Below are 72,089 nucleotides of genomic sequence, written 5' to 3'. Positions count from 1 at the left end.
AAGTGGCCACGAATTCTGCGATCCCGGCCCGGTAAAAAGACCAAGATTTGAGCTCTCCGGGTTCGAAGAGAGGAGCCGGCGAGGCCTCCTTGTAGTCTTTGTCTGACTGAGCGGCGGTGCCAAGCGGCTGCTTCTCTCTGAACTTGCTTGCACCGACCTTAACATCCTCCTCTTTGCTTTCAGCCATTCTATGTGAAATGGAAATAACACTTGTTTTATGAACTAGTATATAGAAGAAGAACTGAGGCAAGATAAAACGGTGGTTGTGAGTGTCATTTTATAGTTGAAAAGCCATTGTTTTAGGTAATTTCTTAGCTTAAAATTAAGGATTTTGTTGCTTCATTTGTTGAATAAGTTTTTAAAGACATGCCTGCTTTAATTTCTCGGTATTGGGTTTGTCTTATCTAGTGCTACCGAAGAAGGTGAACTATTTATTGAGTGATAGTACAAGATTTTAAATAGTTTTATTTTATATGTGAATGAAATCATAGAGAATAAATTATATATAAAAGTATTTCAATTTATAATTGAGTAATCCTGGTTGGAAAAAAAACAAAAGAAAGCTGAGTCATTTTAATAGTATTAATTTAGTTTGGAATCTATCTCTCTATACGTATATCAAGAGAGAGTTTAGAGAAAAATAACTAGATTATTATTTTGGATTTTTTAAAATAAAATTAGAGATAAGAAAAGTTTCATGTATTTTTGTGTAATTAGGCAAAATGAAGTAAAGAAGTTTTTTTAAGGTAAATTAAATGGGGAAATGGAAGTGAAAAAAGCTAGATATATCATCTTCTTTTCTATCTTCCACCACCATCTTCTTCTCTTCTAACTCTTCCACCGTCTCACGCCAAGTTAGCATTTTCATCTCACATTTTAATTTAGTCATTTAAATGACAAAACCCATTTGATATTGGGCTTTAAAACAAAAATATTTAAAAGTCCAAGTACCTTATTTGTTCATTCTTACTCTAATGATACAAATCTAATCTTATTCTAGGGTGAGAATAATAGAGAAGCCACAATTCTCTCTTTCTTCTTCATCTTCCCTCCCCACAATTCTCTCTTCCTCCTTCATCTTGCTTAAACTGTATTCTTCCTTCACACAGCCTTTGTAGCCCTTGAATAAACGAAGTTCGGTGCCTGACCTCCTCGGCCTGGTGAATGTGGTGATCGGGTTTTAGGGCCTGGTTGACTTGGTGGTTGACTTGGAGGTAGGACTCACAATCACATTGGAATTTATAGAAGAACTTTGTAGCTTTTGGTATTCTTCTCAGAATGACTTTTAGTAATCCAAATGTTCACTGTAAATCAATAGTAATTGCCTCATAATTATTTAGACCTTTCAAATAATGTTCGTCGATTAAATTGAAAGATCAATGCCAGCTTAATTATTTTGTGTACTCCATGAAAGAGGAAAATAAAGGTTACAATAATTTCCACATCTATATTGTTTAATCATACAAGTATTTGATATATGTTGCATTCTTTTTTATGCAAGCTTATGTTTTTATTTTTTTTTCCTGAGACGGTAGGGATTTATTATTTATTATTAGTATCAATCATGTGCGATGCATAATCCATTAATTTTTTTTTCACACAAATACTGTAATAATGGAGTGCTCATTTCAGTTGGAAGAAGCTCGGCTAGAAAGGAGTTCGGTAAGCTCGGCTTACCGAGCTGGAACTAGCCTGGAACTAGCCGAGAAGAAGAAGGCAGAAGTCGGTAAGCTCAGCGGTAAGGAAGCTCGGTAAGGAAGCTCGGTAAGGAAGCTCGGCGTTGAGCTGGAATGAGCCGAGAAGGAAGGAGTTCGGTTGTAAGCCGAGGAAGGAGTTCGGTCTTGAACCGAGGAAGGAGTTCGGTCTTGAACCGAGAAGGAAGAAGCAACCTAGCCGAACTAGCCGTTGGAGCAGCAGTTAGTTAGCTGAGATGTAGCGGTTATTCTTCTTGCTTTCTTGATTCTTCTTGTAGTTAGTTAGTAGCAGTTGCTACTTGATTATAGAGCTTTAAATAGCTCACCGTGTATGTAGTTTAGAGTAGAGTTTAATCAATAAAGAGTTTTCCAGTTTTCTCTCCAAGATTATCATCTTCAATACTCAAAGTGTGAGTGTGTGTGTTTTCTGCATTGTGTGATCTCATACAACAGTGAGTGTGTGTGTGATCTTATTGAGTGTGTGAAAGCCTTGTGTGTGCGAATCCTAACAAGTGGCGCCGTCTGTGGGAAAGGGATATTGAAACTGATTTGCAGAGGATCAAACGGTTTCAGAGATGGCAGCAAGGCTTGATGCAGAAAAGTTCACAGGCAAGAATGATTATGGCCTGTGGAAGATGAAGATGAAGGCGGTTTTAATTCAACAAGGCTTGGCGGCAGTTCTTGCAAAACCAGAGGAGAAAGGAAAGGCTCCAGTGCTTGATGAAAAAGGTCAGGCAAAGATGGAGGAAATGCAGCTCAAGGCACATTCTGCAGTGATTCTGTGCCTTGGAGATAAGGTCTTGAGGGAAGTTCAAGAAGCCAAGACTGCGGTGGAGATCTTGGACAAGTTAGATGAAGTTTACTTGGCCAAATCCTTGGCTAACCGGCTGTATCTCAAGAAGAGGCTGTATGCCTATAGTTTTTCTGGAGATAGGTCCATCATTGAGCAGCTAGAGGAGTTCAACAAGATCATTGATGACCTGGGATCTGTTGATGTCAAGATCTCAGATGAGGATAAGGCCATTCTCACCTTGAATGCCTTGCCTAGCTCGTATGACCAGCTAAGTGATGCAATTATCTATGGAAGAGATAAACCTATCACCTATGCAGAAGTCTATTCAGCCTTGATGGCCAAAGAACTCCAGAAGACAGCCAACAGAGGCTCTGCAAGCTCCAATGTTCAAGCTGCAGAGGCCTTGAATGTGAAGAAGTTCAAGAAGCAGAACTTCAAGAAGAAGTTTGAGGGCCCTAAACCCTCAAGTTCTGATGCTCAGAAGGAAACCAGAGCTTGCTATTGGTGCAAGAAACCTGGACATTTGAAGAAAGATTGTCATGCATGGAAGAGAAAGATGGCCTCTGAGGGACACAATCAATCTGATTGTGTGGAGAGTGCTGATCCCCCGGCTCAACTCATGAATATCAGTGATAGTGGGGTCAGTCATAGGTGGATAATGGACTCGGGGTGCAGCTTCCATATGTGCCCCAATAGAAGCTGGTTTCATGATCTTCAAGAAGCATCGGGTACGGTTGTTCTTGGTAATAACCACATTTGTCAGATCAAAGGAATAGGGAAGGTAAAGCTAAGCCTACAAGATGGCTCTATAAAGATCCTAACTGGGGTGAGGTATATTCCAGAAGTAAAGAGGAACCTCATCTCATTGGGAATGCTGAAACAGAAAGGGTTCACCATATTGATGAGTCAAGGAAAATTGTTTGTGAAATCTGGAGATGCAGTGATGATGGAGGCTGACAGAGAGCATATTCTCTATTATCTGAAGGCTAAGGCTGTTGATGGAGAAAGCAATGCAGTGTCAGATGATTCCATAATGCTATGGCACAAGAGATTGGGCCACCCAGCCGAAGGAAGCTTGAAAGAACTCATCAAGAAGGGTCTGATCTCTGGAGATTTCAACAAGATGGACCCCTGTGAGCAGTGTATACTTGGAAAGGCTAAGAAGGCACCCTATCCTACAGGTATTCACTCTTCTACAGCCCCTTTAGACTACATACATAGTGATCTTTGGGGGCCTTCACCGGTGTGTTCAATTGGTGGAGGAAAGTATTATCTAGCTATCATTGATGACTATACAAGGAAGTTGTGGGTATATATTCTTAAAGAAAAATCTGAAACACTCACAAAGTTCAAGATATGGTGTAAGGAGGTTGAGCTAGAGAAGGGTAGAAGTGTTAAATGCTTAAGGACAGACAATGGCCTAGAGTTCTTGTCTGCTGAGTTTGATCTGTTTTGTAAAGAGAAGGGTATGAAGAGGCACCGGACTGTTCCTGGTAATCCTCAGCAAAATGGTGTTGTGGAAAGGATGAATAGGACAATCCTAGAGAGGGTGAGGTGCCTACTTCTTGGGTCTGGTTTGAGCAGCAGATTCTGGGGTGAGGCTGTGTATACAGCAGCCTATCTCATCAATAAATGCTCATCTACTGCCCTGAAATCTGAAACTCCTGATTACATGTGGTATGGAGCTCATAGTGACTACTCAAAATACAAGGTGTTTGGGTGCGTGGCCTATGCTCATGCTAGGCAAAGTAAGCTTGAAGCTAGGGCTCTGAAATGTATCTTGCTGGGGTATCAGAGGGGTGTTAAGGGGTATAGGCTCTGGTGTATTGAGCCTGGTAAGCAGAAGGTCTTGGTGAGTAGGGATGTGGTGTTCTTGGAGGATCAGATGCCATACCTGAAAGATAAGCTGGACTCCAGTGAAGATGAGGGTGATTTCTTCAAGGTGGAGCCTGTGGGGGTTGGCCTAGGAGCAGGTGGAGTTATTGACTCAGGGAGTGAGTCTGATTCAGATAAAGAAGAGGCTCCAACTCAGGGCAACCAGGCTGGTGAGTCTATATCAGACTCTATCAGAGACTATCAGCTTGCAAGGGACAGAGTTAGAAGAGAAACAAGGCCACCAACAAAGTTCTCTGATGTTGTGTATTATGCTCTGTGTGCAGCTGAAGGTATTGATGGTGCAGATCCACTCACATATAAAGAAGCTATGCAGAGCAAGCACATAGACATAAAGTTGCATTTCATTAGAGATGAGATTGAAAAGGGGAGAGTGAAGGTGATTAAGATTAACACCTTGCACAATCCGGCTGACATGCTAACAAAGTCTCTAGGTAGAGACAAGTTTGATCATTGCAAGAAATTGATCAATGTTTGTGCAAGAACTGAGATGAGCCCTCAGGTGGAGAATTGTAATAATGGAGTGCTCATTTCAGTTGGAAGAAGCTCGGCTAGAAAGGAGTTCGGTAAGCTCGGCTTACCGAGCTGGAACTAGCCTGGAACTAGCCGAGAAGAAGAAGGCAGAAGTCGGTAAGCTCAACGGTAAGGAAGCTCGGTAAGGAAGCTCGGTAAGGAAGCTCGGCGTTGAGCTGGAATGAGCCGAGAAGGAAGGAGTTCGGTTGTAAGCCGAGGAAGGAGTTCGGTCTTGAACCGAGGAAGGAGTTCGGTCTTGAACCGAGAAGGAAGAAGCAACCTAGCCGAACTAGCCGTTGGAGCAGCAGTTAGTTAGCTGAGATGTAGCGGTTATTCTTCTTGCTTTCTTGATTCTTCTTGTAGTTAGTTAGTAGCAGTTGCTACTTGATTATAGAGCTTTAAATAGCTCACCGTGTATGTAGTTTAGAGTAGAGTTTAATCAATAAAGAGTTTTCCAGTTTTCTCTCCAAGATTATCATCTTCAATACTCAAAGTGTGAGTGTGTGTGTTTTCTGCATTGTGTGATCTCATACAACAGTGAGTGTGTGTGTGATCTTATTGAGTGTGTGAAAGCCTTGTGTGTGCGAATCCTAACAAATACAATGTAAAAAATGCCAATTAAATAAATGAAACAACAACAAAAAATTATAAAGATTTTATAAATGACAAAGAAAATTATATAAAATTTATAAAATTATTATTTTATATTTATAGATTATAATAATACCACTATAATGGTAATGACTTACCATGTAAATTATATAGAGTTTATAAAATATACAGATTATAAATTTAATAGTAACAAACCACAAAAATAAAATAAATAATATCATTGGCAATGACTTTATAATAATTTTGGGACATTTAAACTCAAAATATGATTTCAACGTAGGTTGAATTTTAGTTTTTCACATTTAAATAAAGAAGAAGTTTTATTTATGATTTTATTTAAAATATGTTGAGTTTAAATTTTTTGATTTACTATAATTTTTTTATTAAATTTATTAAAGATATACTAATAAACTTATTTTGTATTATGCTTATTTTAATATTCCCGCCGACCTGATAAAAAATGTGTCATTCGAATATTATTACTTATTGTAGTTGTAGTCGTCAATAGCCGGTTTCAAGTAATCATTTATGACCAGTGACTTCTCTTTAACATAAACGACATAAACGACGATGAATTGTTTTTTCTTGGATATTTTATTTGAAAATCTTGTGAGTCTTATCATGAGTTTTTGTACGGGTAATAAGAGCACGAGTTGGGGTACGTTTCGCATTATAACTAGATTTATGAAGAATTTTTCATATCCGCACTCCCCCATTTCTCTACCCATATACTTTGAAACCAATAAAAACATTCACCGGTATCGACAATGTTATATCTAGCGAAAACCACCACTACCATTTATTTTTAAATCAATAGTAATTTTTATTGGTATCAACAATGTCATATGGTTTCAAAGCATATGTAGCATCGTCGATACCGGTGAAATACAAAATGATAATTTTGAATTCTGATGGAATCATTTCCTTTTTAGTAAAAGTTAACAATTTATTCTTACTTATTTTTTCCTCTCTTAATTTATTCTCTCTACTTTCCTCTCTCCTACTTTATTATCTTTTTATTTAATATATTACACATTTTTTTCTTAATCTTCGTGCCGAAAAGAAATGTCTCCACTACTATGGAACGGATGGAGTATTTGTTTTCAATGTTACTTTCTTTTCATGCAGTAATTTGTTGGGCATTAGGAATTGTGAGTGGGATTGAGGCATGGACTTATCTTAAAATGTAGATTGTCAATGCAATAGCTTTTGACTTGTGACAAAGATCCAAAGAATTAAACTAAAAAATTTGATGATAAATTTAAGTTTTACAAAACCCCAAAGCATTTAAGTGGGTCGAAAGTAATGGAATCCAATTAGAAGAAGACTACAAGTGGGTGGGGAAACTTGGTAGATGCAAACCAAAAGTAATGGTAAGTTTTTAATAATCCCACCACTGCAAGTTTTTCATATTTAATTAACTATCTATTCTAAATAACAATGTAATGTGATCAAACAAGATAGCAACAAGATTATTTTACAAATGAGGAGAACTTACTTAATGCTCTTAATAAAGATCCAGTCGTCGGTGTCGTGTCGTCGGCCTCTTCTATGTGCTTGCTGCATACAATGATGATCTAACCAACACTTGGATCGGTCAAAGCTATGACTGTAGGAGTTGATTTTCGCCAACCTAGCCTTTGGTCTCGATATATTTTGTGCATGTGGTGTAGTTTTCTTGATAACTAACAACAGAACAATTAAATCAAAATTTCATTGTATAACTAACAATTTCTTATTTTTCAGAATAAAAAAATCTTCATTAGCTATAGTGTTAGGGTTTTGTATACTAGAAATCATCTTTCGAGTGATTGGATACTGTAAAACTCTAATGGTTATTTTCCAATAAATGCAACAGATTATTTTTGTCATAATGTTGTTATGTTTTACATTTAATGGTTGTTTATTGCATATTTAAATGTATGAGCAAACGTAACAAAGTCTAAGTCTTTGTTTTAGTAGACCGGTTGTGGGCGTCGTCCAATTTAAGGTAACACGGTCAGTTCTAAACAAAGAAAAACAAGAATTTCACAACCTAGATAGGCTTAGACTACCTATCGCGAAAGGTTGCAATGTCAGTCCGATTATTTCTAAGCCTTATTGAAATAAGATGACGTTGGTGTGGTATAGCACTGAATGGATCTAACAGCAAGACGAGTCTTTATGCTATCTACTGAAAGACGAGGTCTTGATAATTAATTTCTTAATCAATGTACGTTAGCATTGAGCATACGATATTGAGTACCCACTACTTTGACTTACCAAAGGTGCGGGTTTTTCGTAACCCAACGATCCAGGTATATTGGGTAGTGGTGATCATTATCTAGAGGTGCTAGGATTGCTATTATGTTGAAACGTGCGCGAGGAGAGTCTCGTTTGATAACATCCACAAGAGGAGCTCGAAACAAGGTTTTATTATTCGGAACCTAGCTAGTTGGAGTTTAATTACTCTATGAATAATAAATAAGAGTTTCTTGTTAAGTCCACTCTTGGAGTTTGAAATATGTTAATTAATTAAGTCTATAGCAGACATTAATTAATTAATGGATGTTTCTATCTTAAGCACGGGAAATAAATCAAATGCAATTAAAGGAAACCCGGAATACTTGTAATTTCGGATTTGGAAGGCAGTGCAATATTACTTCTGTAGTGGCTGCTCGTAATATTCCAATATAAGCTTATACTCCCTCCGTCCCATGCTACTCGCACTTTTCATTTTAGGCCGTAAATTTGGGATTGATTTTTTTGTGTAATTAAAAAAGAATTTTAGGTGTAATGAGACATCACTTAATAAAAGAGCTCTTAACTTAAACTAACATATTAATTAAATGCATTAATTCTAACTTAAATTATAAATAGTGTAAGGACTTTGTGACGAGCCGAAAAGCAAACGTGCGAGTAGCACGGGACGGAGGGAGTATTAAATTGTGGGTTCAATTTAATTAGTAAAAAGCTAATTGGGGGAGGCCTGTTCTAAATTCTTCCTTAGATCCCTGACTGGGCCCAATATGTGACTTATATATAAATAGGAGAATAAAGGAGACAGAAAACATAACAATTACTTGTCAAATTTTCGTCCCCCCTCTTAAGAGAGTTTTTCGAAAATTGTGCTCCCTCCGTGAGCTGAGTTCTGTCTTCCATTATTCGAGTCCTAGTACGTTGGTGAGATTTTCCCACACAAATATCAGCGTATAGTCCGGGACACCAGTCAGAAGATCCGAGGTCTTGTATTGAAGATCTTCACGAGGAGACGGAGCAAGCCATCATCGATTCTTGATTGAATCAACGAGGTAAATCGGCTAATTCCGTAGCAAGCATGTTTTAGGATTTTTATGTGCTAAAGCATGTTTTAATTCAAGTTATGAGCATGATACATGTGATAATTGCGCGAATAGAATTTGTCTAAATAATCTGCTAAATAGATCAAATTCATATGATCGGATAATTGACGCGCGCTTCCGCTGCCAGCCCCTTCATATAGTGCATCAACATATCCGATGAAAAATACCAGCAACTAACAATTTCTTAATTTTCAGAATAAAAAATCTTCATTAGCTAGTGTATCAACATATCCGGTGAAAACAACCCACATATTTTAAGCCATAACTAGAGAGATATGGCTTACAATAAAAAATCTTTAATGATAGCTTATTCTTAGTTTGTATGCTTAAAATGCGTGTAAAACATACTACTTTCAGGCTTTCTTTGATGGCGGTTGCTATGAACTTAATTTGTTTCCCAGCAATTTGAAACCAGTGCTCATTCAACCGGATTTCAGGCCCGTGATCTCTCGGTATATCAAGGAGTGTAAGAGCACTTGTGAATACCTACAACAATCTAGAAGGTCCCCTAAAGCACCACCTTTAACAACATTTACGGCTTCATCTCCCCCTACCTCTTTGAAGTGTATTTGTAAGGTTCAATGCAGACATTTCTTCCCCGATGAAACAGGTCAAGTGATGAGGTACATTCATTAGCAAAGAGTTCTTCTTCCATGAGAAGGAAGCCTGCAAACATGAATCAAAATTCAATACCTCTTTGATTGTAATTACAATGAAATTACCGGAAGGACGAGTATTTTATCTTCCCCTTCATTGGATACTGAATGAGTTGGGATTTGAGTTTCTGAAGACCTCATTATGTTCTCCAACTTAAATGCGCCGAGAGATTTGAGTTGCTGGGAAATGAATTTTGGTTTCACCAACTGAGAATCGGAAGATGAAAAGGAAACTCGGGTTCGCCAACTGAAATGCCCCAAACAAATTTGGGTTTCCACACAAATTTTGGCGCCAATTAGGTTTATCGAGGTTAATTACAATTTTCGAGGAGAGGGCGGTGATAATTACCGAGGGATATGCGCCGAGAGATTTGAGTTGCTGGGAGATGAATTTTAGTTTCGCCAACTGAGAATCGGAAGATGAAAAGGAAACTCGGGTTCGCCAACTGAAATGCCCCAAACAAATTTGGTTTCCACACAGATTTTGGCTTCAATTAGGTTTACCGAGGTTAATTACAATTTCCGAGGAGATGGCGGCGATAATTACCGAAGGATATGGAGTACATTTTTATTTATTTTTCATAATTTTTAGTAGAACTATAAAGAGTTTAGTAAGTAGTTCGCATAACCATGTTATATACATTAATAATTCAGCGGTAGTTTTCACCGGTATAAAAAATCAGTAGTTTTCACTGGATATGACATTTTTTATACCGGTGAAAATTTTGTTGATTTCAAAGAACATAGGTAATTTTTTATTGGTTTCAAACTAAATCAAGCCTTGCTCCTTTCTTACGGTTCACTTTCTATCTTATTTATGTGTTTTCTTCCACAACCCTCTAAGAGAAGTCTACTTTGACATCACACACCACAAATGGCTTGAGTAATTCATTAATGAAGTATAACTTTAGTAAATAATTATGAATTATCGAAACTTGTAAGGTATATTATCGACTAAGTTGCTACTTGTCGCGGATCCAGGAAATGAAACTCGTGGGGTCGGACACATGTTATGACTCTAATGTCTTCCTTTTAACATTTTTATTCGTTGTCGTTGTTCTCATCATCCACACTAAAGTAATCAATTGTACACCACATATACAATGTAAACTCTCATTTTTCCTATTCACAATACAATGTAAAATTACATGGTGTGAAAATCACAATTCACCTCGAACATGTATTCTTTCACATTCAACTTGTAAAAAAAATTTAATATGTTAAGGTAAAATCCGTGCAATTCTTTCACATTCAACTCTCTCTTACTTTATTCTCTCTATTACTTTACTCTCTCCACTTTGATTTTTAACACATCAATTTCTTAAATTTTGTGCCCAAAAAAATGTCTTAATTACCTTGGAACGAAGAGAGTATTAAGTGTTTTGTAATTTCAATAAATTCAACTTATAAAAAATTTAATATGTTAAGGTAAAATCCGTGCAATCCTTTCACATCCAACTCTCTCTTACTCTCTCTTACTTTATTCTCTCTACTACTTTAATCTCTCCACTTTAATTTTTAACACATCAATTTCTTAAATTTTGTGCCCAAAAAAATGCCTTAATTACCTTAGAACGAAGAGAGTAATAATTGTTTTGTAATTCAATAAAAAAAGGCAGCGCCACGGAGAACTCGAGCCTGAGACCAAAGGCGCTACCTCAAACCTAGACTTTGACCTTTGTCTCAGCCATTAACCTTAATACCGCTTAAGCCTATATATATAAAGGTGAACTTTGTTAGAGAAAACACACATCCCTCGAAGCTCGTCTCACATGTGTATAACATTTTGAAAAGTTATATTGGCCATTTATAGCCTATAAATTGATCTAAATTTGTGTTAGTGCAGTGAATGCATTTTAAACATTTTCAAATAATTTTAGTTTAATACTCTATTATGTATTTGTTCAATTTTGGCAGATTTAATTCAATTTTGTGGTCCAAATTATTTTCAAAATTGATATGTGTATTAATTTAAATTGATAAATTTTATCAAACACCTTTAGGGCACCCGCAACGCGTCTCGTTGCGGTCCCTATCTCGTCTCGGAGAGACGAGACGGCAGCGACACGGTGTTGCGGGAACCTTCTCGTCCCCAGCCCGTCCCCATCCCGCCGCGTGTCTCGTCGCGGAGAATTAGTTCGCGAGACAGCTCGCCACGCACACTCGGCGGCGCGCGAGTGGGCGTCGTTTATTTCCTCTGAAAATGTATTTTTTTTGTTTTTTTTTAAATTCAGAAAAAATTCGAAAAAAAAATCCCAAAATTATACAAACTTTTTTTTACAAATTTTTATTTTTTTATTTTTTTATTTTTTTAAGCCCCCAATCACTTCTATAAATATCAAATCTTTCCAAAAAATAATCCACAAAAAAAAACTCTCTATTCTCACTCTAACACTCTCAAACACTCTACATTCTTCATCTCAAAGCATTATTCTTCTCCCAAATTTAATTCATTCATGGATCCATTTGAGCATCAAAATATACAGAGTTGAATGACATGACAGGACTTCATCAAACAACGATTGATGACGTTTGCTTTTTCTCATATGCATCTATTATAAATTTGGTTTGACTAAGATTTTCTTCCGTCCGTGGAATTTTTATGGTCAATAATTTGCATTTTAATCATACATGGCATTCATTGTTATTAAAATAAGAGTAAAGGCCAAAATTGGTCCTGAACATATAGCCATTTTACGATTTTGGTCCTAAACATTATCTTTTGGATTTTTTGGTCCTGCACATATGGACATTTGATCATTTTGGTCCTCCGTCAATATTTCCGTTAAAAACTAACGGTCAACATTATCTTTTGGATTTTTTGGTCCTGCACATATGGACATTTGATCATTTTGGTCCTGCACATATGGAATTTTGATCATTTTGGTCCTCCGTCAACATTTTCGTTAAAAACTAACGGTCAACGGCCGATTTTTGACTAAAACAATGGGTTGGGTCGGGTCGTGTTTGGGTCGGGTTTGGGTTATACGTTAAGAAAAAAATAATATTTTCGTTAAAATCTAAGCATAATATTCTTAAAAAATTAATTAATATTTTTTAATTAATAAAATTAAAGTATAGTATTTTTTAATTAATTTTTTCATGAATTTGAAGAAAATATTATGCTTAGATTTTATTAAAAATAATTTTTTAATTATTTAATTTTATTATATAGATTTAATATTAATATACTTTAATTTTATTATTTTGATTAAAAAATGATTATTTTAATTTGGTAATTTTTTATTTTATTGTGTAATATCATGTTTAAATCGTATAATAACATCATGTTTTAGTCGTTATAATATTTTTAATCAACAAAAATAACTAAAAATTAAAGTTTTATAATTTTTTAATTAATAAAAAATAATTATTTTTTTTCTTAACGTGTAACCCAAACCCGACCCAAACACGACCCGACCCAACCCATTGTTTTAGTCAAAAATCGGCCGTTGACCGTTAGTTTTTAACGAAAATGTTGACGGAGGACCAAAATGATCAAAATTCCATATGTGCAGGACCAAAATGATCAAATATCCATATGTGCAGGACCAAAAAATCCAAAAGATAATGTTGACCGTTAGTTTTTAACGAAAATGTTGACGGGGGACCAAAATGATCAAATTTCCATATGTGCAGGACCAAAATGATCAAATGTCCATATGTGCAGGACCAAAAAATCCACAAGATAATGTTTATGACCAAAATCGTAAAATGGCTATATGTTCAGGACCAATTTTGGCCTTTACTCTTAAAATAAAAAGGAATGATACATCTTTATAAATAGAAACGTGAATTAATTTAAAAAATGTTGCAACTGAATTAATCTTCCCTCCGTCCGTGAGTATATGACAAGACAAATTGGTATTCCGCATCCAAGTAGCTTGAGTGCACCGCCACGGCCTTCGGGGGATGATTCGCCGGCGGAGTAGTTTTTAAGTGTGTAATTTATAATTTCTAATATTTTAAATTATGTCTTTTTTATTTATTTTTTTAGATTTTAATTATGTGTTTTTTTTGTTTTTTTAGGATTTTTAATTGTAATTTTATTTTATTTAATGAAGTGTGTTTTTATTAATTGAATTTGTTGGAAATAAAAATAAAAAATGAAATTGAATGAATAGTTAAGAGATGAGATGGTTAAGAGACGGTTAAGAGATGGAGGTGCATGTGTTGTCTCTTAGTTAAGAGATGGAGTGAAAAGTACAGTGGGGCCCATGAATAGTTAAGAGATGAGACGGTTAAGAGACGGATAAGAAACAACGTTGTGGATGACCTTATAATTTATTCCAAAATTTTGTAGTTTTTATTAAATATTTGATTTTAATTTTAATATGTTCCACTTCAACGATTATACTAACTGTAACTTTTTTTTTTGTAGCTGATGTTAGTAGGTCAGTTGAGAATTCCTTAATCATAAGCAAAATTGAATTGATAATGAACAACGAAATTCACTTGATGCGAGTGAGAGTTCTTTGGTTACCTCGACTTTGGTTAAAGATGGAGGTATTTTTTTCCCTTTTTTTATTGTAAATATTATTCATTAAGTGAATGAATTAACTTACATTTTTATAAATATAATCTTTTGTGTATAATTTGAATATAATATATTTTGCGTTAATATAATAAAAATTTAATAATTTTTTTGAATACATCTAAGTTTGGTTCCTGCATGAATATTTATGTTTTGTAGATCACATTTATTAGAGCTCTTTATTTATTTTAATTATCTGATTTTTACTTTTTATCTTTAATCACACATATTTTTATTATTTGTATATCTTATTCTAATTAACTCATATTTATTGTAATTAACACATTCTTATTTTCTAAAGATTCATTATATTTTATATTCATTATTTGAAACTCTTATGTCTCGTGCATAGCACGAATACTGGTATAAACAAAACAAGCAGCATCGTATACCTAATTATTATTTTTTTAAAAAAAAAATTTAACTCCTATATAAAGGAGGAAATTGCAAATAAACTCCTATACTATATAGGAGGAAGTTACAACTGATGTCAAGAGGGCTCGAACTCGGCACCTCATGCATCGTATACCTAATTAAAGAACATGGTGGCTGTTATAAAGAGTAGAAAAACCAGAGTAGTAAGATTAGTCACAAAAGTTAAAACAACATGGCACAGCAACACTACTGCTTTAGTTCTTCAATTTAGTCTCAAACATAAGCTAATAATCTACCTCAACATTTTAAGTGGGATAATGATAGATATATATATGGGATGTAGACTACAGTAGTAATATGAGCAGTCAAAATTACTTTACATTAATATACTTCCTTGTGACAATTGGAGCTTCTCAGTTTGCCAAAGAACGAGAGTACATCGTCGAAGTAACCACTCAATCTAGTTATGCAAGAAGATGAAAATCGGCCCAGAATTTCTCCTGGAACAGAGGAGATAATTTTTAGACTGGAGCCTTAAAGGACGAATAACATCTTGAACAAAGCATAGCCTGATAAATTACATCAAGGGGGACAAAATCAGGTACATACCATCTGCTTGTTCGAGTGAAACTGTTGTGTCTTTGAATGCATGTCAGACTTTTGAAATATGTGACTCATCAAGATCAGGTGCGTTATAATCGGCTGATGCTTATAAAATGGCTTTTTTCCCTTGAGCTAGTAGCCTCATCATTTTCTGTTCACTGGAATACACTAATGACTCTCTGGCAACCTGTAGCAGAATACAAATATATAGCTTATCATATCTTCCTCTTTTTGTGCAAACACAATTTATCGACTAAACAATTAGGCGTAAAGTAATTGAAGCAGAAAATTGAAATTCACAGATACATATACGGTATATTACTGGACAAAGTACCTCCATGGAAATTCACTCGTATCGATTCCAGCTTGGTGAAGCTCATCTACATACTGTAATGCTTCTAGGCATTCCTCCCGGTCATCAAAGAACTCCTTTTCGCCTTCTATTTGATATGTTTCGTGGCCTTTACCAGCCACCACCTGTCACATGCAGACCTAAATGAGTAAATATTAAGGACAAATGGTTGCAAAGGAGCTTTCCCCATGCCAAGAGTTCAACGTAGAGAGATAAGCAGACAAAAAGGTAATTTCATTCATGCATCTCGATACTAACACAAATACCCTTCATTCACGCATTTCATTTTGCTGCCCTAAGGCTGAATAACACCTATTTCAGATGCAATGGTAGCTATGTTATGGCATAACTTAAATCTTAATAATCTCCTATAAACATTTACTTGTCAAGAAGTAAAAAGAATGGTTCACCAAATGCCGTGGTATGCAATGCTCCAGTTGTCAAGAGTTTATCCTTCAAGTACTGGACTTTTTAACCCCACATTCCACACAATGCATTTTGCAGAAAAATTGGAGATCAATCTCATTTGTGAACAGACCATATATTTTCTCAAATAACATGTTCCTTTTGCTTGGACAAGGTAAGTGGGATGACTAAGTAGCTTACTTGTTTATGTAATCTCAATTATCAAAATAGTTGTTTCAGAAATTGGTTTCTCATCCCAAATTTGTGCCGAAATGCAAGCGAAAGCAAGCAACATAGTGTCTGAGAACTTACAACCATGTCACCTTCCTCGCCCATGGCTACAGCACATCGTACAGCTACTCGTCTAATATCATGTAAAAATAGTCTATGTCCATTAGGAAGAGGCGGATAGTAATCATTCTCTCCATGTTTCAAGTAATCTTGCATGGTCCAGCCTACTCCAGCCAGTATATCATCCAAGATGTCCACTGGTAAAAATATTAATATCAAGAAACAAAAGATTGGTAAGAGAATGGGTGGATGGCAAAAGATTTTTTTACAAAAAATATCGAAAATACTCTTAAAAGTGTAGAAACAAGTAATACAGCAAATTTAAGCATCTAAACCCCTGAGCATATGTACAATATAATTCATCCTACATATACATTTGGGCATATTCAAACACTCGTTGGCTCTTTTATGCAATTGTTGTTGGAATTTTAGTGTATTATATGAAAGTATTACTAAATACTTTATAATATATTAATGATATGATTTGCTGGTATTAAATGTATTAAGGTTATTATGAAATTCAGTATTTCATAATTCTGTTATACATTTAAATGACGTCACTGTTTGGCAGTTAATGACAGTTTGTCATTAGCGCCAAAACTGCACAAAACAGTTACCCATTTTGGCGGTTAAATTAACTGTCATGGCAGTTAATTCTGTTGTGTTGTGTATAAATATAAACAGAAATTCTAAACTAAGATATATAGATGAATTTAGTCTTATCCGATCATAGATTTTGTACCCACAAAATACTTGATCTGAAAGTGTTTTCACACGATTCTAAATTATCCAAGTATTTAATCTCTTAAAAACCTACATATATTCCTACAAAGATCAAGTATATTGTACAAGATGACTGGAGGAGAAACTGTGAGAGACATGGCATCCAGAATCACAAAACTCGACAAGTTTGAAGGGGTAGATTTCAGAAGATGGCAGAAAAAGATGCACTTCTTTCTGACATCAATGAAGGTGGTGTATGTTCTGAGTACCCCGATGCCTGTGTCTAATGAAGGAGAAGAAGAACCCCTGGAACAGACCAGAAGGAGAAAGAAGTGGGAAACTGATGACTACACATGCTTAGGGCACATCTTGACTGGTATGAATGATTCCCTGTTCGACATCTATCAAAATGCAGAATCTGCCAAGGAACTTTGGGATTCTTTGGAAGCCAAATACATGGCTGAAGATGCTTCAAGCCGAAAATTCCTTGTAAGTGATTTCAATAACTACAAAATGATAGACTCAAGGCCAGTTACGGAACAATACAATGAACTACTCCGGATTCTGGGACAGTTTGAACAACACCACATGAAAATGGATGAATCCATTTCTGTTTCCAGTGTGATTGACAAACTGCCCCCATCTTGGAGGGACTTTAAACACACCCTTAAACATCAAAAGGAAGAACTTTCCTTGGTCCAATTGGGCCGCCATCTCAGAATTGAAGAATCCTTAAGGAATCAAGAGAAAGAAAAACCCAAAGATAAGGGTGTGGTTGTTAATCCATCTGTTAACATGATGGATACTGGTAACAAGTCCAAAGGCAAAAGAAAGGGCAACTTTGGTGACAATTACACAAACAAGAAATCCAAATTTACTTGTTGGAAATGTGGAAAGGAGGGTCACTTTAAGAAGGACTGCAGAAGTGGTAAAAAGAACAAGAAGAATGGTGCAAGTTCTAGTAGAACCAAACCTGACAACTCTGGATCACAAGATCCGGATGCACAAAAGGGTATGGTTTTACCTTATCTTAATATTCCTAATTTAAACCAAATTTCTGAAACATCAACTGCAACTTATTTGCAGGATGATGAGAACAATTGGTGGGTTGATTCAGGGGCCACAAGTCATGTTTGCAAGGATAGAAGGTGGTTCACATCATTGCAAACTAATGTGGATGGGTCTGAAGTTAGAATGGGCAACAGGACTTCTGAATCAATTGAAGGAATAGGAAATGTTAAGATAGTATTTACTTCTGGAAACTGTTTACTGTTAAGAAATGTATTGTATGTACCTAATGTTAGGAAAAACTTGCTGTCTAGTCCGGTTCTAAATAACCTTGGATTTAAACAAGTTATTGAATCTAATAAATATGTATTATCTAAGCATGGTGTATTTGTTGGCTTTGGTTATTTATGTGATGGAATGTTTAGGCTGAATATTAATTTACCATTTAAAGACAAAAATGCCCTTGTCATCACTTCTAGTAATTCTCCAAACTCTAAGCTTTGGCATGAAAGACTAGGACATGTGCACTATAAAAGAATTGTAGAAATGTCCAAAAACAGTCTTATTCCTGCATTTACGGTCAACAATGACAGATGTAAAACATGCATGTTAACCAAAATAACCAGGCTCCCATTTAAGGATGTTGTTAGGGAATCTAAACCTTTGCAATTAATCCACAGTGATTTATGTGACTTTCACTCAACCCCATCTATGGGAAATAAAAAGTATGTCATTACTTTCATAGATGATTCAACTAGGTACTGTTATGTATATCTTCTAAACACCAAAGATGAGGCTTTGGACAAATTTAAGATATACAAATCAGAGGTTGAACTCCAAAAGGGTGAGATGATTAAAGTGTTTAGATCAGATAGGGGAGGTGAGTATTATGACCCTGAATACTTTCAATCAGTTGGAATAATACATCAAGTAACAGCCCCTTATACCCCACAACAAAATGGAAATTCAGAAAGGAAAAATAGAGTGCTAAAGGAAATGGTAAACTCTATGCTTTCTTATTCTGGTTTAAATGAAGGATTTTGGGGAGAAGCTATGTTAACAGCCTGTTACATTTTAAATAGGGTACCAAACAAGAAAAGTAAGGCAACTCCCTATGAATTATGGTTTGGAAAACCTCCAAACCTGAGTTACTTTAAGGTTTGGGGCTGCAGGGCTGTGGTCAGGTTAAATGATCCTAAAAGAAAAACCTTAGGTGAAAAAGGAATTGACTGCATTTTCATTGGATATGCACAACATTCTAAAGCTTATAGGTTCTTTGTCCTAGAACCAAACAAAGCTGTTTCTGTGAATTTTGTTATGGAATCCAGAGATGCTATATTTGATGAAAATAGATTCACTTCTATTTCAAGACCTAAGGATTTAAGCCCAATTCAAGAAAACAGAATGTTGAATGATCAACAAGATTCTGATGAACCTTCAACTCAGCATTGGGTAAGAAGAAGTGTAAGACCAAGGAAACCTGTGGGCATGGATGGAAGTTTTCAGCTCCATTTGATTGAAGGATCGAGAGATGAGATTCAATCTCAGTACTTCTATTGTTTCAACATAGAAGATCCTAAGACATTCAATGAAGCTATGAATTCTAGAGATGTGTCATTTTGGAAGGAAGCCATTGATGATGAAATGGATTCCATTCTGCAAAATAACACATGGGAATTGACTGATTTACCCCTCGGTTGTAAACCTCTGGGATGTAAATGGATTTTCAAGAAGAAAATGAAAACTGATGGGTCAATTGATAAATTCAAGGCAAGGCTTGTGATTCAAGGTTTTAGACAAAAGGAGGGCATAGATTATTTTGACACCTATGCACCTGTGGCTAGTATTTCAACCATAAGGCTGCTAGTAGCTATGGCTGCTATTCATAAACTTTTAATCCATCAAATGGATGTAAAGACAGCATTTTTAAATGGAGACTTGGATGAAGAAGTCTACATGAAACAGCCTGAAGGATTTATACTTCCTGGTAATGAACACAAAGTGTGCAAATTGGTAAAATCCTTGTATGGATTGAAACAAGCACCTAAGCAATGGCATCAAAAGTTTGATGACACTGTTTTATCAAATGGATTCACACTGAATCCAGCAGATAAATGTGTTTATTCCAGATTTGACAAATCAGGAAATGGGGTCATCATTTGTCTTTATGTTGATGACATGCTCATCTTTGGAACCAGTCAAGATCAGATTGATCAAACCAAAGATTTTCTATCTTCTAAGTTTTCTATGAAAGACTTAGGAGAGGCAGAGGTCATTTTGAGAATTAGGATCAAAAGAAATTCCTCTAAGGAAATTTCTATCTCTCAATCTCACTATATTGAAAAGGTGTTGAAGAAATTCAATCATGGTGACTGTGCACCGGTTAGTACTCCTATTGATCCCAATATCAAATTATTGCCAAACAAAGGCAATGCAATTTCGCAATTGGAATACTCAAAGGCCATTGGCGGTCTGATGTATGCAATGATTAGTACAAGGCCTGATATTGCATTTGCAGTGGGAAAATTGAGTAGGTATACTCATAATCCTAGCATTCATCACTGGCAGGCCATAAGGAGGGTGTTTAAGTATTTGAAAGGAACACAGAATTATTGTTTGGCTTACAATGAATTTCCTTCTGTTTTAGAAGGATATTCGGATGCTAGTTGGATTACTAACTTAGAAGATCATTCCTCAACAAGTGGATGGATATTTCTACTTGGAGGAGGAGCAATCTCTTGGGCATCAAAGAAGCAAACATGCATAACAAATTCAACCATGGAATCTGAATTTGTTGCATTAGCAGCAGCAGGCAAAGAGGCTGAGTGGTTAAGGAATTTAATCTATGAAATTCCTCTGTGGCCAAAACCTATCTCACCTATATCCATGAGGTGTGATAGTGCTGCTACATTGGCTAAGGTATATAGTCAAGTTTACAATGGCAAGTCTAGACATTTAGGTGTTAGACATAGCATGGTTAGGGAATTGATCACGAATGGTGTGATATCAGTAGAATTTGTTGGGACTCAACAAAATCTGGCAGATCATCTAACCAATGGTTTAGCAAGAGACTTAGTGCACAAGTCTGCTAAAAGGGTGGGTTTAAAGTCCATATAATTCTAATGTTTGGATACCCAATTTCCTTTTAACTAAATGTTAAATGTGAAATTCAATGTGGAAATGTAACGCCCGTACTTTTTATGGAAGATGACGCACGTAAATCGAGGAACTGTCGAAGGAATTATATTTGGAACAACACCAAATAGTATAATTTTGCGTTGGGCGTTTTTAATCGTTGTGAAGACAAAATAACGAAATTTAATAAAGTTCCCGTGAATTTTTAATTGACGAGGGAAAATACGAAAAAATTATAATGTATGAATTTATTTTGGACTTTCCAAAATAAATTTGAAGTCCAATTAAATACAAAATAATTGGATCCTAATTACTTTTAAATCCACCAAATAATAGTATGTTACTAACTTGGGCTTCCAATTTATCTTTTAACCCAAACCAAAAAAAATAAATTAATTGAGCCCACAACATAGAAGTGAATTACTTTTTTCCAAGCCCAAAAGCTTTCTTCTTCCTCTTTCCCACAAGGTGGCCGACGGTTTTTCCACTTCATGGGGGGACTCCCCATTTCCTCCACCTTCTACCTTCCACCATCAATACCCACAAACCAAGAGTCACCACCACTCCTCAACTTATGCTCTTCTCTAACACTTCACATCCACAACTTCAAACAAGAAAAAGAGAGAGAGAGTGAGAGAAAATCGAGAGAGAGCCGAGAGGAAGCAGGAGGAGAAGGAGTTCATTCTTGTTTTCACCATTCTTGTCCATTCACCACCAAAATCAACCATTTTTTTGAGGTATACCCTTTTCTAAATCTTAAAGCATGATTAAATGATAGCTTGCATGTATCAATTTCATAATTCCTTTCCATAACCAACTCAACCAATTAACAATCAACCTATAGAACAAGCGCCGAACACAATCGAAGATGCAAAAGAACTTAACTTTTTAATGAGAACGCTTGTTGCGGGTTGATTCGGGGTGGTTCGGAGTGTTTCCGGAGAAGAGGAAACAGCCGGCAGCGGCGAGCTGCCGGTGACAGCAGCGGCTCCTCCTCGTGGCAGCAGCAACTGTCGACGGAGCAGCAGCGGCGGCTGACTCCAGGTGGCGACGGAGCAGCAGTGGCGGTCAGCGGCGGCAGCGACCGCACAGCGACGGCAGTGAGCAGCGATGGCAGCAAACGGCGTCCTCCCTCCTCGCTGCAGCGGCGATTTCCGCCGAGGAGTGGAGACGCCGACAAACAGCAGGCCGGTTCAGCAGCTACGGCGGCGTGTCTTCACGGCAGAGGCGGCTGCTGCGTTTTTTTTTTTTTTTTCCGAGAGAGAGGCGGGTAGAGAGAAGAGAGAGAAGAAGAAGAAGATAAGAGGAGAGAGAGAGAAGTGGGGTAGGAGAGTGAAGAAGATTGGGCCTCTTTTGTTTGTTTGTGGAAATTGGGCCAAACCTTTCAATTGTTTGGACTCTAAAGGTAAAAATTGAGAAAATAAGAATGGGCCTTTCTTTTTAATATTAAGGGGATTTTTGGTTGGGGGCAACTCTTTAATTCTTGGACTTTAATTAAATCGTTGGGCCGATAAATAATCGTGGCGAATTATTTAATTAATTCCCGGAAGACTTTTTGAAGAATGAATAATTTACCTAAGTATGAAATGATACTTTTTTCAACGGTAAATAATTACGAAAAGTTAAGCATGCGCTTGAATAATTTTTAGAAATTATTCCGACGACATGGAAAATACGAGGAGCCAACGGAGGAAAAGAACGAGCGTAAGCAGCCGACCGGCGTCGCACGCGACGCCTTGGGCGGCCGCCGAATAACTGAAAATGCACGAAAACCGAGAAAACGAATTAAAAGATTTAATTAGAGTGCATGCATTCTAAAATGGTTTTTGTTACCGAGATTGATATGAATTTTATGTTTTTTTTCGAGAAGGTTTTGCACGCACGCTAAAAGTCAGAACGAGGAACTTTTTACGGAAATCCTAAAGCTTTTGAGGTGGGCTTTATTACTTAAACTCTTTTATTTGAAATGATATGTTTATGGTATAAATATATGAAGTTAATTTTAAAAAAAAAATGATATGTTTATGGTGAAATAAGGGTGGTTTTAAGTATTATGTCATGCCGTATGTTATATTTTGAATTGCCTATCTGATTGTCTACTAGGATAATGTCCTACTAGACTTTGATGGTTAACGAATTCGGGTCTGACTAGGGAGTGAGTCCCTACTCAGACTAGTGCACTGATGGGGATCGTGAGCCGTCCTTTGTGGTCGGCCGGTCCAGTGATCGAGTTTGTGGTCACATTCTTGTTTCACATGATGGTTCAGATATGGTATATGATGTAAGATGATGTTTGTCTGTAGAAAACTTTTTATGGAATGGTTTTAGTGATTCTCGGCCTTTTAAAGTAAAACTCGAGTTTCACTCAATGATGGCTTGACATAACTTAAATGATGAATGTATTTTGGGCATGAGTTCACTGAATGCATTAAAGTACTCAACCCCTGCATATGTTTTCCCTATGTGCAGGTTGAGCGGTGACGAGCGCGGTGGGTGTTGAGTATAAAAGTGAAGAATGTCTATCAAAGGTCTAGAATATGTTGTGTCTTCATACATAGCATCATTCTACTCTCGAAATGCTTCCGCTAAATATTGTTTCTTTTGAGTTCGTGTATTGTTGAGATATTTTCATTTGGAGTTGTTGATTGGAAATGATACTCTGATTTTATTCGAGCTGTTCCCATTTGTTTCGGGCTATGGTTGAGTTGTGTTGATTTCCCCTTTCTTCCCCGCTTCTTTAACCCTCCCCTAGTTGCGATCAACCGTGTTTTCTATCCTTAGACAATGCGGGCGTGACAGGAAAGCCAAACAGTAGGATTTGACACATGTTTAATCACTCAAGGTATGTGTTTACAACTGTCAGCATAACTGAGGTTGAAGTTTCACTTCTTAATAATCTTTTGACAAGTGTTTTGACAGAACAAGATGAAAAGATTACCTATATGAACATGGAATCCAAGTTGTTCCAGTAAAGCTTTGGACTTAGCTTTATACATGTTCATTGAAGGATAAGGGCACTAGACTTGTTTTTAAATAAGTGTCATGTTTAGATCAATGTTGTCAAAGCAGTATAGCGGTTCATGGCGGTTCGCCCGAAAAATGCCACAGGGATATAGCGTATCGGTATGGCGGGATATAGCGGTCATTAATTAAATATATAAAATAATATTTATATATTCATATATAATTCAAAAAATTAGAAAATAATAAAAATATAACATTAAAAACTCTAAAAACATGTAATAAAGCATAAAATAGAAAACAATTATATAAAAGTCCAGCAATTAAAGTCTTTAGTTCAAGTGTTCAACAAAACATAAAACCATGATAAGCTCAATAGACATCAATCATCAAGCTCAACATAGTCTTCTAGCTCATCATCATCACTATCATCGGCATCCATTTCATCTTCATCCTCTTGATCTCCACTTACACTATCCTCAAATTCTTCCTCTTCCGATTCTTCATCTACAAGCGCAAGCCTTTTCCTTTTCCCTTTCCCTTTTCTAGGTATGATAGGTTCTTTTTTCTTAGAAACTCTAAGACAACTTGAACTAGATGTAGAAGATTCTTTCCTCTTCTTTGACCTAGTATATGTCCTAGGCTCTCCAACACCTGAAGCCTTATACACCATGTTCCAATCAAGTGTATCGTCATCATGAACCAAATGATTACCACCATCAATATCATCATCATCATCATCCAACTCCCCAACTAGCCACTCATTGCACTCATCAATATCATCGAGAATAATAGGATCAAATTCATCGGTTGCACTAAGCTTGTTCCTATCATGCAATTTTTGGTTATATTTCACATAAACCAAATCTTGCATCCTCTTATGCTCGAGCCTATTTCTCTTTTTTGTATGAATCTACAAAATAAATATAATTAATCGGCAGATTGGGGTGCAGATTGTGAATAGGAGGGGCCGTATGGCTGGGCGGTGGCTGAGTCACTGAGTGGGGCTGGAGGGTGCTGGAGGGTGCTGGCTAGGCTGCAACAGGCGGCGGGGGCGGCGCGACAGTGGCGGCGGCGCGACGGTGGGTGGCAGATTGTGGAAGGACTGAAGGAGTAGAGATGAAAAGCGGCAGATTGGGGTTGTGGAATTAGGGTTTAGAATTATTGGGGTGGGCTGATTGGGCCTATGCAAAATTAAATTAAAAAATAAAAAGCCCAATAAAAGTCAAAATTAGCACCAAAAAGTCAAAATTGGGCTAAAATACCGCTATTGCGGGATATGGTAGCGCTATGGCGCCACGACCGCCACGGGTATGGCGGCCGCCACAGAAAAATGCTACGTATCGGTGTGGCGATAGCGTTTTCATTAAAAACTGATATGCTATAGCGCAATATCCCCGCTATAGCCGCTATTTGACAACATTGGTTTAGATTTTAGTTTGAAAATTGTGTGTATGTTAAATCTGATATTCAATGTAATAATAAGAGTTCAATTATCAGAACACTCTTATATTCGAATATTTGTATATTAACATGCTAAGATGAAAATTCAATCCTTAGGATATTTTCATTTATGCACAATTTTATTTTCTATTTTGTTTTATGGTAACACTAAAATGGGGGAGGAATGTTGGAATTTTAGTGTATTATATGAAAGTATTACTAAATACTTTATAATATATTAATGATATGATTTGCTGGTATTAAATGTATTAAGGTTATTATGAAATTCAGTATTTCATAATTCTGTTATACATTTAAATGACGTCAACTGTTTGGCAGTTAATGACAGTTTGTCATTAGCACCAAAACTGCACAAAACAGTTACCCATTTTGGCGGTTAAATTAACTGTCATGGCAGTTAATTCTGTTGTGTTGTGTATAAATATAAACAGAAATTCTAAACTAAGATATATAGATGAATTTAGTCTTATCCGATCATAGATTTTGTACCCACAAAATACTTGATCTGAAAGTGTTTTCACACGATTCTAAATTATCCAAGTATTCAATCTCTTAAAAACCTACATATATTCCTACAATTGTGTGGTTTCTCAAATTACAGAAGCTAAAATTTTTTGGCATCTTTCCTCATCTGAAATATGCTATATATTGAAGAGCAAGTCAGGGAAAACTTATCAAGAAACAAAAGAAAAGGCTTAAATGATAGTGAAGTGCTTCGTAATGACTCAGAAACAGTAGCAAAGGTATTTACTTACAAGGATCTTCATTTTTTGGATTGTCTGATGTCAAGATAGTAATATCACTTTTTTCTGTGGCTATCTTTGTCATCATTGGCCTCTTCCCTCTGTCACTTTCACCAGCACACCCACACACTTTAAGAAACAGAAGAAGAGATGGGTCAAAAGTAAAGAGACAATCCCAACAGAAACCACAAAAGACTCATGATAAATCTTCCCATCCTAAACTTGTTTATAAGCAATTCTGTAAAGAATATCCAAATAAGTTCCGCAAACAAGAACTTGCTTTTTATTTCACAAGTAGGTGAGCAAAAGATAACAGATAAAAGATAACAAGAAAAACAAGAACATGATTCAAACTTTCTAATACCTATAAGATTTCATGAGTCTCATCTATTTTCTCATTACTGCTGAGTTTACTAGTCCTCTGCATGCTATGCAGTTTATTTAATTTTATTAAATCGTCTAGCCAGTGGTAGAGCTTAAAAGCATAACCAGGGAATATACCCGACTTTCCAAAAGGATCATGTTTCAGCAATAGCAAATATGTTAAGAAACAGAGTCAACAAAGCGCATTCAGAACAAATTCACCCGTGCACGCATTCTACAGGTACCATACAGAAAGAGGATAAAACGGGAGTGAAAGAGGAAGTGAGGATTAGTAGATAGCACAAATGGATAACAAACAATATAAGCAGAAAGCATAAAACTGGAAGCTTTTGCATATCAATGCAAAGAGTGAAGTACCCGTTATAATCCTCCTGGGGTTAAGCTCTCTCACGTAATCAAGGAGCCTTGATAATGCATCTGGAGTATGGGCATAGTCCACAATAACCCCAAAAGCCTGTTCCTCGTCTATCAACTCACACCTGCCTGGCACTGCATCGACCTCTTCAATTCCTCTGACAATGTCCACCAGAGGTGCCCCAACTGCAATTCCAACGGCTACAGCTGCAAGAATGTTGTATATATTATACCTTGAGGTGTATTCACTAAAACCTGAGTCTCAAACAAAGATAACTCAAATTTCAAAGGATGCACATCGGCGTTCTTATTTTCCATTGCATAGGTCACAACGGGTACAACAGGATTACCCTGTGCAAAAAAAAACCTTGCATTCGGGTCATCAATGTTCACAATCTTCCGGTGGCGTGATGGGTCCACCATCCTCTGGAAAAGCTTAACCTTAGCTTCCCTATACTCCTCCTCAGTCCCGTGAAAGTCCAAATGATCCCTAGTCAAATTTGTGAAAACCGCAATATCAAAGTCAATCTCATCACACCTCCCTAACGCCAGCCCGTGAGAAGAGGCCTCCATCACCAATGCCTCAGTACCATTATGCACCATCTTGGCCACCAACTTCTGCACCAAAACTGCATCGGGAGTAGTCTTACTAGACTCCAGCTTGGTATCCCCGTGAATGTAATACCCCACTGTGCTCAACATACCTGTCCTCAACCCCATTGCCTCATACATCGACTTTATCAAATGAGAAGTTGTGGTCTTACCATTTGTCCCCGTGACACCAATGACCGACATGCTCCTAGACGGATGCCTAAAAAATGAAGCTGCCAACGCAGCAAGAACAACATTGGTGTCCTCTACAAGAACCAAGGCCTTGCACCCCAATTGTACCCTCTATATCTATCTCCTTACTCGCGACAACCGCGACAGCGCCTCTCTTATCTGCCTCCGATAAATACAAATGCCCATCAGTCTTCGTCCCCACACAGCACACAAACAAATCACCACTCTCAACGACACGAGAATCATGTGAAATCCCAGTGATTTCCACCTCTAGGTTCCCATAAACCGAAATAGGAACTACTTTACTCTCATCTAAAAGCTCAGCTAAACTCATGTTAAACTTAGGATCCACAATTCTAGGTTTAGTCTTCCCAAATTCATCAAAATCAAAATCGAAGGAGCTCGATAATTCAGCTTCACTCACCTCGAGATCAGACTTGTCCACGCTCCCTTCGTCGCTCTCATCGCCTGAGATCTCAGTCAGCCCGTGCAGCTCCTCAATTTCCTCCAAATCGACAACCTCTTCAGGCTCCAATTCATCCGCAGCCTCAATTTCAGCTTCAGGCTCGGGCTTCTTCTTCGAGCTCGGCTTAATTAGCCCCTGCTTGATAAATTCGCGGCGTTTCAAAGCAATCGCCTTGTCAACCTCGCCGAAGGGATCGTCTCCAGTGTCGGCGTCGATGACTGAATCGGGGATGTCATCGGTTTCCTCGAGCGCCTTGAGGAATGTAGGCTGGTCCTTCTTGTACTGCTCCTCCTGGAGTTTGCGGGCGCGGGCGGCCTGGCGCTGGATTTGCTGGAATTTGTTGACGCCGTGCATTGAGTCTTCGGGGGCTTCGGGAGGGTCCTCATCGGAAGGGGTTGGGTAGAATTTGCCGTCGGGGCCGAGGGCGGAGGCGGAGAGAAGGGGCGGCTTGAGGAGAAGGCTGAATGCAGTGGGTCTGAGCTTAGTGGAGTAAGAAAGAAGTGGCGGTGGAGGGAATGGCGGAATCGAGAGGAAAGATAAGGGCATGTTTGCTCCTGTGTAGAGAAAGAGAGAGAGAGGGTTTAGCTTTTGGATTTTGGTAATGGAAAACGGATAAGGGTATGTTTGGGAACATGGAATTGGAGCTATAGAATTGGAGCTATGGAATTGGTTGTTTGGTATCACAAAAATGTACTATAGAATTGGAATTGAATTATAATTCCAAAATTTTCAATTCCATGATTTGAATTCCACATCAAAAGTAGAAAATTGGAATTCCAAATAGTAAAAAAATTAGATAGCTTCACTACCCACTACACACATTTCACACTCTACACAAATTTCACACACTACACACGCTAAACAAATTTCACACACTACACACATTTCACACACTACACACATCTACACACATTTCACACAATACACACACTAGACAAATTTCACACACTACACACATTTCACACACTACACAAATTTCACACACTAAACACACCACACATTTCACACACTAAACACACTACACACATTTCACACTCTACACAAATTTCACACATTTCACACACTACACACATTTCACACTCTACACACACTACACACATTTCACACATTTCACACTCTACACAAATTTCACACACTAAACAAATTTCACACACTACACACATTTCATACACTACACACATTTCACACACTAAACAAATTTCAAGCTCTACACAAATTTCACACACTACACATACTATACCCAAAATACACACACTATTCACAAACCAAAATTTCAAATTTGGTTCAGTTTAAAACTATTGGAAAATTTCAGTTTTTTATTCAGATCGGAAAAAAAATCTAAAACTGAAAAATTTCGGTTTTTTATTTAGTGTGTGAAATGTGTGAAATGTGTGCAGTGCGTGAAGTGTATTAAATGTGTGAAGTGTGTGAAATGTGTGTAGCGTATGAAAATGTGTAGTGCAAGAAATGTGTGAAATTTGTATTGTGTGTGCAGTGCGTGAAGGGTGTGAAACGTGTGCAGTGTGTGTAGTGTATGAAATTTGTGTAGTGTGTGTAGTGTGTGAAATGTGTGTAGTGTGTGCGGTGAGTGTGAAGTGTGTGTATTATATGTGTATAGTATGTGTATTTTGTGTGAAGTGTGTAGTATGTGTATTTTGTGTGAAGTGTGTGTGAGTATTTATTTTGTGTATAGTGTGTGTGCACAAATTATTCAAATTCAATTTCATATCAATTACTTCACTTTATCAAACATAGGATTTGGAATTGAATTAGAATTCAATTTCTTCAAATTCAATTCCATAGAATTTCAATTCCAATTCCAATTCCAATTCCAATTCCAATTCCAATTCCGTGTACCAAACGGAGCCCAAGGGTTTTAGAAAGGAGTTGGAATTTTAGTTGTTTTTCCAACTGATAACGATAAACGACAGGAGATTAAATTTGTTTCAAAAATAGGTAAACTTCAGTTGTCATATGAGCCCAAACAACCATGTCATATGCATCAAAATCCACATAGACTCTTACGAGATAAAATTTTTGAAGTCCTTGGCATAATAAAAATATGATGGGGATACAAGATCACTTTTGTTTCTTTTTTCTATTTAACTTTCCCAACTAAGTCTGATTAATTTTGTTTTTAATTTTAGTTTACAACCAATCATTCTCAAATTATAATAGTGTCCAATTAAGATCTAGCCCAAAAGCAAAATTAATTTGAGACCAAACCAATTAATTTAGTTGACCCAGTACCAAAAAAGGAGATCTCATTTCTACATCTGGATATTCAATCAAACCAAAATGGCGTGGGCTGTTTGGAACAATTTGATTTCAAATTATAGGTTGTAAATTTTGGGTTCTCAAAGGCTACGGCCATACAATTTGGCCCAAAATAGTATGGTCTTTAACTGTCCCGGGCCTCTGTACATAATACTTTGTACATATTAGAGTGATTTTTAATTTAAACCAAAGTATTTTCACTATAGCGTCTTAGAGCATCTCCAACCATTTACACTAAACTCAAACTCATTTTAGTGTAAATGTCATATCAAATATGATTTTACTTCAACAATTTACGCTAAACTCAAATTTAAAAGAACATTCTCTATATTATGCCTTTTTCACTCACAAAATTTGAAAAAATTTTAGGTTTGGGTTTAGTGTAAACCTAAAGATAGATATTTCTTTATCAAAAACCAAAAATGGGATTAGTTTTTTAGTACTATTGGAACTAATTACCTATCTCATTTTAGATTTTAGTGTACCCTTGGAGATGGTCTCAGTTATATAATCACACAAAATTTTGATTAAATATAATGTTAGAAAAATAATACTAATAAATATACTGTTATGGTACTACATAGTACAACGGCAATGGCTTATCTAGGTGGGAATAAGGGGGTACAACTGTACCCCCAAAACTCATTGTATTAATACTAGTTTTAGTGCAAATTTAAGTAAGTTATGTTTGGTCCAGTGGCAACTCATTAGTATTACTATCTAATGTCTCGTGTTCGATTCCTCAAAGCTGTGCTGCTATTTTTTATTTTTGCACTCACGTTTTCTTTTTTCTTTTTGTTATGTAATTATTTGAACTCCTATTTTCTTTTCTAGATAGTAGATAATATAGTAAGTATGTTTTAATTATTTTTATTTTTTAATATTATGCTACTATTTTTTTAAATTGTTTTGAGCTGTAATATCATACCCTATTTCTTTTATCATTTATGTAATATAATTTGTAGTAAAACTCATAATTCAAATAAAAACATTTTTACTTTTTTTAATTGCTTTATTTTTTATATTTCTATTATTTTTATTATTACAATTCGTACCTCAAATAAAAATTATTGGTATTTTAAATTATTTATATATTTAATGTTATTTTATTTATGTCGTAATTATTTATTATAAAATTCGTACCCCCAAATCATAAATCTTAGATACGCCACTGTACAGAGGTCCATTTATAAATGTGTGAACACTGAAAGTGTTAAAGTGAAGCCACGAGCTCAGTCACTTAAATGAGCTTGGTACAGCTGGATCAAGAAAGAGACATTGGACTCATAACCAATTCTGATTATTGTTAGTAGTGAGTCTTTTAGTGTAGCTCAATAGTTTGTTGAGAGCAGTTACTCGTTTTCTCTTCACTACATATACTTCTTCTTGGATTAGTTGTAGATTCAAGGGTGTATCAGTTCAATCAAGTTTTCTTTGTTTCTCAAAAATACTTCACTGTTCCTACATTGTTCACTTCACTATATCGCTGTTTTACTTCACTTCAATCGTTATTATTTCTTGCTTCGATCGCTGATTTTGTAACAGAAAGTATTTCCTCTACTAAAACCAAAATAAATTGGTAATCAAACTTGTCATATTTTTTGCTACGATTAAGCTTTTAGTTTTCACGAGTACAGCAATAGCAATGTAAGTGTGTTGTAATTCAAAAAATAAAATTAACGGTGCACGAAAATCAAAAGGTGATGTCAAATTGGCAAATTGTATGTCTTGTCAAATTATTAATTTAAATACTCCACACTGGTGCAATTAACTCTAATCACATGCTTAATCATGTAGATAGTAATCATGCTTCACATTATTGTCATTTTTGCCCGTCACTAATTGTCAATTCTTAAGATTTGTTTTCAAATTATTGTTGTTTTTTGGGATATAAACACTTTTTTGTACACCACATTGATATATCTTATTTACCCACTTCCAAAAAAAGACAGTAGAAGAAAAAAATGAAGGATGAGCCTATTAGAAATGGGCCACTCACCCCTTAAAAGGCCTCATAAGGGGGAGGGTTATCCACACTTATATAGGTTAGATGGGATCTTCACCAAGTCGATGTGGGACAGAATTTAGAGAATTTAACACGCCCCCTCACGTGTGGGCCGGAAAGGACATCGGTCTTCCATCACGTGGGTAGGCAATGCAAGAGAAACCATCATCGATGTGGGCCGGAAAGGACATCGGTCTTCCACTCGTGAGGTAGATAAGAGATAAAGAGAAAACCATCATCGACTTGGGCCCGCTCTGATACCATATTAGAAATGGGCCACTCACCCCTTAAAAGGCCTCATAAGGGGGAGGGTTATCCACACTTATATAGAAGAGATAGGATCATCACCAAGCCGATGTGAGACAAGATATTAGAATTTTAACACGCCCCCTCACGTGTGGGCCGGAATGACACATCGGACTTCCATCACGTGGGTAGGCAAGAGAAGAGATAAAGAGATATAATCCATCATCGACTTGGGCCCGCTCTGATACCATATTAGAAATGGGCCACTCACCCCTTAAAAGGCCTCATAAAGGGGAGGGTTATCCACACTTATATAGGTTAGATGGGATCTTCACCCAAAAGCCAGCTACTCGAAACATAGACAGCCTTAATCTGCCCAAAAAAAACATAAATCTCCCAATTCGGATTTATATGTTGTACGTTCATTATCACTATGTGCCAAATAATACCGTTGAATTATGAAAATTACAGTTTCAATAATTTAATACCCTCTCTCTATCATCAAAATGAATATTGGTCTTGCGATTTTGTCCATTCTCATCTCCTAGGTTTTTCATTCGATATTATTTTTTTGCAAAATGGAAGAAAAGGCGATAGTATTTATGTATCCACATTGTGCACCTTCTTTTATCAATCATTATAAATGGCATTTTTCTACATATTATTCATGTACATATGTGAACGATAAGAGGATGTTTAGTTATTCGAGATTAAATTAACTTGAAATTATTAAGATTAATTTTTTCACTCATAAAGTGTTAGTTTTTCTATGGCACTTGTCTCAATATCAACTATCTGCCAATTCATTTAACTGAATCATGATTCATATTCATATATATTTATATGCCTAAATCTTGTTGAAACCAACAATTTGAACACCATCTTAATTAAAAGGATGTACTACATGTCATAGAACTGTGAACGCAAAAGAGATGAATCCAAATGATGTTACTCTCTACATTTACAACAAATAGTCTTCATCTTTTTTTAAGTCGTCCACAAAAATTAACTTTACTACTACTTTTCAGTGTCAATATTTTTACTACATTTAATACTGTCACACGGATGGATTTTGCCAAAGGATGAGAGTTGTTTGAATGGGTCCACGGTCCACCAACAGAATAATTCCAAATTGGAAAGAATGACTACAAAACAAGAAATTGAGAGAGGGGGCCTCTGCATTTCTAATCATTATTTTAGGACAAGTAAGTACTAATTGGTTTGGGAAATTCCACTTGTTATCTGCATTTCTAGTCATTATTTTAGGACAAGTACTAATTGGTTTGGGAAATTCCACTTTTTATCACAGTATATGTTTCACTGAATTTGCAACAATGTTGTTGTAAGAGCATCCACAACGGCGAGCACAAGCTCGTCCGTCCGTCCGCACCAGCGGTACGGAGGAGCTGTCTGCCGCTGCACTCTTGCCGCTGGCACGGCGCTGCTCGATGCATCGAGCACGTCCGTGCCAGCGAGCAGGCGACGTGGCAGCGTGTGATTGGCCAACGGCATAGCCGTTGGCAATTTATTTTTTTTTTAAAAAATTAGATTTTAATTTAAAAATCCGATTAAAAATAAAAAAATATTTTCCCACTTCCCAAAAAAATATATCCGTTTTCTACCCACTTTTAATTTATTTTTCAATTTTTTCCCCAAAAATACACATTTTCATCTATAAATACTCTTACTTCCACACCAAAAATTCACACCACACTTATCATCCAAATTCTCTCATTTTCATTGTCAATTCTCATCAATCTTTCATTCACTCTTACTCTTAAACAACACAATGTCCGGCCACGGCGATCACCCCCGGGCTCCCACGGTTGGAACCCCGATTGGTTCGGTTCACAACCGTTTTTCCTAGTCCAGAAACGGAATATTCGGCCCCTCCTCAAACCCAAAGTTCGGGAGTTCTGGGTTGCTACCGGCCTTACCCGATCGACGACCAAGATGCCCCCGAAGGGCAATACGGGTGGACACCCGAGCCTAGAGAGAGGTTGAGCAGCCCCTCCCAAACTCCGACTCCTCCTACTCGCGGTGTCCGCACACCGTACACTCCAACGGGGATGGAGCAATTGTTCAAAGCGTTCTTGTCAATCTCCGAAGATCCAGAGATTGGCACGAACCAATCCTGCGATCATTATTGGTGGCGCATCTGTCGCCGGTACAATGAAAATCGGCCGGCTGGAACAATTGAGCGCAACGAGAGTATGGTGCGCAACGCCATATACAGAGCCAACGAAGAAATCCAAAAGTTCCAGGGGTATTACCTCCAGGAAGAACGGTAGGCGGGGAGCGGCCGGAGCGAGGTCGACATCATCGGTTCCGCCTTGTAGACCTACCAATCCATGAACTACAAGCCGTTCAAGTACCTCAACATTTGGCAGGAGACGCGGTCGCATCCGATGTATAGGGGAGGCGTAACATCCTCCTCTAACGGCTCCTCCAAACGGTCAAGGTCGGTATCCCTATCCGACGCCGGCTCCGAAGACGTGGCTAGCCAACTTGTCGGAGCTAACTTGGGTAGCCCCGACGCCGTCCCTAGCGGTTTCCAACGCCGACCGCATGGAAGGAAGAAGGCGGCGGCCAACCGCCTTCGTGCCGCGACTCCATCCGCCCCCGATCCCGAACCGGCTCCCGCTCCCGCTCCCTATGTGCCACCTCAACCCCCCACCAACTCGTTGTGGGGGCTTTTGGCCCAACTCAATTTGACCGATAGGTCAACTATGACCCCCGAGCAACTTTGATCGCATGTGGCGATGATACGGGGTCTCCAAAGAACGTTGGGGATATTTCCGGATGATGATTAGTCTTCCCCGGGGACATTTTTAAGCTTAAATTATGTAATTTTTATTTTTAGGAGTTTAATTATGTAATTTTTATTTTTTAGGATTTTAATTATGTATTTTTTATTTTTTAGGATTTTAATTATGTAATTTTTAATTTTATTGTAATTTGTAATATTATTCTGGGTATTTTTAATGAATTTTAATTTTGTGAAAATGTTTTTATTTAAATTGAATAATAGAGTGGTGGGACCATTGTGCTCGTCCTTGCGGAAGAGCACGACTGTGGGTGTTGTGCTCTTGGCTAAGAGCAGGCAGAAAAAGTGGGGCCGGGCCCACATCCGTGCTCGCTGGCAAGAGCACGGATGTGGATGCTCTAACGCTTTAATTGGGGGAAGGTGGGATTTGAATGTGATTTATATCTTCGTAATTATAGTTCACGCTCCCAAATAAATTTTTTGTTGACAGCATATGTTCCTAAGGGCATGTTTGATAACATGAGTAGGAAAGTCCAAGGAAAGAAACAACATGAGAAATAAACCAAAATATTGAGAAAATAAACCAAATTATTGAGAAAGTGGGTTTCTCGGTTTTGCTTTGATACAAAATAAGATGCGTTTTTTTAGTGCTTAGAAATGGCCAGAAACACCACATACTCCCTTGTGCAGACATTATTGCCCTCCATCTTTACCACTTTTCTCCAACATACCACTCTAACCCTAGAATATATAATTTCCTCCTCATTTCTTCCTCCCAGCAGCAGCAGCTCGAAGACTCAGGTATGCTTCAATGAAATTCCCTCAAAGTTTGATTTTATCCCAAGTTATCGAGAACCAATGATTTTTTGTTCTAAGAATGTGTCTTTCCTTATTACTTAGCATATTTGCTCACTATGGGAGAATCTGGCAATTGGAACACGTCTCAAATGGTTGAAGGTGAGTTATTTTGACTTAAACAATCTTGTGTTGTTAGCTATAGAATACCCTACCCACATTCATATGCTTTTGTCGGAATAGATTCCCAAATTGGAGAAAGGGCTGGTCGCAGGCCGAAGACAGATCGGACTCGACGTAGCTGGTCTACTCGTGAGGAAGAGGCCTTGATGTTAGCACTAAAAGACCTTGTTGTAAACAAGTGGAAATCAGATAGTGCATATTTAATTATAATATATCCTTATACAAGTAGAAATAACTTTTCAACTTCGATAGTGCATATTAACTATTGTCCGTAAAATATAATAATTATAATAGAATAATCTACATTGCATGTGATACATACGTATTCGGACCATGAATTGATTGATAATTTTGGCATATATTTGAAATTAAATGCTACAAATGACATGGTACGATGAAGTTAAATACCCTATCGATTCGAATCTAATGTTGTGTAGCAACAGACAAATTCAATTAATAATTGAAATTGTATAAGTGTATCACGTAAAGATCCGAAGACGTTTGTATACCCATTAATTTCCTTACTTGTTTTCGCTCACCAACTCATAAAAATTAAAACTCGTATATTAATAGCAGTGGCGGACGTAGGTGGAGCATGTGAGGGGCTTAAGCCCCTCCCAAACCATTTTTTTTCAATAAATTTCTATTGCAAATTTTTTAAAAAAATTTCGAACCTATAGTCAGCCCTTGCCAAGTTAATAGCTTTGATGTCTAAATTATTAGAGGTTTAATGGAAAGGAGGGGCTGAAAATATAAATTACACCTCAAAACTTTACAACAATGGAGTTGAGAAGAGGAAGACGATGAATAGTAAGAGCTATTAAATGTAAGAATAAAATGGTAAAAGCAGAAAAAGTACTGCCTATTCATACTGCAAGTCTGCACACTATTTGAATAAATAATAATAATAATAAATAATGCACTAAACTTACAATAAACTAAATGAATAAAATAATAAAAATTGAAAAGGTACTGCCCTATTCTGACGGCAAGGGTTAGGTTTATGGCTGGTATATTAATTAAAAAATTAAAATATTTGTCTTTATCTAGCCCTAGTTCATTCACAGCGTTCCACACGGCAGAAAAAAAATCGAAACTTTTCCCACAAATTCCAAAAGAGAATTACTTTCTTCTTCACAACTTTAATTGGTAGAGTAAGGTCAGTTTTTCCTTTTCTTTTGTCATAGTTTACACAATGTGTTAGATACTTTAAATTAATTATTCATAACTTTTATTTACATAGTATTTTGTGATGTATTGAACTAATTTGCTAAATTGCTAATATAGAAGATGGAACGTTACTTTAAAAAAATGCAAAGTGGTGGTTCTTCATCTTCTTCAAGTGCTAGAATTGTTGAATTAGTAGAAAATAAGTCTGCAATAGAAGTTGAATTGGATTGGAATGATATTGATGATGATCCAGGAAAACGAAAGTCAATAGAGGCTTTTGATGTTGCTATTCGGGATAGAGTACGGAGAGAGTATTTGGTTAAAGGTCCTTGTCAACCAATTGGGAATACATATCCGAAAAAGAAATATGGTATTCAAGAAAGAAGTTTTCAAGATGCTTGGTTTACAAAATTTCCATGGTTAGAGTATAGTGAATCAAAAAATGCAGACTGTATTATTCTTTTCGTCAAACTTGTTTTGGATTAATTTTATGTATTAGATATTTATTTATTTTTAGAATTTTTATTATTTTTTTATAATATATATATATATATATATATATATATATATATATATATATATATATATATATAGGATTGTGATCAATACAGAACCACTCTTAAACCTTAAACGCCGAACAACATCATTATATGATAACATGTAGTTCATTATAATGAACTAATAATAAACTTATAATGAACTTCAGATTTCTAAATTATGCATGATGATGTCATTGTTTTTAAATCTCAAAATTCCCTATAATGAACTACAAATAAAGTTGTAATGAACTCCGTATTATTATATAATAATATAATGATGTGTTTGACGTTTAGTGTTTAAAACTAGTTTGGTATATAATATATATATAGGGGTGCGTTATATTGATAACCCAAATATCGTAATAACCCTATAACTAAATCTGCACCGCACATTTTTAAAATTACGCGGTTGAGATTCAAACTTAGATTTACTTCATAAAAAAAAGGCGGAGGGGTAAAACTGTCATTTCGCTCATTTAATTTCGCAGCCGAAAAAATGATATTTCGACATAAAAAATGATGAAACTATCATTATAAGCCAAAAGTATCATTCTACCCGGAAAAACTATCATTTTATCGGCTGAAAGTATCATTCTATCCGGCAAAACTATCATTCTATACAATAAACCTAATATAATCGGCACAATACATAATATACAAACCTACAAAGCAGTAAACGTATCATTTTATCAACTTAAAGTATCATTTTTATAAGTTTACTGTCATTTTATCCGCTTAGATTATCATTTTATCAGGTAAAAGTATCATTTTATTAAACAAAAATGTCATTTTATACACCAAAAATACCTATCATTCTATCGGCTGAAAGTATCATTCTACCCGGCAAAACTATCATTCTATAGGCTGAAAGTATCATTTTATCAGTTTTATGTTATTTTATCACTTTCAATTATCATTTTATCAGCTTATATGCAATTTCTCCAACTAAACTAACATTTTTATAAGCTAAATATCATTTTATCCGCTTAGATTATCATTTTATAAGGTAAAAGTATCATTTTATTAAACAAAAATGTCATTTTATACACCAAAAATACCTATCACTCTATCGGCTGAAAGTATCATTCTATCGGCTAAAAGTATCATTCTATAGGCTGAAAATATCATTCTATCGGGCAAAAGTATCATTTTATAAGTTTTATGTCATTTTGTCACGTTAAAGTATCATTTTATCAGCTTATATGCAATTTCTCCAGCTAAACTATCATTTTATAAGCTAACTGTCATTTTATCCGCTTAGATTATCATTTTATAAGGTAAAAGTATCATTTTATTAAACAAAAATGTTATTTTATACACTAAAAATACCTATCATTCTATCAGCTGAAAGTATCATTCTATCGGCTGAAAGTATCATTCTATAGGTTGAAAGTATCATTCTATCGGGCAAAAGTAACATTTTATCAGTTTTATGTTATTTTGTCACGTTCAATTATCATTTTATCAGCTTATATGCAATTTCTCCAACTAAACTAACATTTTTATAAGCTAAATGTCATTTTATCCGCTTAGATTATCATTTTATAAGGTAAAAGTATCATTTTATTAAACAAAAATGTCATTTTATACACCAAAAATACCTATCACTCTATCGGCTGAAAGTATCATTCTATCGGCTAAAAGTATCATTCTATAGGCTGAAAGTATCATTCTATCGGGCAAAAGTATAAATTTATCAGTTTTATGTCATTTTTTCAGGTTCAAGTATCATTTTATCAGCTTATATGCAATTTCTCCAACTAAACTATCATTTTTATAAGCTAAATCTCATTTTATCCGCTTAGATTATCATTTTATAAGGTAAAAGTATCATTTTATTAGACAAAAATGTCATTTTATACACCAAAAATACCTATCACTCTATCGGCTGAAAGTATCATTCTATCGGCTAAAAGTATCATTCTATAGGCTGAAAGTATCATTCTATCGGGCAAAAGTATCATTTTATAAGTTTTATGTCATTTTGTCACGTTAAAGTATCATTTTAGCAGCTTATATGCAATTTCTCCAGCTAAACTATCATTTTTATAAACTAAATGTCATTTTATCCGCTTAGATTATCATTTTATAAGGTAAAAGTATCATTTTATTAAACAAAAATGTCATTTTATACACCAAAAATACCTATCACTCTATCGGCTGAAAGTATCATTCTATCGGCTAAAAGTATCGTTCTATAGGCTGAAAGTATCATTCTATCGGGCAAAAGTATCATTTTATAAGTTTTATGTCATTTTGTCACGTTCAATTATCATTTTATCAGCTTATATGCAATTTCTCCAGCTAAACTATCATTTTATAAGCTAACTGTCATTTTATCCACTTAGATTATCATTTTATAAGGTAAAAGTATCATTTTATTAAACAAAAATGTTATTTTATACACTAAAAATACCTATCATTCTATCAGCTGAAAGTATCATTCTATCGGCTGAAAGTATCATTCTATAGGTTGAAAGTATCATTCTATCGGGCAAAAGTAACATTTTATCAGTTTTATGTTATTTTGTCACGTTCAATTATCATTTTATCAGCTTATATGCAATTTCTCCAACTAAACTTACATTTTTATAAGCTAAATGTCATTTTATCCGCTTAGATTATTTTTTTATAAGGTAAAAGTATCATTTTATTAAACAAAAATGTCATTTTATACACCAAAAATACCTATCACTCTATCGGCTGAAAGTATCATTCTACCGGCTAAAAGTATCATTCTATAGTCTGAAAGTATCATTCTATCGGGCAAAAGTATCAATTTATCAGTTTTATGTCATTTTGTCACGTTAAAGTATCATTTTATCAGCTTATATGCAATTTCTCCAGCTAAACTATCATTTTTATAAGCTAAATGTCATTTTATCCGCTTAGATTATCATTTTATAAGGTAAAAGTATCATTTTATTAAACAAAAATGTCATTTTATTCACCAAAAATATCTATCATTCTATCGGCTGAAAGTATCATTCTACCAGGCAAAACTATCATTCTATAGGCTGAAAGTGTCATTCTATCGGGCAAAAGTATCATTTTATCAGTTTTATGTCATTTTGTCACGTTAAAGTATCATTTTATCAGCTTATATGCAATTTCTCCAGCTAAACTATCATTTTATAAGCTAACTGTCATTTTATCCGCTTAGATTATCATTTTATAAGGTAAAAGTATCATTTTATTAAACAAAAATGTCATTTTATTCACCAAAAATATCTATCATTCTATCGGCTGAAAGTAACATTCTACCCGGCAAAACTATCATTCTATAGGCTGAAAGTATCATTCTATCGGGCAAAAGTATCATTTTATCAGTTTTATGTCATTTAGTCACGGTAAAGTATCATTTTATCAGCTTATATGCAATTTCTCCAGCTAAACTATCATTTTTATAAGCTAACTGTTATTTTATCTGCTTAGGTTATTATTTTATAAGGTAAAAGTATCATTTTATTAAACAAAAATGTCATTTTATACACCAAAAATACCTATCATTCTATCGACTGAAAGTATCATTCTATCGGCTGAAAGTATCATTCTATAGGCTGAAAGTATCATTCTATCGGGCAAAAGTAACATTTTATCAGTTTTATGTCATTTTGTCACGGTAAAGTATCATTTTATCAGCTTATATGCAATTTCTCCAGGTAAACTATCATTTTTATAAGCTAACTGTCATTTTATCTGCTTAGGTTATCATTTTATAAGGTAAAAGTATCATTTTATTAAACAAAAATGTCATTTTATACACCAAAAATACCTATCATTCTATCGACTGAAAGTATCATTCTATCGGCTGAAAGTATCATTCTATAGGCGGAAAGTATCATTCTGTCGGGCAAAAGTATCAATTTATCAGTTTTATGTCATTTTTTCACGTTCAAGTATCATTTTAACAGCTTATACGCAATTTCTCCAACTAAACTATCATTTTTATAAGCTAAATCTCATTTTATCCGCTTAGGTTATCATTTTATAAGGTAAAAGTATCATTTTATTAAACAAAAATGTCATTTTATACACCAAAAATACCTATCATTCTATCGGCTGAAAGTATCATTCTATCGGCTGAAAGTATCATTTTATAGACTTAAAGTATCATTCTATCTGGCAAAAGTATCAATTTATCAGTTTTATGTCATTTTGTCACGTTAAAGTATCATTTTATCAGCTTATATGCAATTTCTCCAGCTATACTATCATTTTTATAAGCTAAATGTCGTTTTATCCTCTTAGATTATTAATTTATAGGGTAAAAGTATCATTTTATTAAATAAAAATGTCATTTTATACACCAAAAATACCTATCATTCTATCGGATGAAAGTATCATTCTATAGGCTGAAAGTATCATTTTATCGGGCAAAAGTAACATTTTATCAGTTTTATGTCATTTTGTCACGTTAAAGTATCATTTTATCAGCTTATATGCAATTTATCCAGCTAAACTATCATTTTTATAAGCTAACTATCATTTTATCCGCTTAGGTTATCATTTTATAAGGTAAAAGTATCATTTTATTAAACAAAAATGTCATTTTATACACCAAAAATACCTATCATTCTATCGGCTGAAAGTATCATTCTATCGGCTGAAAGTATCATTCTATTGGTTGAAAGTATCATTCTATCGGGCAAAAGTATCATTTTATCAGTTTTATGTAATTTTGTCACGTTAAAGTATCATTTTATCAGCTTATATGCAATTTCTCCAGCTAAACTATCATTTTTTATAAGATTACTGTCATTTTATCCGATTATATTATCATTTTATAAGGTAAAAGTATCATTTTATTAAACAAAAATGTCATTTTATACACCAAAAATTCCTATCATTCTATTGGCTGAAACTATCATTCTACCGGGCAAAACTATCATTCTATAGGCTGAAACTATCATTCTATCGGGCAAAGGTATCATTTTATCAGTTTTATGTCATTTTGTCACGTTAAAGTATCATTTTCTCAGCTTATATGCAATTTCTCCAGCTAAACTATCATTTTAATATCTAACTGTCATTTTATCCGCTTAGATTATCATTTTTTAAGGAAAAAGTATCATTTTATTAAACAAAAAAGTCATTTTATACACCAAAAATACCTATCATTCTATTGGGTGAAAGTATCATTCTAACCGTCAAAACTATCATTCTATAGTCTGAAAGTATCATTCTATCGGCTGAAAGTATCATTTTATACACCAAAAACTATCAACTCATAATATCATTGTATCCGGCAAAACTATCATTTTATGATGTAAACCTAAAATTTATAAGCCAAAACTATCATCTTAACACAAAAACGGCAAAATATAATTTAATTAAATAAGAATTTCAGTACATCAGAAACATAAACCAAATCGGAAGGAAATCTCTATTGAAATAATCGGAAGGAAATCTCTATTGAAATAATCGGAAGGAAATCTGGAATCTATGGAAATAATCGGGAGGAAATCTGGAGATTATGGAAATCTGAAACCAAATCGCGGAGAATAGGAAAGAATCGAACTGAGAAAGAGAGAAAGAATGGAGCGAAATTCAGATATTTAAATGAGTGAAATGACGTATTTACCCCCGCTCCTTTTTTTTATGAAGTAAATCTAAGTTTGAATCTAGACCGCGTGATTTTAAAAACGTGTGATCCAGATTTGGTTATAGGGTTATTACGTGATTTAGGGGTTATCATATGATCACAGCTCTATATATATATATATATATATATATATATATATAGTAGTGATCTATGGCAAACACCTCTTAACCATATAACTAGAGAACAAATAATAGCCACAAGATCAAAAAAATCAAGGGCTAATATTAATTTTCGAATTTAATGAGATATTAGCTCCCTCAATCACAAATTTACTCCATAATAACAAGTCAGGGGTATTATTGTCATTGCACAAAAAAATTAGATTATGTAAATTTTTACTTCATTTGAAGGTTAACTTCACGGACATGAAGCGAGTGGATCTGATCAAGGAGATCGCGGCGGAGTTCGAGCTGATCGCGAACCGGCTGTCGGAGACGGAGGTGGCGACAGTGGCGTCGGTGGTGGAGCTGGAGCCGCAGCATCTGGCGGAGATCGCGAAGCGCGCGCAGAAGCTGACCGGGCTGAAGAATGTGAAGCTGAAGACGGTGATCGACAAGTCGCTGCTCGCCGGAATCATCATCCGGTATGGGAATTCCGGCTCGAAATTGAGTTTAATTACTCTTAGGTTGCTGAATGTTGTATGTGAATTCAAGAATTATTGAAGAATTCGGAGCTCTGTTCATCAAAGCTAGAATTTGCCCGAGCAAAGGCGGCGATCGGTTTCAGCTATAAATACGGCGAATTGAGCTACGGAAATTCTTGTAATAATAGTAATTGAAGTTCATCCTCTTCTAATTCGGCTAAATTTTCATTCTTAATTATTTATTTGATCAGAGAGAATTTTGTAAATGCTGATGCTAGAAGGTGTTTGATCAATCTGATTTTACTTCACTCTTGTTTAGAAAACGCTTCACTCTTGTTCACAAAACAAATCACTCTTAATCTGATTTTACTTCACTCTTGTTCACAAAACACATCACTCTTATTCTGATTTTACTTCACTCTTGTTCACAAAACACATCACTATTATTCTGATTTTACTTCACTCTTGTTCACAAAACACTTCACTCTTGTTCACAAAACACATCACTCTTATTCTGATTTTACTTCACTCTTGTTCACAAAACACTTCACTCTTGTTCAGAAAACACTTCACTCTTGTTCACAAAACACATCACTCTTATTCTGATTTTACTTCACTCTTGTTCACAAAACACTTCACTCTTGTTCAGAAAACACTTCACTCTTGTTCACAAAACACATCACTCTTATTCTGATTTTACTTCACTCTTGTTCACAAAACACATCACTCTTATTCTGATTTTACTTCACTCTTGTTCAGAAAACGCTTTACTCTTGTTCACAAAACGCATCACTCTTACCATGATTTTACTTCACTCTTGTTTACAAAATGCATCACTCTTATTATGATTTTACTTCACTCTTGTTCACAAAACACTTCACTCTTGTTCACAGAACACATTACTCTTATTATGATTTTACTTCACTCTTGTTTACAAAACACATCACTCTTGTTTACAAAACGCATCACTCTTAGCATGATTTTACTTCACTCTTGTTTACAAAACACATCACTCTTACCATGATTTTACTTCACTCTTGTTTACAAAACGCATCACTCTTATTATGATTTTACTTCACTCTTGTTCACAAAACACTTCACTCTTGTTCACAAAACACATCACTCTTATTATGATTTTACTTCACTCTTGTTTACAAAACACATCACTCTTGTTCTGATTTTACTTAGACATGTAATGGGGCATGCATCCTATCTAATGACATGAGCAATGAACGAATCCAACTCAATCCTCGAAACGCCGCCCGCCTCCGTCGCCTCCCTCACGGCGGCGCCCAGCTTCTCCGCCGTCTCCTTAATCCGACACCCTTCTTCCGACGCCATGAATCTCCTCACGACACTCTCAATCAACGACGCCTTCACTACTCCCGTCCTATCCTTCCACTCCCTCACCACAATCTCCGTCTTCAAAACATCTGCAACCAGCGCGGCGTTGCTCGGCTGGTCGGAATGCATAGGCCACGCCGCGATCGCTACCCCGCCGTCATGCTCTCCACGCATGAATTCCACCCTCGCGATCGCGGAAGCAAGGCGAGCATTGCGGCTATGCCAGCAGCTGCACCTACGCAGATTTGGAAGGAAATCAATGGATATTTGATCGCAGATTTGAAGGAGAAAGAAAGGAAACCTACGCAGATTTAAATTTCATACTGTAATTTCCAAAATACCCTTGGCCTATTTTATATAATTAAAATAAATAATATTTGTTCCATTAAGATGTGTGGCTGAGATTTGTTCTCTAGTTATACACTTAAGATTAGTTATATATTGATCACTACCCTATATATATATATATATATATATATATATATAAATGTAATTTACAAGAAAATAATAAATGTAAACATCCATTTAGAATTTTTTTTACTACAATATTAATTAGAGAAAATAAGTTTCCATCATTATGGTGCAATTTGTACACAAACCAGCGGCAGCAATACAATATCAATTAGTTTAAATTTTTTTTTGTCACTAATAGATTATAACGTCAAAGGTCAAACAATTTGTAACTCATTTTATTATTAATTTAATTTATAACAAATAATTATAAAAATTTTTACATTCTATAATTAATATTTTAGTTACTTAATTACATTCTAAAATTAATATTTTAAAATTATTTTAGTCCGTGCATAGCACGGGTGTAATACTAGTTATATACAACGTGAAGCATGTGTAGTCAAAGTGGATTCAAATCATAGTAGTATAAGCTAATATACCACGCTGAGTAAAGAATTAGGCCTATTTAAATTCGAAGACTTTGAAAATAAACAAGTCCCATACATTTTATAGCAACTAATGTTATAGAAAAATATACTAGTACTATAAATATAAAACTATATATACATTATTTTGTGCATGTTACACTCCATGTGAACCATCAAAGCTATATCTGTCTTAAGCTGGAATAATCCAACAGCAAAAACAGCTATTCAACGTGATAAAGAATAAAGAAATTATGTAAGACTCCAATCTGCAATCTGCAATCTCCCTAAATCCACAATTATTAAAAGCGGGGCGAGGAAATAATATTTTGTAGCCAACTTTTAGAAGTTTCTAGTAACGATATGGGAACAAATGATGTTGTCCATTTTTTTATGTATTTACCTATGTAGGGTAACTCCCCTACACTAGAACGAAATTCGACCACAATCTCAGGGTCATCTTTTTCATAAGATGGAAACAAAAATCAGTTATCAAAGCACCAAAATGATGGTGATAATTGTGCTTCATTTACGGCATCTAAACATGAAGTTCCAGCACGACAAACTAACAATATCAATAAGACAGATTTTCATAAAATCAGCAAATGTGACAAGCATGCGTAATTAAAAGAAGTATACTATGATAAATGCATAAAACCAAAGTGTTTTTTACATGGCTATAAAAAGTAGTGGCCTATGTGGATATTGCCATTCAATAACATATATACCAATATATTGAAGATAAATATGTGTGGTATAACTATAGCTGCATTACGTTTAATGAGAGAAAGATAGAACCAGGATAGTGGAACTGCTACATAAGCCGTTGCCTTTTCTTCTCCGGTGTTGCCAGCACCTGTTTTTGACTCCGTAGGTCTTTAACTGAAAATTCTCAAAGGCATCGGAAATAGCTCCAACCTGCACAGGCAGAAGGTTAAGCATTTATACACAAAACAACAACTACATAACCATGAAATTTGATCGAAGTTCAAAAGCAGACCAGTTCAGGTTTTTTGGAGTAGACTCGCACAATCATGTCTCGGTAAGATGTTGGCAGCAAGTGGCTGATGCGATCATCAAAAATAATGAATTTCTCCGTACTTTCATAATCCTTGAAAAGGAGAGAACGGGGGAGGGGAAGCAGTGAGAAAGTTGCGGAAATGAGAATCTAATAAGAGCCACAATTGCAACGCGTGATTCACACCTGGAAAAACTTGACACTGGAAGAAGGAATACGCGAAGAGAATACAAAACATTAGTATAGCCATTCAAAAACTATATCTAAGGAAATGGGTGCATGAAGTAATCCAATATGGATAAGCACCTATCAAGAGGATTATGCTTCCCACGAGTCAAATCAATCCGGACATTGGTAACAGCAACGTCTTCCTCTCTTATGGACACTCCGCCACTTTTCTATATACAGCAAGAATGCAATAAATATAAATTGCAGAAAGTTTCCTGGAAAATAAGCCAATAATACTAAATATTATTTTCTAAAGTAATCATACCTGTGAACAAACTATATCTTGAGCAGTGACATTTTTGAAATTCTCCAATTTGTCCTTTGGAACAGCGAACTCATTACAATACTGCAAAATCAAATTAGAGGGTCAGTAGATAATTGCTCATGCTGTTACTGATAGAAATCCATGGGTTCCATCCTAAAACCAATTGGTGATAGGAGGAGAGACCCATGAAACTTATATAGTGGATTAAGCTCTTTGTGTACACCGATGTGGGATATTTTTATATTCATTTTATGTTTCAATTGCCAACACCCTCCCTCAAACCCTTCAAGGTGAATCTTGGAGGGGTTAGATTTTTTTTTAAAATATAGTGGATTAATCACCTTGGAGGGGTTAGATTTTTTTTTAAAATATAGTGGATTAAGCACCTTGAAGGGGTTGGATTTTTTTTTAAATATAGTGGATTAAGCTCTTTTTGTGTACACCGACGTTGGATATTTTTATATTCATTTTATGTTTCAATTGTCAACACCCTCCCTCAAACCCTTCAAGGTGAATCTGGTTGGATTTTTTTATTCATTTTATGTTTCAATTGTCAACACCCTCCCTCAAACCCTTCAAGGTGAATCTTGGAGGGGTTGGAATCACCCTTCAAGGTGAATCTGGTTGGATTTTTTTATTCATTTTATGTTTCAATTGTCAACACCCTCCCTCAAACCCTTCAAGGTCAACACCCTCCCTCAAACCCTTCAAGGTGCCCTTCAAGGTGAATCTGGTTGGATTTTTTTATTCATTTTATGTTTCAATTGTCAACACACTCCCTCAAACCCTTCAAGGTGAATCTTGGAGGGGTTGGAATCACCCTTCAAGGTGAATCTGGTTGGATTTTTTTATTCATTTTATGTTTCAATTGTCAACACCCTCCCTCAAACCCTTCAAGGTCAACACCCTCCCTCAAACCCTTCAAGATAACCTTGGAGGGGTTGGAATCACCCTTCAAGGTGAATCTGGTTGGATTTTTTTATTCATTTTATGTTTCAATTGTCAACACCCTCCCTCAAACCCTTCAAGGTCAACACCCTCCCTCAAACCCTTCAAGATTCAACCCTTCAAGGTCAACACCCTCCCTCAAACCCTTCAAGGTGAATCTTGGAGGGGTTGGAATCTTGGAGGGGTTGGATTTTTTTTTAATGATCGATTGGACAATCAGCCCAATTTTTTTTGATCGGCAGGACCACTAGCCCAAATTTTCAGCCCAATTATACTGCTGGGTCAGTCATTTTTTTGGTTTCAGCCCAGATATACTGCTGGGTCAGTTAAATATAACCCACAGTCGGCAACCCGCTCTGATACCATGATAGAAATCCATGGGTTCCATCCTAAAACCAATTGGTGATAGGAGGAGAGACCCATGAGACTTATATAGTGGATTAAGCTCATTGTGTACACCGATGTGGGATATTTTTATATTCATTTTATGTTTCAATTGTCAACAATTACACTAGGAGCTAAAATGACTGAAAAACAAAGTAGCAGTGGTAGTCATAAATCGTCAATGTCGCGCACTTAGTCTATCAGATCTGATATAAGTCCCTCCGGCGAATCCGAATGATCAAATCCCTTGATTCCTTCATCTTGATCTGGAGCAGTCTCAATTGTCTTTATAATAGTATCATCTAACTATAATACAGAATATAAAAATGTAAATATCATGCAATATACGAAGTTAGAAGATAGATAAGTCGGCAAGCTCCCCAACCTTCCAATACTGAGAAGGATCCTGTATGTGAGATGCTATTTGTAAATAACTGTTTGCACTCACCATGGCATCTACCACCATCAGCTCTAAAGCCTGAAACACAAAACTACACTTAGAGCAATTTTCAGATGTAAATAGGCCACCCAAGGAAAGCAAAACAAGATATACCTTTGTTCATGCTATGTATGTGCAATTAAATCAACTTCAGAACTTAACATCATTTTGGCACATACCTTCACTTTTGCATGAGTATAAACAGTTCTGTGCAGATCAGCTCGGGTGGCAAACAACGTATGGACGGTGAGATCTGAAACTTATACTTCATTAAAAGAGGATTGGTTACTTAAAGAAAAGGTGCATGTTCAGCTATGTATGTATTTACATTCTTTTGCCCGGTAGCAAATGTCATCTCCCATAACTCTCATACTCTCCATTAGCCTGCAAGTCACAAAGAATCCTTCATGAAACATAATTGTATCTAGTGAAATCTTCCCCAAGTTTTAGTAACTAAGTGCATGTGAGTCAATTAAAAAATAAATTTAGAAAATAAACTCTCAAACTGGAAATTGCATCCTAAACCACATGCTCGGCTGTCACGGACAATGTAATCAAATCTGCAGTATAAATTAATCGTGGAATAAATAATATATAACAAAGTTTCTAAGGAAGTGATACGGTATCACAAGACCCCAACGTACTGCCATCTCCTCCAACTCAGATACATGAGAGCGCACAACCACAACAGGAGTATACAATCACACACCACCACGAACCTGCTCAACAGCCCCGTGCCGAAATGAAGACCACTGATCGCCCAAAGAGAAAGACTCGATCACCCAATCGCCTCTCCGATTGTGTGTCGAGATGAGCTATATTATTTCCTACTGTTATGTATTTATAGTTGTAAATCTTTCAGTATTATTTTCATGTATTTTTCGTATGTAAAATGTTGTAAGTGTCGGGCGCAGCTATAAGCCCTATCTCGGGTTTTCTTTGTGGTTCTTTCCCGGGAGATAGGAAGGTTGAACCACCCTAGGGTCCTAGAATATAAAAGGGAACTTGTCATACTACATATTTTCTTAATGAGAAGTTTATTCCCAAACGTGACTCTCAATCAGTTTTTATTTCACTTTCAAACTGCATCCTCTGTCCGTCGAGCAACTCACTCGCGTGCAGATTCTCCGATCGCCGAGCTTCTTCGCCGCCGATCACCTCGATCATCCGACCACCCCGTATTAGGAAGATACGCTTAAATGATGATATCTAAAATTTAGAAAGAACGTATAGTCCCCTGAGTTGAGGTTACTAACTTGTCAACGTCAATGTCACTTCGACCATTTGCCACAATATCATAAAGAAAACGCTTTTCCCTTGCGCTCTATAGATTGGAGAAAACCACAAATTTAATCTCAACAAGTGATCAATAAAGCTGCACCATCATGGTTGGAGAAAACGCTTTTCTAATTCATACCATAAAGCTGCACCATAACCAATAAAATAAAATCGCCATGATCGTTACAGTATCCCTTACTTTGCCTATACCATATTTTGAACTTGCAAGTATCATTTCCTGCGAAAGTATTAGGGGCAGAAATGGAGTCAAAACTAACAATACATTGTCTCTTTAGACACAGAAAACAGAACTACGATTGAAATAATCTAATCAAATACTAGCACAAAGCCTCAGTGCCTCAACATTAGAAAGAAACATTACCCAAGGATAAAATTTTAAAAAATTTCATATAGCACACCGATATTTAGAATTTTAGATACAATTTCACAGAAGGGATAACTGCCTTAAAAGTCACCAACCTTGCCCAAATTCCGGTTTTTCCCACGAGCTTTAAAATTGGCGTATAAAGTCACCAACTTTGCATTGTCGCTGGTATTTCCCAACCCGACCCGACCCTGTGTTTTCCGGCAACTCAAAATCCTATGTGGCATGCCTGAATATTGGCGTGTCCGGCATCGGACGTCGTTTTACGACTCACAAACATGAAAGAAAACCGAGGAACACAAGAAGAAAGACATTGGATAGTATTAGCAAGAACTCTCTGTAATTTTATTTCATGAGCCTTGTTACAGTGATTAATACAAGACATATACTAGACGTTGGAAACTTCTAGAAACCAATGCTAACAAGGTCGTGCTAAACTAAAACATGTTTAACATCCTTAATCTTAACTAACTCTGCAAAACACTTTCTTTCTTTAATCCTCTAAGTAACACGTCTCTCCATGTACTAAAGTGGTCCTCAATCTTAGCTGTCAACTTTGGACTCTTCACTGCTGCAACTCGTGTGGAGTAGATGATTGGTTCTTCTTGAGCATGTGCTTCATTTAGCTTTGTCTTACTCACAACTTTGGCTTTCATGGAGTTGATCACACTTTTCTCTCGTGCACCACATTTATATTCCATGCACTGATCAGCAATGTTCTTGAACTCACTGTCACATGATGAAGCTCGATCAACTTTGCTCTTGCTCTTATTTCCAACACACCCCCTCAAACCAAGTGAGGCTAAGGACACCACACCTAGTCTCTGCCTTAGCTTCACGAAGGGTTGATGACTCAAGGCTTTGGTGAATATATCAGCTATCTGATCCACAGTTGGAACATGCCTCAGCTCCAGTTCTTTACTCAAAACTTTATCACGGACAAAGTGTATATCGAGCTCAATATGCTTGGTTCTTGCATGCATAACAGGGTTGGAAGCAAGTGCAATGGCACTCATGTTATCCACCCAAATCACTGGACTTCCTTTCCTTTTAATTCTCAATTCACTGAGCATGGAAGACAACCATGTTACCTCTGCGGCTGCTTGAGCTAAACTTCTATATTCAGCCTCAGTACTTGATCTAGCTACCACAGTCTGTTTCTTTACACACCATGATACAAGGTTTCTTCCATGATAAGCACACACACCTGTAGTGGATCTCCTATCATCCAAATCTGCAGCCCAATCTGAGTCAGAGAAGGCTGAGATCTCTCCATTGGTTCTTCTAATCTGAATTCCATAGTCCAGTGTCCCTGATAGATACCTCAAAATCCTCTTCACGGCTTTCCAGTGTGAGTCCAATGGATCAGCCATGTATTGACTCACTCTATTCACAACAAAATTGATATCCGGTCTGGTAATAGCTGCATATTGCAAGGCCCCCACAATACTTCTATAGAATTTAGGATCAGAAACTGGATTCCCTGAATGTTTGCTGAGTTCTGATCCAGAAACCATAGGTGTTGGACATCCTTTTGCATCACTCATATTAGCTTTCTTTAGAAGATCTTTGATGTAGTTGGATTGACATAAGTGAAGACCTCCATCAGATGTCTTTACCATTTCAACTCCAAGAAATAGACTCACCTCCCCAAGATCTTTTAAAGAAAAAGAAGAGTTAAGCTGAGATATGACAGTCTGTATTGAGAATTGGGATGAACCAGTGATAAGCATGTCATCCACATAGATGAGTAGAAAAATTACATCTTCCTCTCTGTGTCTAATGAACATAGAAGCATCTGACCGAGACTGAGAAAAACCAAGCTTAAGCAGAACTGAATGGACAGTGAAGAACCAGGCTCTAGATGCTTGTTTTAGGCCATATATTGCCTTGTTGAGTTTGCACACCAAGTGAGTCCCTCCTTGCTCAAAACCAACAGGTTGCTTCATGTAAATATCCTCCTTTAAGTCACCATTCAAAAACGCATTGTTGACATCAAGATGGGTCACTTCCCATCCAAGAGAAACAGCAAGACTGAGTATGATTCTAATAGTAGTAGGCTTCACAACAGGACTAAAAGTCTCATTAAAATCAAAACCAGGTTGTTGTGAAAACCCTTGAGCAACCAATCTAGCCTTGTATCTGGCTATGGCTCCAGAAAGGTGGAGCTTAAGCTTAAACAGCCAAGTGCAGCCTATAAGGTTCTTCCCGGAAGGAAGTGTTGTTAATGTCCATGTTTTATTGGCAAGAAGTGCATTAAATTCACTCAGCATAGCAAGTTTCCAGTTAGGAATTAAAAGAGCTTCAATAGCAGACTTAGGAAGAGGCAATGAAGAAGTAGAAACAGTATAGACCTTAGGCTTGAAAATTCCAGATTTTGACCTTGTTGTCATAGCATGAATCGGCTGAGTGGAAGAAGGAGCAAGATCAGAGGCTGGAGTAGGTTAAGAAGTCTGAGATGCAGGGGACTCAGGAGGCTGGAGTGTGTGACCAGGTTCAGCTAGGGAAGAAGCATTATCAGTGTCTGATGTAGATTCTGAGATTTCTGGTGAAGGATGATCTGCATGAACAGTGCCTATGGGTGTAGGAATAGGAAAAATTAAGGGTTGATTGAGAGTTTGAGTGAGTGGTGATGAAACAGATAGAGTAGGAGAAGTGATTTGGTAAGGAAAAACAGACTCATCAAAGATGACATCTCTAGTCACAATCACTTTACCATCTGGGAGCAGCACTTTGTATCCTTTGTGAGATATGCTATATCCAAGAAAGGTTCCCTTAACAGACCTAAAATTGAGTTTGTGTTTGTTATAGGGTCTCATATGAGGATAGCAGAGGCAACCAAAAATTTTCAGAGAAGAGTAATCTGGCTTGGTATGGAATAAGGCCACGTGGTGACAGATGATTGAGCAACTTAGATGGCATGAGATTTATTAAATGAACAGCAGTAACAAAGGCATCATCCCAGAAACGTTGAGGAATAAGGGAATGAGCAAGCAAAGACAAACCAGTTTCTACAATATGCCTATGCTTTCTTTCAGCCAAACCATTCTGTTGTGGAGTATATGGGCAAGACACACGATGCACAATGCCACACTCTTTCAAGAAAGGAGTTATCCCCTGATACTCACCTCCCCAGTCAGATTGAAGGGCTTTGATTTTGGATCCCAAAAGGTTCTCACTCATGGCTTTAAACTCCCTAAAAACTACAGCAAGGTCACTCTTGTTCTTAAGAAGATAAATCCAAGTAAATCTTGAGAAATGATCAATGAATGAGACATAATATAAGAAACCATTTCTAGACTTCACTGGAGAGGGTCCCCAAAGGTCACTATGCACAAGATCAAGAGGAGAATTATGTTGAGCAACAGACAAGTTATATGGCAGTTTATGAGATTTTGAAACACAACAGGGATAACAAAGAGTAGAAGCTTTCATTGCATTGTAAGGAATATTACAGCTGTTGAGAGCATGTTTCACAATGTCTAGAGTAGGATGTCCTAATCTATTATGCCATAAAGACAAATCTAAGCTAGGGACTTGATTGGAACTACTGCTGGATTGATAGTCTTGCCCAAGACCTCCCAAGATGTGAAGGACCTGCTCTGCCTCTGAGATCCTACATCCAACAGATCCAAGCAAATCGAAATATGTCCTCATTTTGCTCAGAAAATCAGTCATTGACATTCCATTCTTCTTTAAGTTCTGCATTTGTTGGCGGTATTGCATCACCTTGGCTGTGGAGCGGCTTGCAAAGTTGGTTTCTAGTGCGCTCCATATATCTCTTGCAGATCTTAATCCTACCACCAATGTTAGATCACTTTCAGACAAAGAAGATAAAAGCCATCCAGCCAATCTCCTGTCTTGTCTCTGCCAGCTTGTGAATGCTGGATTGGACACCATGGTCTCTCCATCTTGATCTGCAATGAACTGTGGTGGTGGATCGGTTTCTCCAGTAAGATAACCTTCAAGGCCGTAGCCATACACTGCAACATCGACTTGTTGCTGCAACATAAGGAAATTTCCATCTGTGAGCTTGACAGAGATTGGAGGAAGTTGAGAGAATATAGGTGGCAGTGTTGCCACGGGCATTGCCTCATGAGCTTCTGCCATTCTTGAATCAAAAAACAAAAAAGAGAATTTTAAGTAGGAGAGACAGGATCAAAAGAATTCTGCTCTGATACCATGAAAGAAAACCAAGGAACACAAGAAGAAAGACATTGGATAGTTTTAGCAAGAACTCTCTGTAATTTTTATTTCATGAGCCTTGTTACAGTGATTCATACAAGACATATACTAGACGTTGGAAACTTCTAGAAACCAATGCTAACAAGGTCTTGCTAAACTAAAACATGTTTAACATCCTTAATCTTAACTAACTCTGCAAAACACTTTCTTTCTTTAATCCTCTAAGTAACACGTCTCTCCATGTACTAAAGTGGTCCTCAATCTTAGCTGTCAACTTTGGACTCTTCACTGCTGCAACTCGTGTGGAGTAGATGATTGGTTCTTCTTGAGCATGTGCTTCATTTAGCTTTGTCTTACTTACAACTTTCGCTTGCATGGAGTTGATCACACTTTTCTCTCGTGCACCACATTTATATTCCATGCACTGATCAGCAATGTTCTTGAACTCACTGTCACATGATGAAGCTCGATCAACTTTGCTCTTGCTCTTATTTCCAACAAAACAAACACTAATTTCTCCAATCTATCACCCCCAATTCCAAATCCAAACGACGTCATTCTCACACCACGACCCTACCATCGCCGGCGTCAACAACGGCAGCTTCGGCTGCTGCCCTGCCTCCATCATTGCCGCCCAGCACCGCCACCAGCTTCTCTTCCTCCGCCAGCCCGATCATTTCTACTACAACACTCTCAAGCCTTCCATCCTCCAAACGCGCCTCCTCATCCAAAACCTCATCAACGCCGATCACGTCGACGAAGTCTCCATCGTCGACAACGCAACCACCGCCGCCGCCATCGCCTTTTCTCCTCGGCCCACGGAGACAAAATGTAGGACTGGTGCTAACAGTTCATCACGGAAGAAAGGACTCACTAAGCCAGGATCACTAACTAATCTAAATCACTAACTAATACTAATCGAATAACTAATACTAATCGAATACTAATCTAATATAATAGAAAATACTAATATAATAGAAAAGAACTGTCCTTTCTGTATACTTTCCCCGGTTCCGTTGCTATCGCGGGCTTTACGCAATCGATCGGATTAGATAGATATCCCTTCAACACAACATAGCCGCCAGGGCTTTCACCTCCTCCGCCTTCCAGCCCGGCGACGCCGTCATCCTCACCTCGGTGTCGAAGACTAGGAAGACAAAACAAATAATGCCTCCTAGAATTTTTTGTTCCCCACACTTCTAATTCATCCGATCCCCCGCTTATTTATGCTAATCTCTATCCCAATTTTATGGCATTGAAATATGGCAATAGTAACACAGCCCTGTCAATTCAATTTGAACAAAGATAAAGTGGAGGAGACGGGGCGACGGACTCCGTGAAGACGTCGCGACGAGACAGGGCAAAGTTGGTGACTTTTAAGGCAGTTATCCCTTCACAGAACCACTAGTAATATGTCTCCACGAGACTCCATCAATATCTTCTTCTTAGAATTTAACTAACAGAATTTCGCATTGGTCACAGCCAACAAGTTATAGGTGTAAAGTAGAAATTATGATTCGGCAAAAAGAGTAATCACCTGAGTTGACTTAATGACATCAAAATACTATGAAATCATATTCACTATAAGCTCTCATGTTTCACACTAAGCTCTGACAAATTAAACCAAGTGATGATAAGCATTTCATCAACTCACCTTGACTCTTTTAATGGTGCAGCATCTATGTCAATATGATGGTCATCAACAATATGATCCACCATCTCTATAGACATGCTCATGAGACCTATAAACATCATTATCACAGTTTAATAATAGGACCTAATCAGCTGGAAACACATTAGTATTTTACAAAATTGTAGTTGGTCATGCAATATTACCACTCTGATCCTGCAACAACCTTGGGAAGAAACTCATGTTCAAACAAATGACTAAAAGGTCCATGACCTACGTCATGCAAGATCCCTGTCAATCAAAGCATAAGAGGTAGTCAGGAACTATGATTTATGCGAATGGATGCCCCTACTCATCGATTGATAAAAAGCAAAATTACCTGCAAGTTTCACAGTCTGCATATCAAAGCGATCGATACCCAACTCTAATCCCTGCAAAATGCATATCACTTACAACGATTACAAAATAACTTCACTGTATACTTTGATTAAACATTTCTATTGCAAGGGGTACAACTTGTTGAGCCTTAAGTTTGTGAACAGCTTCACCAGCAAGCCAGTAAACTCCAAGAGAATGCTCAAATCTAGAATGGACAGCTCCTGGATAAACATGTGTGCCATTCCTGAAGATAAAATAAAATATTTCACACAAAGTGGTCAATGGAAAACTTCATCATATGAGTTAAGTGAACTGAGATCCTTCATCAGGAGAGCAGAGAGCTTCAATAAAACAATTGCCAAATCCATGATATTTCTTCTTGATAGTTACTGCAGTTTGAACAACACAAGCAACTATAATTGTATAAAAATTTAAAAAGGCCATAATCTTTTGCCTTAAGTGCTGGACGTAAACAAGTGAGGTGTATAACACATCAGTTACAACTAACAACTGAGTTTCCATAAAAACATCTCGACGTCTCCATAAGAAAACTTTTACTGTAAAAGAGCATGAAAAAATATCAAGCCTAAAGATGCAATTTCCTCAAATTTCCAATCGAGTATTATACTATAGAATGTTGTAACTAGACAATGATTTTTTTCACATAATTGAATGTTCATTAAAGAAAATGAACAGATAATACGACCTTATGGATAACTTAAGTTCATAATCTAATACTCAAGGTACTCAGCATAACCATTTCTCAAAATTAATGTAGTTTTAGTGAATGACTATAATGAGAGAACGTCAAATGTCCTGCTTCACCTAGTTGCTTAAGATCGCGCAGCCTGGCAATAAAACAAATATTGTGTTAGAAACTAAGAGTACTGTTCATTTGAGGAATTTATAATTGATTCTTCAACTTCAACTATACATTTAAATTTTAAGAAAGAATCTGACATATACATGTATAAATACACACATCTATAAACATATATATATATATGTGTGTGTGTGTGTGTGTGTGTAATAAAAACAACACTAGGAACAAAATACCCTTGCACAGTTGCACTTTTTTCCAACTAATAAGAATTCTAAATAAAAAAAATTATTCCTCCTAACAAGGTTTTTAAAACCTGATAGTCAGTTATATTTAGAGTTCGTTTCTTCAATTCATAAGCAAACATCAGTGGTTAACAGTTCTCCAATAAAATCAGCCCTCTATATTCCACTACTCCAAATTCACCGAAATTCCCAACCCAAACACCTCTCTAAATCAGCATAAGTACAGCAGCCATATAGATGGCAGAATTAATTTATTTACCTCTGAAACTGTTCGGTATCAGCAAATTTCAAACATAGCTGCAAAACAAAAAGCAATTGATAAACTGGGCCAAATTCTACAAAACTACCTCCTGGGAGCTAGTATCAGCCGTTTGTACCCGGAAAAAAAAATTCCGGAGAGGGGAAAGACGCGAGAGGCTCTTGCGTGTTTTAAATGACATACGCATCTTTCGCATGCGTGTATTATTAATACACGCATCACTCTGATGCATCTATGCCTTCAATACTGATCCATCAACTGCTTCTGCTCTCTCACTCTGCGCGACGCCCCTCGCTCCCACCGTCTCCAGCCGGCGAAAATCAAAGTTAATCCGACATCTAGCTTCTTAGTTTGAAGTAGCAATATGTCAAAATCATCGATGAAGTTTGATGTAAACAATCTCGAAACAATTTTCTTGTTGTGCTTAGCTATGTGGAGTTAGAGGCGGCGGGAATGCTGCAGCAGGCGAAAGCAGGACATTCCTTCGTACTAGCATTTGAATCGGAGAGAGAAAGAAACGCAGCGTGGACTGGGTTTTCGTGTTCGGCGAATGACAGGCAGCAGCGTGGGCTGGGTTTTGTGTCCAAGGCAAAGACGCATTTTCCTAATGCATGTATCATTAAACACGCATTCCTCTCATGAGTGTATCATTTAAACACGCAAGAGCCTCTCGCGTCTTTCCCCTCTCCGGAAATTTTTTTTTCGGGTACAAATGGCAGATACTAGCTCCCAGGAGGTAGTTTTGTGGAATTTGGCCTGATAAACTGACTATAATATGAACATACGCTTAACACAAGAAAATATAGTAGCTCTTCAGGTAGAAACACATGACAGCTTTCACAAAGCTTAAACCGAACGATTTATCACTAGAATGAACCTATCCTCTATCTATCGACTAATTTAACAATTTTGAGCACAAGGAAAAGTAGCTCCAGTAGAACTCACACACAGAGTCCGAGAGAAGTATGTGACCTGATCGAGATAAATGTTTCCGTGGACATTGTCATGAACTTGCTTGGAGAATCTCAAATCCTGAGAGCACGCGAAACTGTAATTCGAAGACAACGAGCACTCGTCTTATGAAATTGCTCCCATCCTCGCTCGCTCGCCTGGTGCCAGAGGCTAAAAATGCACAAAAAAAAACAAGCAGAAAAACTCGATTACAGCTGCTGCAATTCATCACGCGTCCAACACATTTCGCCAACATGTTCACAGAAACAAAAGGAAAAGCTCTCGTGATTGTTCGCCGACTTCATTTACCGTTGTACGGCCGAGCGCGGAGGAGGCGTCGAGGATTTTGCGCTGTTTCCTCGGGATTTTGCAGGAATATTGGAAAAGGATAAGTGGGAAATAGTGCGGTCAAATGTGAGTAGTGTAGAATTGTGGATGTAGTAGAAGGTTTTTTCCTATTTTATAAGTTATGCGATTAATGGTTTTTTTTTCACTTTTTTTACCATTTCAGATTTTTAAACTTTATTTCTTTTTCTCTAAATAGGTAAATTCAATAATGCGTTATTTGTAGTATTAAATCTAGTTAAATATTGTTGGTATAAATGTGCATTTATATGATTGTGTTAATTGTAAACTTGATAACGCATTTTGTAGTAATAAATCTAGTGTTGGCAATTGGCATAAAGCCATATTTAAATTCTTGTACAGTTGTACCAATCAATAGATCTATGAAGATAAAAAAAAATTGTAGTGTCATTTGTAAAGCCATATTTATATGCTTGTACAGTTGTACCAATCAATAGATCTATGAAGATAAAAAAAAATTGTAGTGTCATTTGTCGGCATCAATTGCAGAGATTAGACGAATAAAAATACTCCATAAAGACGGTAATAATTCTCCATCCTTGTATGATAGTCGAGGGAATTCATTTGTTTCTTTAAAGTATCCATTATTATTAACCGTGGCAAAGCAACGTTGGGCCAGGACCCCTGTCCCCCATTAATTACAGAATTAATTATTTCAAGCTTCCCCAATATCATGAACATCGAAAAAATTCTATAACTTGAATTAAAAAATAAAATTACTATTTTTATTATGTTTATTCATATTAAAAAATATTATATTTAATTTTACCTATATAAATTTAAATCGTGATAAAGTTTTAATCATATAATAACATGTTTTAATTGTGTAATACTCCTCTCGTCCACAAAAAAATAGCTTCATCTGTTGATTTCGGTTGGTCCATAAAAAATTGTCTCATCCAAAAATGAAAAGCTTCTGTCAAATTATTACTATAATTAATCGTGTCGTGTCAAGCTAAATTGTATAGTAACATGATAACGACCCGAACATATATTAAATAATTAAAATCTGACAATAAGAACATGACATGATATGTTTAGGTCGTTGCAGTATGGAGGGGCATCAGCGGCTCTCCATACCCTAGTTCCATCGACAACCTGAACATTTATGAAATTTCAACGTTATTCAACACATCGAGTATATTTTGTTATACATCTTGCATTTATTCATTTTCATGATATTTTTATTTATCAACATTGTTTGGTTTTTTGATATTGACAAATAAAAAATATATATACTAAATATTGGTAGAGAGAACTAAAAATATTATATCCCTTAAATAGAAAATTGATACTACCATTATACAAATTTGATAAATTATGAAATATGATAGAATTGTACAACTTGATACTATTGAAACTTGGAAGAATGGCATGACAAAATATAAAGTATACCTAGGTATCATTCAATTATCATTAAATAATCCATCTAGCATGAATTATTAGATTATTTTACTTGGAAGAATTGATTATAACTAATTATCATATAATTATTTATTTACAATTAAATTATGAAATTTAATATTGAATACATGCATATTTAGTCATGAAATATAATATTGAAAATTGAATATCTCTTAATACTTGGTTGTATAATACTCCTCCGTTCTACAGTAGGAGTCCGTCCTATTTAGATATGACATGAGTTTTAAGAAATGTAAAAAATGGGTTGAATAAGTAAGTGGAATATGAGTCTCACTTATATATATTGGTTTTATAATAAAATATGAATAGAATAAGTTGATAGAATACGAGACTCGTATATAATTTATGATAAAAATGAAATAAGAATTTTGTTATAGGAGGCACTGAAATGACAAAACAAGATTTGTTATTGCAAGACGGGGGAGCACTTGTTGAACTATTAGAATTATAAATTAATTTATTTTCGGACACCTCATCCATGTAATATTGCAACTCCGTTAGATTAGGCGTCCCCACATACTTTTCATTACCGTCAACTTTTGTTAAATGATTTCTATAGAAATACTAGTATTTGGCTGGAATCGACTTTTGCTAACAGTCCGAAAACAAGCCTCCAAATTGAATAATCTAGTACTACTAAAAAATAAAATTTTAAAACTAAAAATGAAGATTAAAAAAAAAGTGGAAATAAGGGGATTGAAAAATATCAGCTGCATTTCTTCCAAAACCAATTTCATTATTTTCTTATTAAAATCAACAGAAGCTAGAATTCCGGAAAACAAATTATTCGAAATTCCCTTTTTGATGGAAAATAAAAATTATCACCCGCCGCCACCTGAAACTGAAACTGCTCCACCTCCGCCGCCGAAATCTGCGAGCCCCGCCCCCTCTCCGCCCCAATCCAGACGCAACAACAGCGGAGACCACATCTCCCTATCTTCTCCGGCGGAATCCTACTCGTCGCCGCTTCACTCCAAGCACAACAGCGATGAGCACATCTCGCTCTCCCCGCCGGAGCAAAATTCGCCGGCGCGGTCCTCGGCGGACTCCGCGCACATCACGATCAGAAACAGCCGCGGCTCTTCGCCGGATCACGAGAGGAATCGGCCGATGGATCGTTCCTCGCTCGAATCCGAGTACATCACCTTCGATCACGGCCGGCGGCTGTGGTTGTGAGGAAGGATGTGTACAAGGGGCCGATGGAGGATATGGTTGTGGTGGAGGAGCCTATGGCGGCGGTGGTGAATAGGGCGGTGATGGAGGAGCCGAATATGGTGGCGCCGAAGACGGATCCGGGCCATGAATTGGCCGGCGGCGGCGGAAGTGGAATTAGGCAGAGGAGGGTTAGTCCGTCGCTGTCTATATTGAGGAGAGGTGAGAGAGAGAAGATGGTGAGGAAAGCTGCTTTGGGGTTAAGGGTTTTTGGTTTGTTGTTTTGCTTGGTTTCATTTGCAGTAATGGCAGCTGATAGAAATCAGGGATGGGCTCTCGATTCATTTGATCGTTACAAAGAATTCATTTGTTCTTTTTTTCTTTTGCTTTTCACGACGACAAATTGTATCAGAGAATGAGGTAGAGGGGCACATTGTGGATGAAGGCCGATGATATGGTGAAATTTCGATGTAGCATCACAGCTGCCAGCTGGCATACTCCTGTCCAATTTGCATATTTGGGTTCAGTCTTAATATGATTAATAGTCCGACTAATTGTAGATTAGATATTTGACTATTTATCAAGTTTAGACTTGCCTATATTATTGGTATTTTATATTTTTTGTCTAATCTTCTTCAATATTTATATTATTATTAGTCATGAATTGTAGTTTATTCTTTTTGTTATAAGGATGAGCTATTAGGCTATTCCACAAGTTTAACCTTCCCTATATTATTGGTCCGATATATATTTAGACATACAATAGCCCTCACTAATTTATATTACTATCCTTTTGGATCACTTAATAAGACGTTACTATTACACCCTTTGTTCCATCGTATGTGATACGTTTCATTTTTATATGTATTTTGAGAAAATTATACATAGTTCAAGTGGAGAGAAAGTGAAATAAGAAAATAATGAAGACGAGAGTAAGGGACGAAGGGAATATATTCTACTATATTACTCTAATATATATTACCATGAGAGTAAGGGACGGAAGGAATATATTCTACTCCTATATTGCTCTAATTTATTATCAGCAAATTCTTTAATTTGTATTATCATAATTATAACTTTTCTAGGAAACTCTTAATCTTTTTATTAGATAATGACCATTAGTATTTTTTTCCACATATCTATATAAGTTGACTCATGGAAGTATTAATGCACTTGATAAATTAAATATATTATAACTCAATTTGTTTTTAATTCGTACTTAATTTTTATTTTAATATTGTCTGGATCATTTAGCTATTGTTTTTATATTTATTGCATGTCAATTTTTAATATTTGTTATTAAGTGTGAATAATAACAAAATAGTAATAATTTAATTTGAATTGGTCTATTACTGATTTAAAATTTATTTATTCACAATTATGAAATTTTTGTATAGAAAGTAGTTCGTGAGATGTTAGTTTCAATTGATTCTAATATAGGAGTGGTATTTTTAATTAGTATGATATGTGGATTTTTTTTTCTCGGAACTTAATAAAATGATGTTATTTCAAATGATTCTCATTCATGTATCTATACATATATAAAGGGGGTGTTATTTACAAAACTGCCATTTTAATTTAAAAAAAAAATTTAATAGAATTGGTTATGGTTAATAAATTTGTCCATCTTCATTGGTCGTTTCAGAAAATTATCATAATCTTAATTAAGCTAACGTTACATTATTTAAAAGGTCAATTTAATCAATCGACATTATTTGAAAGGCCTAAACAATTGCTACTATTGATTTAAGTTTTAATAGTGGACATACTAAAAGTCAATCTGGGAAGAATACCAAAAGCTATAACGATCTTCAATAAATTCCAATGTAATTGTGAGAATTACCACATTCAACAGGCCGAGGAGGTCAGCACATACACCAAGCTTTGTTTATTTGAGTGCTACAAAAGCAGTGTGAAGGAATCATAGATGAAGGCGGAAGAGAGAAAAGCGAGGAGAATGTAGGGGCGCTGATATCTTATTATTCTAAGCCTAGAGATTGTATTTATATCATTAGGTTGTTGATTGTTGGAGGAGAAATGAACAAATAAGATTTTTGGAGCTTAAATATTTTTGTTTTCAAAGTCCAACATCATAATGAGTTTTATCTTATACTGTAGATGACTAAAAATTGTGTTGATGATAGTTTTTTTTTTTGGCTTATAAATGTTAGGTTTACTGCATAAATAAAATGATAGTTTTTCCGGATAGAATGATACTCTGAGTTGTTAAAATGATAGTTTTGCGGAATAGAATGATACTCTGAGTTGATATAATTTGTCAATTGCATTAATGACCAAGTGCGTCACTATATCTTCTTTTTTTTTGCAATTTAACTTTTACACAATCTTTTTTCCATAAATATATTATTATTAAAATTAATATTGGCTAATTTATTAGTATTACAAAAAATGCACGAAATGGTATTCGAACTATTTTACCCTGCTTTTAACTTTCTTACTCCATGAGAAAGAGGCCTAAACATATCAGCAATCCTCCTCCTCTTCCTCCTCCTCCTCCCCCTCCTCCACCACCTCCTCCTCCCCCTCCACCCTCTTGTACCTCCCTTTCTTCTCTTCACGGTATTGCTTCTTCAACTTGGCAAGGGAATCATCTACTGAAGAATTCGCCTTCCACGGGCACGGGTCCATGAATCTGCAAGGATGAGGATGGAACTTGTAGTTGCCGCAGTGCTTACAGAAATCCTTGGGGCTGGTGCTTTTCACACCATGGGAGCGCTTCCAGTGGTCCGTGATCGGTTGTCTACTGGCGGAAATGGGGACAATCCTCATGATTGCAAGGGAATCTCCCTTGCTTTGCCTTTTTCTTCAATGGCTTGTCTTTTGCAAAAGTGCAAAACGAAGTTACACCACTTCCTCCGCCAACCAAACCTAAAAAAAAATAACCACAATCACTTCTTAATTTTGTCAAAAAAAAAGAAAGTGTATTCTACCTAGAGAATGAATCATATCTCTAATACAAAATAACAAGATTAGAATTCAAGCATATTTGTGTTGAGAAGAGAGGAGAAAAATCTTTGTTTATTGAATGAATCGAACGGGAATTACAACTACAAAGATCACCTTATATACTTGGTGATGAAGCTGAAAAATATCTAATATATCTAATCAACCAACTAACCACCAAAGTAACTAACTAACTAACTTGTGCCAGCTAAGATAACAAACAAATGCCAGCTAGGATGAGCTTCACTTGAATCACTTATGCACTGCATTCTTCCTCTAAGTTGCATGGACTGATCTCAACGTTGCATGCTCTCTCATGCTCTCTCATTTCTTCATTATCTAAGAGCCCCCCTCAAGATGGACTGTACCCAGCATTAAATTATTGGATGTGACTAAAACATACATGTTTTACATTTATCTTTGCTAACATTAAAGGGCAGGGATTAGGCTACTTTTAGACATTTCAATAAGTCTTTTATAATGAACATGTCCTAACCTCTCATGCCACAGATTTGAAGTTGATTGTTCATTAGTGGTGATCACATAAACTACCCACATTAATAGTGTGTCCACAGTGGGGGAGCCGCGGCCCGCCCACTGCAGAAGGCAGAGAGGCGAGGCGCAGGGCCGAGAGTCGAGGGAGAGTGATAGAATGATAGTTTTGCTAGACAGAATGATACTCTGATTTGATAAAATGGTACTTTTGCCGATAGAATGATACTGTGAGTTGACAAAATGATAGTTTTGCCTGATAGAATGATACTCTGAGTTGATAAAATGATACTTTTTGCTTATAAATGTTAGGTTTACTGCATAAAATGATAGTTTTTCTTGATAGAATGATACTCTGAGTTGATAAAATGATACTTTTGAAAGGGTTAAACTTTTGACAAATCCAAACTTTTAAAGGATTGAACTATCATTTTATCCCTGAAACTATCATTTTATCCCCTGAAACCATCATTTTATCAAGTGCAACTATCATTTTATCCCCTGAAACTATCATTTTACCTGTTGAAACTATCATTTTATCCCCTGAAAACATCATTTTATCAAGTGCAACTATCATTTTACCTTCTGAAACTATCATTTACTAATTTTCAATGAGTTCAAAACAGCAAAGAGAGCATAACTTGTCACTTAAGTAGAACAAAACACTACTCACAAAATAAGTGCTTCTTAGGACTACATCGATGTCTGAATCAGAGAATAGCTTTTTTAAAAACAACACAAAGCCTCGTGCAAATCTTGTACAGTTCATGAATTTCTTTAACTGTGCTGTGGGAGATCAAAGGAATGCCAAATCACGATTGAACTACTTGGATTACTCAACTATTCCTGATTTGTCAACCAAATTGCCTATTGAGAAGCATGCATCTTGTCACGCCCGCAATTCCTAAGGATAGGAAGTACGGTGGACCGCGACTAGGGGAGGAGTAAAGAAGCGGGGAAGAAAGGGGGAACGAGAATATTTGACTCGAAAACATTTAATAAAAGGAAATTCAATTCAAAACAAAGTACTGTGACGACATTCTTGAGTTAAAGTATTCAGAGTTTTAAATGAAAACCTCGTGACGGTTTACAAGCAGCGGAAAAGACCAAAAGACAGATGATGCCGGGTATGACGACACGACACCATCCGAAAGATAAAAACACACTTTGGCTTTAACTGCTCAACATCCGTCCTCCCCATCGCCGCTCAACCTGCACATTAAGAAAACAACATGCAGGGCTGAGTACTTATTGCACTCAGTGGACACACGCCAAAAACATAGTTTGTCATGCCATAACAGTGTAACATTGGGGTTTTGAGTGTAATGAAAATAACCCAAGTACACAAAAATACATTTCATAAATTCGACTGCGCAGTCATTTTCCGATATTGCCACCCTTATTCCCTCAATCATACACTATCTGATCCAAACCATGACAAGGGGCGTGGCCACACCCCAGGTCATCTAGACCGGCCAACTTGCTCTCAGATGGCACCCAGTCTCGTGTACACTAGCCTGAGGGTTCGCAGCCCAACAGACCCGAATTCGATTAAACATATGTGGTAAACCACTTCAGATAGGTTTCAAAACAAAATAATTGGCAAGACAAACAGTTCACCTCCATAAACATTTCCGGAACAAAGTCCGTATTTAAAGATAACCCACATAAAGGTAGGGTAGAAAAGCCCACCTCGATTGCTTAGCTTTTAAAACAGTTCCCTTCAACCACACTTTCCTCGAAAAAGATCACCCTTTTGAAAGATAAATAATATCATGATTAGAGTCAAAAGAGACGAGACTTTAAACGACAATGCATGATTCCTACGTGGACGACTTCAACATCTAGCACGTTACACGTACATACACTTAACAACATATTACAAAACAAACACACAAAGCCACACGTTCGAAACACACCCCGCACGCAAACGACGTACCCAAAACGCGCACACGACACACGAACACAGCACTCCAAGTCCTGGCATACCCTTACTGTGCAACGGCTCACTTGGCTCGGAAAGGTTCGGAAAAAGCTCGGAAAAAGGATCGGCGTCTCGGCCTGGCTCGGTGTCTCGGCCGCCTGGCTCGGCACCTCGGCCGACCGTCTCGGCCGCCTGGCTCGGCACCTCGGCCGACCGTCTCGGCCGCCTGGCTCGGCACCTCGGCCGCCTGGCTCGGCACCTCGGCCGACCGTCTCGGCCGCCTGGCTCGGCACCTCGGCCGCCTGTCTCGGCACAGCTCGGCACTTGTCTCGGCACAGCTCGGCACCTGTCTCGGCACAGCTCGGCACCTGTCTCGGCACAGCTCGGCACCTGTCTCGGCTCAGCTCGGCACCTGTCTCGGCACAGCTCGGCACCTCGGCCGACCATCTCGGCCGTCCGGCTCGGCACCTCGGCCGACCGTCTCGGCCGCCTGTTCGGCACCTCGGCCGACCGTCTCGGCCGTCCGGCTCGGCACCTCGACCGACCGTCTCGGCCGTCCGGCTCGGCTCCTCGGCATCTTATGCTCGGCACCTCGGCCGCCTACTCGGCATCTCGGCCATCTGTTCGGCACCTCGGCCGCTGGTTCGGCACCTCGGCCGTCTGTTCGGCACTTCGGCACGGTACCGTCTCAGCTGTGGTGCGGCGCCTGGCGCGGTCCCGTGTACACTCACTTTCCTTCAACTTCCGATTCTCAAACCCTATACGACAGTCCCACCACGCCTTCTACATCCCAAAACACACCCAGACACCTGAGATCATCCCTTCAAAACTTCCCACCAGCCTGCCCTAGGCCGGACCCTAGATCTCTCGGCCAACCCACACAAAACCCTTGAGCCAAACACAGATTTCTCCGAGCCATCTCTTGGCCAAACACACCCACATTCATCACAAAAACATATCACTCAGAAACACGCCACTTGCACATGAAAACATCCCCCAAAAACATACAACTCGCGAAACTGCGCAGTTTACTTGCAAAAATCATAATAAAATCATACGACATCCAAAGAGGCTGAAATTTACACACCACACAAAAGACACATTAACCTTTACACAGTTCAAAATTCGTACCCAACGGAGATCGTTTGCTTAGTTAAAAAGGGGTCGGAACCCACTGCCAGTTACTATCAAAAACATGTTCAACACAAGCACATAGCCACAAATCCTACTCAACATCTAACCCATCCAAAAACGTCCTATATGCATGAGTTTTCGAATTAAACAAGGGTTAGGGGTTACCTTCCCCGGATGGTTCAAACGAAACGCAAAAGCTTTACTTCCTTTTCCGACTCCGATTCACGACGAAGGAGGGTATCACCTTGAGGAATTCAAGACGATGATGAGAGGGAGAAGGAGAGAGGGAGCTTACCGGTGTTGAGAGCAATTGCAAGAGAGAAAAGAGAGAAACGATGTGGGGAGAGATTGGAAAGGGAATGATGTATCGGTTAAGAGGGAGTGGGGGAGGTTGAGAAATTAGTGGGGAGAGGGGGAGGGGTTTCTTTTTTTTTTTGAAAAGCCGAGAGAATTAGGGAGGGAGGAAATTAATTTGTTATTTAGGATTTTAATTCTAGCTTAATTAGTTAATCACTTTTAATGCTAGGTAAAAACACCCCATCCGCAACAAAAGTGTAAAGCAATTAATATTTCCACACCATATATTAAGCACAACACATAAGACATTCATTAAATTAAAGAACCAAAAACCACAAGATCTCGGATATTACATTCCTCCCACCTTAACAAAATTTCGTCCCGAAATTTGTTAGATCACTCAAACAGCTCCGGAAACCTCTCTCTCATCTTATCTTCTAATTCCCATGTTGCTTCTTCGATTCCATGATTCCTCCACCGTACTTTCACCGAAGCGATTGACTTATTCCTCAATTCTTGCACTCTTCGATCCACAATGGCCTCGGGCTTCTCCTCATAGCTTAGATCGGGATTTAGGACCATCATTTCTTCTTGGTGAACGATGTGTGTGGGGTCGTACACATACTTCCTCAATTGTGACACATGGAAGACGTTGTGCACATTTCCGAAGCTTGGTGGTAGGGCCAATCTGTATGCTACCACGCCGACTCTATCCAAAATCTCGTATGGACCAATAAATCGGGGTCTCAGCTTTCCCTTCACTCCAAAACGAGTTATTCCCTTAGAAGGGGAAACTTTCAGAAAGACCTTTTCTCCGACCTCGAATTGTAAATCGGTCCTTCGAACATCCGCATAAGATTTCTGTCGATCCTGTGCCTCCTTGATCCTCCCACGGATTTGTCGGACAATCTCTATCATCTCTTCTACAGAGTCTGGTCCGAGAATTCTTCTCTCACCCACTTCATCCCAATAAAGTGGCGATCTACACTTCTTTCCATACAAGGCCTCATATGGAGCCATCTTGATAGTCGCCTGGTAACTATTATTGTAAGCGAACTCTACCAAGGGCAACACTTCTTCCCAACCTACGCCTCGATCTAGCACCACGGCTCGTAGCATGTCCTCCAATGCTTGTATCGTTCTCTCCGACTGCCCGTCGGTTTGCGGGTGGAACGCTGTACTGAAATTCAACTTAGTCCCCAACTCGCGCTGCAGGCTTGTCCAAAATCTAGAAGTGAATTTAGCATCACGATCAGATGTGATTGTCGCTGGAACTCCATGCAAGCGTATAATCTCCCGTACATATACCTTAGCCAACTGGTCGGATCCATAAGTAGCGCGAACCGGTACAAAGTGGGCAGATTTGGTGAGGCGATCTATAATCACCCAAATCACCGTGTTCCCTCGCTGGGATTTTGGCAGTCCTACCACAAAGTCCATTGCAATATGTTCCCACTTCCATTCCGGAATCTCGAGGGGTTGCAATTTCCCATAGGGCCGCTGGTGTAGCGCCTTTACTTGTTGACATGCTAGGCATCTCTCCACAAATGCCGCAACATGCTTTTTCATACCGTTCCACCAAAACTGTCTTTTCAAGTCTTGATACATTTTGGTGCTCCCTGGATGAGCAGCGTATGGGGTTTCATGTGCTTCTCTCATGATTTCCATCCTCAGGCCTTCATCCTTAGGCACACACAACCTTCCCTTGTATGTGAGACCATTATCCGCTGCCTCACGAAAATTTCCGAGTTCACCCGTCCTCACTTCTGAGCGAATCTTTTCTAGTAACGTATCTCGCCGTTGAGCTTCTACAATTCTGGCTCTTAAGTCGGGTTCCATCACCAACGTGGCTACTATCCCTTCCACAGTCTCGGGCATTCTCACCACTTCCAACCGCATCTTACTGAACTCTTGGATTAAACTCTCCTCGATAGTAAGAAAGGTGGCCAGCTGAGATTGAGACTTCCTACTAAGAGCATCGGCCACTACGTTTGCTTTTCCCGGATGGTAATTTATACCACAATCGTAGTCCTTTACCAACTCGAGCCACCTACGTTGGCGCATGTTCAACTCCTTTTGCTCAAAGAAGTACTTTAGACTCTTATGGTCCGTGTATATCTCACAACGGACTCCATAAAGATGATGTCTCCAGATCTTCAAAGCATGTACCACAGCTGCCAGTTCCAAGTCATGCGTCGGATAATTCAGTTCATGGGGCTTCAATTGTCTCGATGCATATGCAATCACTTTCCCCTTCTGCATAAGCACACATCCCAGTCCCACCTTCGACGCATCCGTATATACCGCATAGTCAGTCTCTGGCTCCGGCACAGCTAAGATTGGTGCGGTGGTCAATTTCTCCTTCAACAACTGAAAGCTCGCCTCACATTCTGGCGTCCAAATCATCTTGACTCCCTTTTTCAGTTGTTGCGTCATTGGCCTTGCTA

General features: G+C 37.0%; 1 protein-coding gene and 2 pseudogenes across 2 annotated transcripts in view; all 3 read right to left on the bottom strand.

Annotated features, from left to right (window-relative positions):
* Positions 1-263, bottom strand: part of LOC121770639 (aquaporin PIP1-3-like) — a 1,527-nt gene extending 1,264 nt beyond the window's left edge. For both annotated transcript variants that reach the window (XM_042167396.1, XM_042167397.1), the window contains exon 1: positions 1-263. This exon is cut by the window's left edge and continues 144 nt beyond it. In XM_042167396.1, the coding sequence (XP_042023330.1) occupies positions 1-187 (187 nt within the window). In that variant the 5' untranslated portion in view covers positions 188-263.
* Positions 264-14,569: 14,306 nt separating this feature from the next.
* Positions 14,570-28,676, bottom strand: LOC121771666 (annotated as a pseudogene).
* Positions 28,677-47,151: 18,475 nt separating this feature from the next.
* On the bottom strand, positions 47,152-60,301 carry LOC121770903 (annotated as a pseudogene).
* Positions 60,302-72,089: the final 11,788 nt, after the last annotated feature.

The sequence above is a fragment of the Salvia splendens genome, chromosome 16 (genome assembly GCF_004379255.2).
Source record: "Salvia splendens isolate huo1 chromosome 16, SspV2, whole genome shotgun sequence".
In the NCBI taxonomy this organism is placed as follows: Eukaryota; Viridiplantae; Streptophyta; class Magnoliopsida; order Lamiales; family Lamiaceae; genus Salvia; species Salvia splendens.
This window is presented reverse-complemented; position numbering and strand designations above follow the sequence as displayed.